The 72,089-nt window shown below is 39.3% G+C and overlaps 1 long non-coding RNA gene across 1 annotated transcript; it reads left to right on the top strand.

Annotated features, from left to right (window-relative positions):
• The first annotated feature begins 1,303 nt into the window (after window positions 1–1,303).
• Window positions 1,304–49,996, top strand: LOC125082252 (uncharacterized). The gene is made up of 4 exons (XR_007121930.1): window positions 1,304–1,374; window positions 27,794–27,845; window positions 31,428–31,529; window positions 49,819–49,996. It is a non-coding gene; the product is annotated as an uncharacterized LOC125082252 (long non-coding RNA).
• The last annotated feature ends 22,093 nt before the right edge of the window (window positions 49,997–72,089 follow it).

Raw genomic sequence — 72,089 nt, forward strand, 5'->3', positions numbered from 1 at the left:
TTTTATTTGAAATAAATATTTGAATATTTACTTGAATTCTGTCAAGGGCCCTGAATTCACTGAGAACTTAAAGAGGCTGGTGGTAAGGAATTTTAGAGAGAATGATCAGTATAAGGGAGGGAAGGGGAGATACCCTGTCCTCACCTCAAGCCAAGTGAGGAGTCCAAGAGAACCATTTGAAGAGCATGATAAGTATGCCATCATGGAATTTGAGAGATGCAGGATTTAGAATGCCTAAGTAGGGCAAAGTTTAGCTGAGGCAGTCTGCTGGTGGCAAAGCAAAGAAATAAGACTTGCAACATTTCAAAGCTTTATGATATTTTCTGTAAGTCAGAAGAGAGTAGAAGGGATATATATATATATATATATATATATATATGAGAACTGTCATAGGGCCAAAACGACTCTCTAGTGGGAATGTGGTATGTATGTGCAACCACTGAAAGTCAGAGGTTGGGGGATCATAAGCAGCCACTGAAAGAAGTCTTGTCTGTGTCAAGAGAACTGAGACAGTAGATCCCCAGTGATGGTAAAGGTCTTCACAAAATCCAAAAAGCATCCACCAACACCAAATTCAAGTTAAGACTAATTCTGCTCTAACCTCTTTCCTGTCCACTGTTCCAGTTCAGATACACCACAATGAAAGGGAAACCAGTAGAAAATCAAGGTAGGAAATGGGGACAGGGTGAAATCATCCATGCTCCCTCTGCTAATTTAGGCTCCTTGGCCTATATCAGACCTGAGTTGGGTGAGGGGTAATGTTATAGATTAGATTGGAATTTGGAGTTTTGAAATTAGACTGGGTGCGGTGTTTTATTATTTTAAAATTGAGATTATTTGCTAATACCCGAGAGTTATAAGAAAAGCTATCTTATTTTCTCCAAATCTCAAAAGTTTGGATAGAGAAAGAGTTACTGAGTGGATTTGTGGAGGTGGTGATATATGAAAAAATACGGAAAAATAAAATTGATTTTTGTTTGTATCTTAGTGAGTTAAGCTATTTCAGTAAACCCATGATAATCATTTGAGTCAGAGGATATCTTGGTAATCAACTGTATATGTGGGTATGTAAGAAGTCGGAATGAGAAACCAATTTGGGAGTCCATCCAAAATCTTTTACTCTATTTAGAATCAGTTCAACTCACAATATTTCCTCCCTGGTATTGCAATACAAAACTTATTTTTAAATAATTCCAGCCAAAGTACTCTATTGAAAGAAAATGAAAAAAAAGCAAAAGGTGATATCAGCAAGATTATAGAAAGGGAAGTCTCATCCCTTGTTCTCTCGCAGAAACACCAATTTTAAAACTATATATGAACCGAAATATACTTATGAGATTTCCAGAATCCAGTTAAGGAATTACAGTATCCAAGGTGAGTACAGAGCTGAAAATAGCTACATCAAAACAGGTAAGAAGAGCAATTTCCCTTTACCAATGTCAGTCCCCTCCTCCAAGACGGCAGAGCTCAGTGCCAGAAAAGAGCACACTATTTTGTGACTTCTTCCTCAGGGAGAAAGAGAAGAGTTGAATGTATATCCAGTGTTCCAGCTTTTCAGAGAGCTGCCCAAGGGACCAATATCTGTCTTGTCTGACTTGGGGTGCTGACATGGAGTTGGAATACGTTGGATGTCTTGTGGCTGCTGACAACAAGGGAGAGTGGGGGCAGCTTACTTCTGTAAAACCAGAGAGCTTGCAGTGCCGCAGATCAACACCAGAGGGAGAGGGAGAGAGAGAAAAAGAGAGAGAGAGATTATGAGCTCCTGAATAAGAAATCAGCAAGCCTCTTTAATTGAGAAATTATAGGCACAGTCTTAGTGAAGATGAATCACTCAAAAAGAGGTTTTAGGGGCTCTCAGAATCTCTATTCAGTCTGTTTGGTGAGGGTCTTTCCCTGTACGAAGCCAGTCCATAGAGACTGCAAAAAGTGGCTATTTTTTTTAAAAAGCACAGATGGCAATGCAAAACTTTGAGACACATGAAGGAAAAGGGAAACATGGCCCAAGAAAAAGAACAAAATAAACCTCCAGGAACTGATTCTAAATAAATGAGGAATATGAACACCTGATGAAGGATTAAAAATAAAAATTCTCTTCACGCTAAAGAAAACAATGCATGCACAAAACAAGAATATCAACAAAGAGGTTGACAAAAATAAAAAAACAAAAACAAAGACAAACTGAAACAGAAATGTTGAAGCTGAAAAATACAATAACTAAAATTCACTATATGAATAATTCACTATAGTGGCTCAACAGCAGCCTTGATCAGCAGAAGAAAAGGCCACTGACCTCAAAAACATGTTATTTGAAATTATCCAGTCAGAGGATCAAAGAGAAAAAAGACAAAAATAAGTGATGAAAGTCCAAAAGGCTATGGAACACCATCAAAAAGATACACATTTTGGGATTCCTAAAAGGAAAAGAGAGGGGGGGGGGGGCACAACGCTTATGTAAAGAAATAATGGTTGAAAACTTCAAAATTTGGGGAAGGAAATGGACGTTCTGATTCAAGAAGCTCAGTAGGCTACAACTAAGGGGAACGGAAAGAAATCCACACTGAGACACATAATCCAAAAGTCAAAAGTCAAAGAAAGAGAGGATTTTGAATGCAATAAGAGAAAAATGATGTGTTATGTACAAGAGAATCCCAATAAAGCTATGAGCAGAATCTCAACAGAAAACTTGCAGGCCAGAAGGAATTGAGATGGTATATTCAAAGTCCTGAAAGAAGAAGAAAAGCCCTACCAACCAGGAACTATATCTGGCAAAAATATTCTTCAAAAATGAAGGAGAAGTAAAGGTCTTTCCAGATAAACAAAGCTAAGGGAATTCACCACTAGATCTGTCTTAGAAGAAATGCTAAAGGAAGACCTTTGAGTTGGAATGAGGGATATTAGACAACACCACATAAGCGTATGAAAGTATAAAGCTTACCGCTAAAGGTAAAAATATAGATAAATACGGAATACTGTAATACTGTGAACTTTAATTTAAATCTTATATAGAAATTTTAAAAAGTATAAAAATAACTATTATAAAAATGTTAAAAATTTTAACAGATACACAAAATAAAAAGAATTTATGACTTCAATGTCATAAAATGTGTGGGGCTGAGTAAATTGTAGAGTATTTGTCTACATTTGAAGTCAATTTGTTACTCATTTAGAATAGACTTTTATAACTGTAAGATATTTTATGCAACCTCTATCATAACTACAAAAAAAACCTTATAAAATATATACAAAAGAAAATGAAGGATCAAAGCATGCCACTATAAAAATTCAACAAAACACAAAGAAAACACAATTTTTACCACAGAAATAAAAAGGAACATGAGACTATGAACAATTATATGCCAACAAATTGGATAACCAATTCAGAAGAAATGAATAAATTTTTAGAAACATACAATCGACAAAGACTGAATCAAGAAGAAAGAGAAAGACTGACCCAACCTATAATGAGTTGGGAGATTGAATCAGCAATCAAAAAACTCTCAACAAAGTAAAGTTCATGACCTAATGTCTTTACAGGTGAAATTTACAAAACATTTAAAGAATTAATGCCAATCCTTCTCAAACTCTTCTATAATATTGAAGAGAACACTTTAGTGAAGAGAACACATTCAGATTAATTTGATGAGGTCAACATTTTGCCTGATAAAAAGACAGGAAAAAAACAGGAAAGACAGGAAAAAAAAAGACACCACAGGAAAAGAAAATTATAGGTTCATATCCCTGAGGCATATAGATGCAAAAATCCTAAACAAAACTAACAAACTGAGTTAAACAGCATATTAAAAAAAATCATACAGCATGACCAAGTAAAATTTATCCATAGAATGCAAAAATGGTTCAAAATATGAAAATCAACCCATGTGATGCACCATATTAACAGAATGAAGGATTAAAATCACATGATCATCTCAATAGTTACAGGAAAAGGATTTGCCAAAATTCAGCACTCTTTCATGATTAAAAAATGGCCTTAACAAACTAAGAATGGAAAGAAATGACCTCAAAAGAATGAATACCATATATGAAGAGCCCAAAACTAACATAATACTCAGTGGTGAAAAACTGAAAGCTTTCCCTCTCAGATCAAGAACAAGACAAGGATGCCCATTCTCACCACTTCTATTCAACTTAGCACTGCAAGTACTGTCAGAACAATCAGGCAAGAAAAAATAAAAGACATGCGAATTGAAAAGGAAGAGGAAAATTATCTCTGTTTTTAGATGACATGATATTATACATAGAAACCCCTAAAAATTCCATAAGAAGAACTGTTAAAATAAGCAAGCTCAACAAAGTTGAAGGACAGAAGATCAACATGTAAAAATTAGCTGTGTTTCTAAGGAGTGATAATGAACACTCCAAAAAGGAAATTAAGAAAAGAAGTCTCACTTAAACAGCGTCAAGAAGAATAAAATGCTTAGGAATAAACTTAACCAAGGATGCAAGACCTGTACACTGAAAACTATACAATGTTCATGAAAGGAACAAAAGAGGATAAAAATAAGTGGAAAGAGATGCCACATTCATATATCAGAAGACTTAATATTTTAAAATATCCATACTACCTATCTGAAGCAACCTATAGATGCAGTGAAATCCCTATCATAATCTCAGTGTATTTTTTATGGAAATAGAAAAAAATGCTAAAGTTCATATGAAACAAAAGGACCTTTAATAGCCAGAACAATCTTGAGAAAGAAGAACAAAGCTGGTGGCCTCACAGTTCCTGATTTCCAAACATATTACGAATCTACAGTAATCAAAATAGTATGCTACTGGCATACCAAAAAAACTGAAATAGAGAGCTCAGAAATAAATCCTTGCCTATATAGTCAAATGACATTCCACAGGGGTGCCAAGACCATACAGTGGGAAAGGATAATTTCTCCAACAAATGGTGTTGGGAAAACTGCATATTCATATGAGATGGAATGAAATTGGATCCTTATCTTACACCATACACAAAAATAGACTCAAAATGGATGAAAGACATAAATGTAAGACCTTAAACAAAATTTCTAGAGGGAAACATAGGAGAGAAAATTCTCCAGAATATTGCTCTCGACAATAATTTTTTTCTTTTCTTTTTTTTTTTTTAAGATTTTATTTATTTATTTGACAAAGAGAGAGATCACAAGCAGGCAGAGAGGCAGGCAGAGAGAGGGGAGGAAGCAGGCTCCCCGCAGAGCAGAGAGCCCGATGCGGGGCTCGATCCCAGGACCCTGAGATCATGACCTGAGCCGAAGGCAGCGGCTTAACCACTGAGCCACCCAGGCGCCCCTCGACAATAATTTTTTTACTATGATACCAAAAGCACCTATAATAAAAGCAAAAATGCATGAGTTGGGACTACAGCAAACCAAAAAGTTTCCGCACAGCAAAAGAAACAATCATGAGTGAAAGGACAACCTATGAAATAGGAGAAAATATTTTCAAACCTTTTATCTGATAAGGGGTTGGTATCTAAAGTATATAAGAAACTCAAAATATATAACAACCCAATAGAAAAAAACAAAAACCCAAATAGTATGTTTTTAAGAAATGGACATTTTCCCAAAGAAGACTTACAAATGGGCAACAGATATATGAAAAGATGCTCAATATCCCTCATCTTCATGGAAATGCAAATCAAAACTACAATGAGCTATCAATCTACACCTATCAGGATGGCCCATATAAAAATACCAAAATACAGAAAATCACAAGTATTGGCAAGGATGTAGAGAAATCGGAAACCTTGTACACAACACAGTTGATGAGAACACAAGATAGGGTGGCGACTGTAGAAAACAGTATGGTGCTTCCTCAGAAATAAATAACACAACTACCACATGGTCCAGCAATCCCATTTCTGGATATTTAACCCATAGGAATTCCATGATTCCCTTTATGTAAGGTGTTTAATGTAGCCAAATTCATAGACTCAGAAAGATTGGGGCTGCAGAGAGGGGGCAATGGGGAGTTATTCAAAGTCTCAGTCATGCAAGGTGAAAAAGTTCTGAAGATCTGCTGTACAACGTTGTGTTATAGTTAACTATGCAATACTGTGCGCTTAAAATTTTGTTGAGGGTAAATACATATTATTTGTTTTTTAGCACAATAAGAAAGCACATATGATGTCAAACTTAGATTTTCTCAGAGGTAAATTTATATTTGGCCCATCTCCTCTTGTGCAGGTGCCATACTTAGGACATGTAGTCCTTGGATACAGGTGGCCCTGCGTTCCACAATCAAATTGGGATTATACACTCGGGCACATTGCTCTTTCTGTTGCTCAGTTTTCTCTTTTGTAAAATCACGTTGTGGTACTTGCTAATGTACTTGCTAATGTAATGTACTTGGTGTAGATAACAGCTAGTTTATCAATTCATCTTGTTACCAAATCACATACAAAATATTTGGGAGGCAGAATTCCATTGCACGGACTGCATGGCTCTCTGTCTTTCATTCTTTCTGGAAATTCTATTTTTGTGTGTGTGGAAAATTTATTCTTATGTGCTTCTTTTCTTACATCATATTATTTCTCTGGAAACGTTGCTATATAAGAGTACGATGATTATCGGGTACCTGGGTGGCTCAGTCATTAAGCGTCTACCGTTGGCGCAGGTAGTACTGCTTGGCAGGGAGACTGCTTCTCCCTCTCTCACTCCCCCTGCTGTGTTCCCTCTCTCACTCTCTCTCTCTCTGTTAAGTAAATAAATAAAAACCTTTGAAAAAAAGAATGCAATGATTATCTTTAAATCATTTATAAATTACTTGTTAAGTTAAATGATTGATTCAAAGAGATATGAACTATTTATTTCCTTTAAAGGACTTAAAATCTACCAGGGGAGAAAAATATGTTAATATTACTCACTCTTACATTATTCACAGATACACTAATATATATTAGTTATTAACATACATATATAAATATTAAACTAATATAATTTATTTAGACTACTTACTATTAATTTGTTAGTATTGAAACCTCAAGTAACCATCGAAATTGATCAATGCTAACAGGAGAGAGTAGCAGAAAGAAAGTGTTTTAGAGGGTGAGGGGACAAAGCTATCCTTGAAGACTGAGCCATAAGAGAAGATTCAACAAGAAGGTGGAATGTCAGGATAGATGGTGGTGTGGTGCTCCTCAAGGCATGGGACATATACGTAGCATGGGCTGACAGTTCAGGGGGCACTGGCTATGATCTTAGATCATGTATGAACATGGCTTCCCAGGACATTGAAACCCACTCTCACATGATGTGAGTGGTGTTGAGAAACCTCCAGTAAAAACACAGGATTTTGAATGCTGGATCTGCCACTCTTTAGCCTTATGACCTTGAGCTAATGACTTGGCCCCTTTGTGACTCATTTTCCTCATCTGTAAAATGGAAATAACAATAGCATTACCTCACCAGGGTCATGATGACCATGAGATGAATTAACGGTTCTTAATTACTTAGAACAAGCCTGGCACCTGGTGATTTGTCTGCATGTGTTTGCTAAATAAATAATCATATTGGGTGGAAATGTAAAAAAAAAAATGTTATTTTCAATTCTCTTTTAATCCTTAGTGATGGATAAACTTACTCAAGGAAAAAATCTCTGGCCTGATGCTGAAATGACTTTAACACCTCTGTAGCCTTTGCCAATCTCTCCAAGCAACAAAAAGAAAATGTCTCAGGCTCCCAGCTTTGACAGAAAATAGCATTGCAATAGCACTTAATAACATGGTATATAATAACAGCACTTTATTGTCATGGCATTTCTTCTTATAGTTATCTTCTATTTGTGTCAAGTGTTTCAGATGTTCCATTTATGATAGTTTTTTATAGCTTCTCTTAAAATGAATTTTTATAAAATTTTTTAATCAATCTAAAAGAACTCGATAATCTGTATTTACTTATTTTTTTATTTTTAAAGATTTTATTTATTCATTTGACATAGAGAGAGAGAGCACAAGCAGCAGGAGCGGCAGAGAGAGAGGGAGAAGCAGACTTCCCACTGAGCAGGGAGCCCGATGTGGGGCTCGGTCCCAGAACCCCAAGATGATGACCTGAGCTGAAGGCAGATGCTTAACTGACTGAGCCACCCAAGCACCCCACAATAATTTAAAGAAAATAAATAAGTAACAGGAGGTGTTTTCTCAAAGACTACAGTTTGGATGACTTTGGATTAGAGCACAGGCACAAAACTAGTAATACAGAAAGAAACAAAGAGAAAGTTCTTTTCTTCAACATTAGGCTTTTTACATGGTTTTCATACACATGGGCCTCAAACTTCTTTTTTGTCCGTGTGGGCAAAGTGCATGGTTTTATCCGCCTTCCAAAATCCACCACTCACCTTGTCTAAGCCACAGTGTCGAATAAAAGTGGGCAGGGAGTGTGGGCACTTTGCATTGTTGCTTGAGTGGACCTCTTCTGTCTGCCGAAAAGTGTTTGGTCCAGCTATCTGAGGAGTTCCACTAATTGCCTCATTAGGCAATCTCAAAGCAGAAACAATATTTAAGTACATCAGTGTAACTCCTGGGTATATGTAGGATTTAATAGCAGATGAAGCCAAATGAGCTGAAATGGAAAATTTATTTCTTTTTTAATAAACATTCTTAAATTCTCATTAAAAATAAGACAGTAGACAATTTATGCTTTTCACCAAGATGTAGACTTTCTTAAAAGTTTAAATGCTTCTGAGCCATTTAGAGAAGTTTTGAAATATTTTCTGCAAATTATCCCAACATTTTCAAACACAGGATGTTTAATTAGAGCTTTACTTCCTCCAAAGTTAGATGTACAGTATGTGAATCATAATCTCAAAATGCACAATAGTGTCTAAATTTATATGTAATGCATGCATTCATAAAGGAGAAGACTTGCCTCTTATTAATATTTAAAGCTTTTAATAATTATGTTAAAAATATTCCCAGCAAGGGTTACTCAAATCCACACTTGGTTTTATAGTTGTCTAATGTAAGTATTGTCTCTGAGTAAGGGGACAGAGAAGAAACACAGCACCAGGACCCGAGAGGCAATGTACTGTCATCCCGTTGTGTTTTTTAACTGACCATATGAAGAAAGGGTGACTGAATGACAGAAGTCCCACCACCCCCTCAAACTCAGCTGTTCTGATATCTGGAACCCCTTCCTTTTTATCTGCCTGGTCTCGAGCACCTGATTTCCTCACACCTACATTACTATTGCATTCTCCAAACTGGCCTCTTATTAATTAATTAATAGGGAATTAATTAATAAAAAGTAGGCTCCACACCCAATGTGGGGCTTGAACTCCTGACTCTGAGGTAAGGAGTCACATGCTCTGCCAACTGAGCCTACCAGGCACCTCTCCATCCTGGCCTCTCGATGTTGATCTCTTTTCCTTCCATATCTCTAAGTCATCTTGCTCTGTGTAGACATGGATTTTTCTAGAATGCTGTCCCCACCGGCGCCCTGTTCTCTAAAATCATCTCGTTACCCAGTGCTTTAGGATGGAGTCCTATATCCTTAGCCCTGCTTTCCTCATGTGCCCCAGTCTGACTTCAGCTGCTTTTCCAGAATTTCCTTCTTTACTTCGCACTGAAGTCTGCACTCCAGCAAGGTCTTCCTAGGTTTCTTACTGCTCTTCCTCCTCACTATGCCTTGCAACCAACTTCTGAGGCTTTGCTCAGGTTGATTGCCCGTTGATGTGCTCCCCCCCAACCCCTATTCATCGATGCTCCACCATTTGTTAGGGCACAGCCCAAGTTCTACTTCTGGCCACCACAGTGCAGAGCCAAACCAGGCTTTTCAGTCTGTCAAGTCTCTCCAACAGCACTTTCTTTCTGTGCCATGGGTTGCTGTTTTAAGTTTTTTTTGTGTGTTTATTGTCGTCTTTTGGGTTAGATTTGAAACTACTAAAAGCAGAAGCCATCTCACAGTATTCTGTGTGCCTTGTGTAGAAGGATGCTCAGTGTATCAGTTGATTAATTAAGGAATCATGTGCTTTGCTTATTTGGTTTTGTAAAATGATCGGTTACTATTTTGGACAATTATGGGAAGCCTCTGAATTTTTGAAGAATTTTCTGGGAAGTATATGGTCTGTTGTAAGAACTAAATTTAAGAGTTTTTTTCTTAGTTTTGAGCTTCCATGGAACCTAGCACCTAGTATGGTGAAAATAGGGATAGTCAAGAAAGCACCAGTGAAAGGGTGATTGAGGCGCTGAGTTTGATTTTCTGCTCTGGGTCTGCTTCTTAGACCACTGTGTGCATTAAGACCTCTCTAGTCTATGCCCACAAGGTTGATCATACAATGATGTGTAATCCGTCTTCTTATGTTTACTGTTTGTGATTATAGCAATCCTCAGATACCAAATTTGTATTTCTAGAAAAATCTTTAATTCATAAACATGTTAATCTTCATCATTTCAACCTAACAGAAAATCTTTATGATCATATTGCTGATATTATTCCTGCCTACCACAAATTTGTATTGGGGTCAGAAATGTAAAATTGCCTTTTTTGAATGGGATCTGTTATTTGACCCTTTACTTTGAAAATACATGCTGGTAGAAGAGCAGATTGGTAGAAGCTTTCAGGATATTAAGTTGGCAGTATAAAAGAGTCAACTTTAAAAGGCTGAATCCTTTCTCATAATTCCATTCAGTAGAATTAGAAAATAATCATGAGTATACACAAATATTTAGCTCTAACATGTTTACCTTAACATTGTTTCAAATACAGATAATTGCAACCAGCATAAATTAGACAAATTGGTAAACGATATTTGAGGTACCCACATAATGGAACATATGCATTAATTAAAAATAATTTTTAGGGGGCGCCTGGGTGGCTCAGTGGGTTAAGCCGCTGCCTTCGGCTCAGGTCATGATCTCAGGGTCCTGGGATCGAGTCCCACATCGGGCTCTCTGCTCAGAAAGAAGCCTGCTTCCCTCTCTCTCTCTCTCTCTCTGCCTTCCTCTCCGTCTACTTGTGATCTCTCTCTGTCAAATAAATAAATAAAATCTTTAAAAAAAATAATTTTTAGGATTTTACATAATTAATGAAATGAAAGGAGATCCATATAAAAATACATTTTTAACTGTAGTTTTTTAAAGAAAAATGAGCGTGTAGCAAAAAAGTATGCAAAGATTCATTTAACACAATAATTATATATATATATATATATATATATACACACATGCAATATACAATAATGAATATATGTGTAATAATGCATGTGTAGATCCCCCAAAATGTTAAGAATAGTTATGTCTGGCAGGTGGAATTATGTGAGAATTCTCTTGTTTTTGTATATATTTATCCTAAATTTTTAGAATAGATATCATAGTTTATACACGAAAAAAAAAGATAGGAGTGTTTACTTAATGTTTTATTATCAAGCAACCTTTATTTATTTTTTGGCTCACAATGTTGTAACATGCCATATCTATTACAAAGCAAATACTCTAGGGGTGCTTGGTGGCTCAGTCAGTTAAAGCGTCTGCCTTCAGCTCAGGTCATGATCCCAGGGTCCTGGGATTGAGCCCCACGTTGGCCTCCTTGCTCTGCAGAAAACTGTTTCTCCCTCTCCCACTCCCCCTGCTTGTTTTGTCTCTCTCACTTTGTCTCTCTCTGTCAAATAAATAAGTAAAATCTTTTAAAACAACAACAACGACAGCAAATATTCTAGTCAAGTTCCGAGAGAAAGACCACCACTACCACCACCACCATTATTACTACTATGGTTAGACTCTATTGCCCTCAAAGACCTTCACATTGTTAGCAATCTTGTGTGGATCTAGGCAGTCAAATTTAGAGGATTAAACAATAAAGTTTAAGCACACCAGAAGTTTATTTTTTTTAACACGATCTTTTATTGCCTTTGCAAAAAGATAGAGATACATAGATCCTTAAAATATAATTCTGGGGAGAGAATTCTGATATCTGGAACTAGTAACACTAAGTAGAGTTTACAGTAGTTGATAAAAGCCAAGGATTAACTTCCTCTGGGAGGCAGATGGTGACTGTTTTCAACTACCTGGAGGGGCTTTGAGACATGGGGGATTCGATTTTTGGAACTCAGACATTTCAAATGCAGTCAGGACAAATAAAAAATACTATACATGTCACTTGCTCTTTCTTCTTTTCATGTCTCTTCCTCTGTGTCTTTTTTCTTCTCTTTGGGTTGCTCTTCTTTCATCCTTTGCCTTTTTCATCCTCTGGCCTACTAGAAATGACTGAGTTAGTACCCACCAGAGCAAAGTACTCATGCGTGATTAAAAATAATAATAATAATAATAATAATTACCCTCCTTTTTCTGACTTCCCGGCTTGCTGACATCTTTCATCAAGGTTTAGGTTTGTGGAGCCCAGTTTTCCCAGAGTGAAGTCCCATCCCGACTGTAAGTTAGGCACTTTGGGAGGTACATTAACTCTTTCCTGCCACTAGGGGACCATTTTGTATAATGCTTCAACAGACTCATTATCATTTACTTACACTGAACCCATTTCTTCCCAGGCTATGTGATGAGCAGGCTGTCAGAAGGGAGTCCGTGTAAATTCACCTTGGGCAGCTTCATTGGAGTGCAGAATGGGGGTGAAAATGAATGACCTCTGCCCTCTTTTTATTTTTTCCCAGCTTTATTGAGCTATGATTAACATATAACATTGTATAAGTTGAAGATATAAGACCAGGTGATGATTTGATACATGTGTATATTGCAGAATATTCACCACAATAAGGTTAGTCAATACAGCCTTCAACTCACGTTGAAGGGGGCAACATCGTCATCGTCGTCGTCGTCGTCATCATCATTGTTGTTGTTATGGTGAGAACATTTAAAATTTACTCTCCTAGCCACTTTGAAGAATACATTCCAGAATTGATCTCTCTCTTCCTCATGCTTTGCTGGCATGCTCCTATCTTTGCCAAGGAGGATAGAACCCATTATTCCACCTGTCCCCCCTTGCAGTCTGGCAGGATGTTATTCAGCAGAGAGAGCAAAAGATGTGGTAGGGGGCAGTGCGGTCAGGAAGCCTGGGAGACAGCAGGTTACAGTTTGATCTTTTCTAGGTAATTGAGACCACGCGTATCACTGTGAGTATTGCAAAGGGAGCAAATGGCCGTTGAGGAAACAGGTGGAGAGACAGGAAGGGCTGATACAAGAAACCTCGGAGAGCTCACTGCTAGGATTTCCATTAGTATGAACAATGGGAGAGTCAGAAATCTCAAACTGTGCAAGCTCCATGAACATGTGAGAAAATGTAGCCATTACCTTAAAAAGGGAGTCTGGCTGCTAACAGGAGGTAAGAAGTCCCATCCAGATCAGGAAATCTGCAAGCATGTTGGGCCCATATCTCGTGGTTAGTCAGATCCACTTGACCCAACACCGTTTGCCTTCCACCTGGATCCCTGCTTTCCAGCTGAGCTACACGCCCTCCCGAGTCAGTGATTGAACTAAAGAGTGCAAAATCTGAGCTCACCAGTGGAACAAGCCCTACTTTTGCAGAGGGCTTTGTGAGCCTCTTTTAGCCTTTGAGAATTCCAGCGCATTGCTGTGAAAACTTAGGGTTAACGTCTTTTGCATTGAGAATGGTGTCACTTAGTCTCTTAGTTCCATCTATTTACACAGCAGGCAGCTTTGCATTTGGTTGTAAAGAAGAAATGCCCCAGTAGGTTTTCCTTCTATGCGGAGAAAGTGTGCTTCTGGCCCTTTGTGGGTCAGATAGAGAGCAGAAGGGTGAGCGGAGGGAAAAGGAACTCCCAGGTATCCTTGACCTCAGCCCCCAACTAAGAAGAAGCCAGAATTCACCAGTGTCTACAGTGAATATTTAATCATGCTTTGTTCTAAACCAAACTGATAGATGTTGTAAAGAAGTCTTCACATCTATTTACAAATCTGTTTACCTTGCTGGGATTTTTTTTCTTCCTCTGGAATTTGGAGAGATGAATTATTGTTTTTCTTGGTTGCTTTAGGCATCCCCCATTGGGCTCTGAAGGACTGCATGTTCTCGAAGACCCTTGCATGCTCACTGGGGCTGAGTTTGGAAAAGTACTTGAAGGAGAAGGATCTAAAACAAGCGAATAGGAAAGGATGGGGTCAGCAGTACAGCATCTATGCTGAGAGGTGAAGTGAGTCGGAACGTGTTCAGAAAAAGCAAAATGGAAGCCAGCCCTGTGATATTATTCTGACTCTCCCAGACGTGATATACGAGGTTAAACCACAGCCCAGCTTGCTGCTGGAAGGCTCTATTGGATCTGATGGCATTACGCAGTCCATATGATTTTGGAGAATGATAAATCGAAAGGTTCATTGCTGTAGCACAAAACTGTGATTGTTACTTTAGGCTGAAGCTTCATTTGGGCTGGAAGAATTGTCCATTGCCTGGAAATAACTGCTGTAGTAGTGGCCGACACCTGTCAGCAGGAATATCTCCAGCTGCTTTCCTTGGGGAGCAATTCTGCATCCCGGGATAAATACAGACTTCACTTTATTATTTTAGCTGGCCAAAGTCCTTGTTTCCAGGGGGCACTGTGGCTACGGAAGGGGTGGGTTTTGTTTTGTTTTAATGGGGGTTCACAACTGTTAGTGGGCACACTGATGACCTGGGGAGCTTGTTAAAATGCAGATTCTGGGGCTCCCCCTGTGGGATTCTGAGTCAGTAAGACTGCAGGGGGACCTCCAGGGTCTGCATTTTTAATGGGTACCCTTTGCGACGCTTATTCAAAACTAGGTAGAGACCACTCTTTGAGAAACCCCGGTTCGTGAATTTTAAATCAGAATCATCTTATTACAAGAAAGACTTCTCTTTAGACCAGAAAGCCGTTTATTTACACAGTTAGATTTTTCGAACCATTCCCTAGTCTGTCTAATGGAACAGCAGTGTTCTCAGGATAGCCCTTACTAAGAGATGTCACAACAGAATACTTCCCACTATTGCTGTCCAAACAAATGTTGACCCTGATATCCTTTAACTCCTCCACCTCTGGAAGTCCTGGTGTTCCAGTGGCCCCCGCCCCTCTTTGGCCATCGATGCCTTCACCCTGAGACACAGCTCTGTCCTTGCCGTGGGACCTCCTTTTATGCATCGGGTCTCCTTGCAGTGGGAAGAGGAAAGAGGAAGTGGTTTCTTGAAAAATTCAGAATTTTTTCCCCTGAATGACTTGATATCGAGTTTGTTTGTTTGTTTTCTTTTGTCCTCATAATTCAAGAGATATTCTTGCTCCTTCTTGCTTCTTGGGTAGTGGTGCTCTGTGTAACAGAGAGTTACACAAGGACAAAGTGAAGCAGGACGCTTGTAGACATTTTGGGGGAGAAGCAGATTGTTTGGTGGACACTGTATTGCAATGGGAACAAGCCCTGGACTCAGAAGTTAAAGTCTTGGGTTTGTATGTTTGTTTAGCAGAGGAGGAAACAAAGGCTCAGGATTGAAAAAGATTTGCTTGGAGACAGTGAGCAAAACCTGGAATTTGGCTCACTTTCGGAGTCCAGCATGGCCCTGCAGTCAGCCTTCTAGATCATTAAGGACTTCACACCCACATCTTCCCACATCCTAGCACCCGCCCATGGGCTGCTCCATCTGGGGAACTCACGTTCCCTCTTAGAGCTTGTACATCAAGGGTGTTCATCAAGCTGTACATCAAGTGTGATCATAAGCTTCTGGGTACATAACTGTAAAGATAAGAGAAAATGGGTGTACCATTCTTGGTGAGTCTTGACACTCAAAAAACAGGATAATTATTTTATTAAATAATAAAAAGTTTGTTTTATTTTTGTTAAAAAACAAAAAACAAAACCCTGGGCTCAAGTTTTGTTCTTTATCAACTGTGTGGCAATGGGTAGTTTGTGTTGTCACTGCGGACCTGGAATGGGGATAACATTGCACACTGAGTTCAGGTAGTAAAGCGAAGTGAATGAAAGACTATATCAGGGGGCTTTACAAGAGAATGCTACTACTTACACCTTACAACTCTTGACAAACTTGTTGAAGACATTGAATATTGATTTATTGGTCTCTTATACATAGTTTTAGCCAGAGAGCACTCTTGGACCCTGACCCTCAAGGTGTTCTGTGAGCTTGAATTTATTCATCATTTTATTATTCCTCAAAGTAGGAAGAGAGGTGTCATGAAAACGTTGACTATGGAAGTCAATGGTTTATTCTAAAATCCATGGCCTGCAGATCATTTGTAAAAACGGCAGAGCTTATTGTCTGGGTGACCAGTAGATCACTAATGCCAGGTCATCTCCCTCCCTCCTGGACCCAAACCAATGTCTATGAATGAAGCAGACCAGGCTGAAATGCACATGGCAAGTAAGGCTTCAGTTCCAAAATTCCCCATTCAGCAAGAGACACCCTGCAGAACACAAAGTCTGTCTCTTCACTCACATGGTGACTTAAAGCTACTCTTTTCATCTGTCCAGAGGCCGTGTCAACCTCAAGAAGAACAGAGAGTGGTGCCATTTTCTTAGCGAAGATGCAACACACTCCTGAAAAAGGTTCTTTTTCCCCCCTCCATTACCATTTACCTATTTTTGAGATATAATTAATGTAGAACATTATGTTAGTTTGAGGTGTGAAACCTAATGATTCAATATTTGTATATATTGTGACACAATCACCACCGTAAGTCTGGTTAACATCCATCACCATGCATAGTTGTTTTTTTTTTTTTTCCCCGTATGATGTGAACGTTTAATATTTACTCTCTTGGTAACTTACAAATACACAATACAGTGTTACTGACTATCGATGCTATGCTGTACATGACATCCCTAGGACTTACTTATTTTTTAACTAGAATTTTGTACCGCTTGGTCACTTTCGCCCTGTCAGCCCATGCCTCAAAACCAATCTGTTCTCTGTATGTATGAATTCAGTTTTATATTGTTGGTTTTTTGTTTTGTTTTAGATTTCACATGTAAGTGGAATCATACGGTGTTTGTCTTTCTCTGACTTATTTCACTTAGCGGAATACCCTCAAGGTCCATCTATGTTGTTGCAAATGGCAAGATTTCATTCTTTTTTATGACCAAATGTTTCATTGTATACATACGCCACATTTTCATTCACAGATGGACACTGAGTTTGTTTCAAGAATTCTTAACCTTAAGCTGACTTCTGCTTCCTTTTCCCCCGGACAAGTGCATCTAGTCTATTGTACTGGGAAAGCTTGAGGAAATTGGAAAGGTCAGTATTCAGTTCCCTTATTAACAGCATGGGATCCTTGGGTGCAGAGAGAGCAATTTCTGGCCAGTACCTCTGTCAAACCCACCTACCACTGCCTTTCAAACATATTTTTCCCATCCCAGTTATCATCTCTTCATTCTTTGATCCCCTCGGTCATTCACCATGGTATTTCATGGTAGTGGTGTCTCTTGATAGCGTCTTGGTCTCAAGCTCCTTAAAGGAGAATTTCTGCCTTTTTGTCACTCCTGGTGTCTGGGCTGGTGTTTGGGACAGAGGAAGCTCATAGGGGCAGAATTAGATTTTCTAAGTCTCTGTGCCTTGGCTCTCTGGTTGTCTCCTACCGATCCTCTGTCCTCCCCCAAACTGCACTCTCCCTCCTGCCTCTGCCCCTCTCTGGTTGTAGAGCCTTGAGCAAGTTAGGAAACCCTTTGGACCTCGGTTTACCATTCAAAAACACGACTTTTCTAAGGGCCTTGGCACACTGAAGGCACTCAACACATCTTTGTTCCTGCCCTGAGCGAACCCTTTTCAGATCGCTCGGCCATTCAGGGATACTCTCCGTCTGAGCTCTGTAGTTAGCTGTGTGTATGCACCACAAACGTCACAAACCCTTGACATTTGACTATTAGGGAGACTAAAACATCTTTATATGTTTTATATGCTGTTTCTTTACAAACTAGTTTAATCTCGTGCAAATAGAAATGGTAACACTAGAGCCTTGTCTTGATATTCTTGGGGCTGTGAGCGGACTCTTTCCTTTGGCTGTCAACACTAACGTTCTAATGGGGAGCAATCCTTAAACACCCACCTCACACACACACATACCAAATCCCATTTATTCCATACTCTGTGCAGTCTTGGATGTCACTAAAACCCAGATGTTTAATAACATGTGTTTTTGAAGCGGTTGATAATGAAAGACTGGGGTTTTGAGAAATCCTGGGATGGAAAACCTCTCTATTCCAGCCCCAGTCTTATTCAACATCCGGCCTGCAACCCCCCCGCCACAATTCATTTTTATCTGCCGTGGTAAACGTGCTGGGGATACCTGTGGACAGACACCCAGGCCAGGAAAAGGCGGTATTTGTGTAGTTGTCTTCTAATAAGGTCAAAGGCACAATGCATTATACAGCTCCGTGGGCAGCCAGACTCATTAGAGCAGGAGTGGGCCGTGGGACTTGTGTGGGATATGCAGAGGCTGGGGTTTCATTTGGGGTCTGTGCCTAGTGGGTGTCCTGGACTCTCTCTGCACAGCTTGAATTGGGGGTGGGAGAACGGCAGCCCTGAGCCTCTGGGAACCCCACAGGACCCTTTGCACTTCTGAATCTGAGGTCTGATTTCCACCCGGTGCTAACTCAAGCTGGAAGCAAAGCAAAATGCAAAGATCCTGGTGCTGTTTGCAATTTCCCTGTCGCTCTCCTTGACCAAATCCTGCAGTCACTGCCTCCCAGCTTGGAGGTGGGTGTTCCTGTGGGCCGTAGGTTGAGGGAAGGTGAGCGAGGGCATTGAGCAAGGGGAGAGCCCTGCAGGCTGTGTTTTGGTGCACTTAATGAATTGTGTGAGGCGAGGAGCTGAAGGCCAAAGCCTGACAGGCTGACAGGCCTGATTGCCATTTGCATGAACCGCACTCTGCCAGTGGAAGTGACTGGAGAGAGTGATTGATTTGTTTTGCTGAGGCTCCTTTGTGGTCTTCTGGGTGGATTTCTGGCCCCACCTCTCAGCCTCAAAGCCCTTGCTTTGCCTGCTGTTGCTTTTTTATTTGGGGGTAATGAAAATTTGTTATAAGCCTTCCCTTTCATCTATACATGGCAGGCTGTCACAGAGAAACGAGCCATTCTGCAGCCTCACTCCTGTCCAAATTGCTAAATGTTTTTTTTCCAATTGCTTCCCTAATGGGCCGGGATAATGGGAGCGGCATGCTCTCTGCCCACGCCGGAGATGCCAGCGCATTTGTCCAGCACACATGTGTGGTGGGCACCCGGCCCCTTCTGGCCGCGGCGGCCCAGCCCGGTGCAGCAGGGCACAGGCTGGTGCACCTGCCGGCGCGCTCGCACCCAGGAAGGTGCTCCCCGGCCCCTGGGCCGTCGCGGAGCAGCCATCCTGGCGAGTGAGGTTCGGCAGAGGGGGCGGGTGATCCAGGCCAACCGCCCCCTCCCAGCCCCGGGGGCCACCGATGTACCCGGAGGGGGCCAGCTTTTTATGGACTCCAGTTGCTGTTTTGCGGAGGGGCGGGCTCCCGAGTTCCCCACGGCCGGCTGTTCCGTGAGCAGGATGCTCAACTGTGGCTGACCCACAGCTTTATGAGCCTAAGTGCTTATCCAGGAACAGAAGTGAGGAGGTTGTGTGTGATAAGAAAATAATTTGCCAAAACTGCAACAATAAAGAGGGCCTGGTGGGATCTCTTATGGTATGAATAGCCCCGAGCAGCTGCGGATTTCTCCCTGCTTTCACAATTATTTTCATTTTTATAACAACTAAAAGCTAAATGCCTTGTACAAGCCTGGAGAATCTTGCCTCGGCTTCTCATCCGACGTTTCTTTCTCTTTCTGGGAATCTTAACACGCACACAGCCTGGACAGAATGTTCCTTGGCATCGCGGCTTCACCGGGTCGGTTCCTTGGCCCAGTGACAAGGGCGGCGCTGCGCGGCTCTGATGTCGCGCTCCCCGAACAATCCCCCTCGCACAGAAAGCTCCAGTTGCACCCTTTGGGGCTCGGGAACAGGTGCTCCTATTACTGAGTCCTGGAGGCAAGGAACTCTTCATCAGAAACCTTGTAAATCACAGCAGTTGCTCGGTTGACAGGGGACAGGCGCTCCCCTGGAGAACGAATGAGGCAAACGCGGTCCTGCCTCTTCCTGCGCTCTGCTGTGTCCTGAGGACCCTCCAGCACTTACCGAGTGCCCCCATCTTTCTGTTGGGATGCTGAGTGTTACCACCATTCGCATTTATTAAGCGTCTTCTACGAATGGGTACCATACTCGGCACCTAGACAGTTTCGCCGGGAACACAGGTCTTAAAGTTAGGCGGAACAGGTCCCCACCCCGCTCCATCAGTGAGTGGTTGAATGACCTAAATCCTTATTTGCTCTGGGCCATGGGGATAAAGCAGTGTCACGTCACTGGACCATAGGTGCTATTATTAATTAAATGAGAAAATAGATATAGAGCACTTGGCAGGATGTGTGGAACCTTACTGGTACCCAATACATGTTAGCTGTAATTACTACATCTCTTCCTTTCTGAGGGTCTCTGTCTGGTTGGGAATACACATGCCACACAGGATAGCGTGAGAGAGAATGTGTTCAAGGAATGCATTTAAGGAGTGACAAAGACAGCAAATGCTATGATCAGAGGTGGGGTCACTTAGGGCAGGGCAGCCAAAGTTAGTTTTTGAGAGATACGGTTGTGTGGGCAAAGCATGTTTCGAGGTTAACTTGGCTGGAATTACTGGAACAGATAAACGAAGGGAAATGGGAGGATTAATTGATTATGATATAGGAAGGGGTTTAACTAAACATTTATTGTATTTGTGAATACAATAAATTGAATACAATATTTGTGAATACAATAAAATTAAAATGGAATGTTTTTGGTGGGAGAAGTTAGGAGAAGACCGAGCAAACTGGGACACTTTTTTTTTTTTTTAACTGAATGACTAAATATAACATTGGACATAGGAAAATCTGGAAGGAAAGCTGATTCTGGAGAAAAGATGAGCTCAGTTGGAAGATTTGGACTCATTGTTAGGCTATCCAAATAGATGACTTCACACCGTAATTAGAATATGGATAACACAGACTAGACCGAGTAAAGAAGAGGGCTAAGATGTAAATCTTGGAGAATGTCAAGGACAGAGATTCAGTACAAAGGAGCAGGGAATATATAACAGTAGAAAGAGCTAGAAGTTCAATGCCGTGAAGGTTGTTGGAACGGAGAGCTTCCCCAAGAACGAAGTGGTTAGTTGTAGGAAATGGTGATAGGGCCAAAGAGAATGACGACTGAGAATGGGAGCTGAGAATTGGGGTACACATGTGGAGAGATATATTTCAGGGGCAAGATGGGGAGTCAAAGTAACCCTGTGAGGAATTAGGGAGTGCAAAGTGATGGAAAAAATGGAACTGCATTATGAGCTGGGAGGTTATTAAGAGGTAGGACACATGACGTGTGTACTCAAGGGACCATTGGGCATACATTTTACCCAGTCACTCCTCTGATAACAGGAGAATGAGGCAGGGGGAGACAGGGAGGAATATTATCTAGGGATTCAAGGAGCCTTTCTATAGTCTTCGCTAACTTAAACTGTTGGCTTTGTCTCTGTATGAGGCAGTTCTTCTCTAGAATTTTCAGTGGTCCCACACAACCTACCAAATACCCCCAGGAGAGCTTGTAAGTCTGCTTGCTCTGTTAATAAGTTTACATTTCTCATTCGGAAAAGCAGCTGTTACTTATAAGTTTCTTACAATAAGATTCTGAAGTTCCTTTTTGTTTGATTCATTCATTCATTCATTTTCCTTTAACAAATTTTTATACTGTTCATAGAGCTGTTAGGTGGAAGGATAATAAGCATACAATATAAGATAATTTCATAAGTAATAATGTGTTGGAGCTGGGGAGCTAGTTTTGGCGGTGATAAATGGGATGATTCCTGGATGACAGGAAGGGGGTAACAGGGAAGATCTGGGATTAGGGTAAGGGATGGGTAACAAGTACAAAGGCCCTGAGGTGGATGGAGCATGACTTGATATGTTCAAGTAACTAAAGGAAAGCTAGTACAGCTGGAGTACAGTGAGCAAAACGAAGATAAACTGGAAATTTACTTCTGGATGGTAGCAAGTTCAGGGTATGTAGCAAGTGCAGGCCAAGGAGTCTGACTTCAAGTGCAATAAAAGCTGTTGGAGGATTTTGAGAAGTGGAATGCCCTGGTCTTTTTATGTTTGTAAAAGAACGTACTGGCTACACGGATTAGTGGAAATGGTCATGGAGGGTTGTAAGAAGGAGGGTGACGTAATTGGATTGCCTTGTGGGGACCGGATCACAGTGGAGCTGGGACACATTATATTGCAGTAATCAGGACAGAAAAGCTGATGAGGATTCATGCTGGGGAAGAAGCAGTGGAGATAAGGGCAAGTGGGCAGATAGGAGATAGACTTTGGAGGTAGAGCCAATGGGGCTGGCCAAGAATTGGATGTCAGGAATCAACATGGAGTCTTAGGTATTTTATTTTAACAAATTGATCAGATGGTTGCATCTCATACAGGGATGAGGAAAACTCCATGACAGATGTTCTAAGCACTGTGAACTTTGTAATGCCACCCCCAGGAGGGTACCCACTGTTTCCAGAGAATCAATAGGAATCAACCTTAAAACTAAAGGCATGTGGGACACCTGGGTGGCTCAGTGGGTTAAGCCCCTGCCTTTGGCTCAGGTCATGATCTCAGGGTCCTGGGATCGAGCCCCACATTGGGCTTTCTGCTCAGCAGGGAGCCTGCTTCCCCGACCCCCACCTCTCTGCCTGCTTCTCTGCCTACTTGTGATCTATCTCTCTCTCTGTCAAATAAATAAATAAAATCTTTATTAAAAAAAAAACAAAAAAATTAAAGGCATGAGCCATAAGAAAAGTTGAAAATGAATGATAGGCATATAGAAGTTTATTATGTTATCTCAATATTTGTGAATATTTGAAAACATCTATTAAATAAACTTTAATAAATGGAATGGCTTGAAGTCTTCCTTTCAGTCAATGAATACCAGTTGGCTAGATATAGGAGTCTTCACCAAGTTTTGAAATAAATACCCACTAAGAAGATTACTTGAAGTACTAGGAGAAAAGGGTGCCCCCTTTGGCCCACTGAGGCAGCATCAAGGGCAAACTTCACAGGTACACAAACTGCTCATGTCTGGAAGAAAAGCATTAATAGCAAGGGAATTAAATGACTGCCAATTTGTGAACACCCAGTCTTTATGTTTATTGATTTGGGGTTCCAGTTTAGTGCTTGAGCTGTCTCTATCCATCAAATTTTCTACATAAGAGCATAGATCATCCTGGGCAGTGTGTGTGTGTGTGTGTGTGTGTGTGTCTGTGTTGGTGGGGAGTAGCTCGATTGCCTACAGTTGGAAATATGGAGACTGTGGGTTCAAATCCAACTCCATGCAGATCCACGTGGGACTGTGAGAGCTATATGCTCACTGCTTCATTGGCCTTGATAAAGATAATATTGATCACTACAATTGCTCTGCAGTGTATTTATGCAGAAGTTGGATTTTAAGCCACTAGATAAAGGGACAAAATGACATCTCACGCCAGCATTGAAAAACACACAGATACACCATAAATTGTTCTGCCTAATTGTCAGATTACTTTGTATTTCAAAGGAGACATTAGGGTGGAGCATGAGAGCTAGGAGAATATGTTGTCTCCTGAAAGATATTTATAATTCTTCAGGTGGGTTCTGAATAGTCTGTGTATTAAGATTAACAAGGACATTTTCTATGTCCTTCTAATAAAGCTATTTGCTCTTGTGGAAGGTCCTGACAGTGAGGAGATTCAGAAAATTATGACATTAAGAAGTAATTAATGGAGATGTATTTCTAAATAAAAGGTAGTGATTAAAAACAATGTAACAAGTGCCTGGGTGGCTCAGTCAGTTAAGCATCTGCCTTTGACTTAGATCATGATCCTAGGGTCCTGGGATCAAGCCCTATGTCCGGCTCTATGCTCAACAGGGAGCCTGGTGCTCCTTCTCTCTCTGCTTCTCCCCCTGCTGGTGCTTTCTCTCAATCTCTCTCTCTTTCTGTCAAATAAATAAATAAAATCTTAAAAAAAAAACACAAAAACCCATTGTAAAACATGAATGCCAATTTTGAAGGGTTGAGTTTGTGATTAAAACGCTCAGTCTAAAATCTGGGTGATCATTGTAGGCTTACAATTATCAGCTATAGAATAGTTCCATTTGGGTTTACTCCCAGTAGACTTGACAGTCTTCATGAAATTACGAAAAATTATGAAGTTACAATCTTTGTACCAAATTGACACTGTTGCCATATGCCTTGATATTTCTTAACCTCTGTGAACAGAATTTGTTTAGGTAAAGGATTTAGCAATATATTAAGAGTCTTAAAAATATTTTATTTAAAAAAATATTTATTTATTTAAAAATAATTTTTTTTAAATTTTTAAAAATTACTCTTAAAAATTTTTTACAATTATTTTTAGAAATTATTTATTTGGCAGAGACAGCAAGAGAGGAAACACAAGCAGGGGGAGTGGGAGAGGGAGAAGCAGGCTTCCCACTGAGCAAGAAGCAAGATGTGGGACTCAAGATCCCAGGACCCTGGGATCATGACCAGCCAAAGGCAGACACTTAACCAACTGAGCCACCCAAGTGCCCCAAGAGTCTTAAAAAATGTTTTAAGCTGGGATCCCTCTTTATATGATAGTTTAAAGAATTAGAGATACAGCCAAAGATATAAATCCTTAAATATAAGGGATGGCTAATGAAGCATTGTCTACAGAAAACAAAACAAAAAAACCTTGGCAACATTTTTTACAGATAATAAGACTTATCAAACAAGCTATGATGTGTATATGTAATGGAATAGTATGTGGTCATTAAAAATGCTCAGCGAGTGTAACTAATGATTAATGATAAGGAAGATTGTTCCTGTTATAATTACAATACTAAGTAATAAAAGAAAGATATGGAAGTGGGTATATATATATATACAGTACTGCTCAATGATGTAAAAAAAGAAATATATATGTTTGTAATAGATACATACACAGAAAATATACCTTAATGTATAAGGTATATTATGTTTACTTTATGTTTATGTTTACTTTAAATATATTCAGGGAATATGTGTATGTTATTTATACATATATGTATATGTAAATATATGTGTATGTATGTGTTTGTTTGTTTAAACACATACAGAAAAAAGACTGGAAGGAAATACACCAAAGAGTTATTGTAATCATCCCTGGATGGTGCAAATATGGGTAGATTTTTCTTTATTTCCCAAATTTTCAGGAATGAACATATGTTACTTTTACAATAAAGATATTATTGTTAATTTATAAAACAGGACTGACACCACCATGAAAAAACAATGTAAAGTCAAGCTTTTGATGCAACTACCCCAGACTTGCTCCCCTGCCATGTGAACATTTGTGGATTCACCCATATGTGTTTCTTTTTAGTGTCAGAATTTAGCAAGACAGATTGGAGCCTCATCTCTGCAAAGCCAGTTCCTCTTGCTCAAGGAGAATATTCCTTGTTTATGCTGCAGGCAAAACAACTAGGTTTTTTTTTTTTTTTTTTTTTAAAACCTCAGGTCTATCGTGAAAATGAGCCATCTGTGGCAGCCAGGGTGTTTTTCCCCAACCTAATAGCACCTTTCATACTGAACTCTTGGGCTTTTCCAGGCACTTCTGACAGCTGCAGAATGATTATGTTCTTTTTCTTTTTTTAAAATAAACTGGTAGAAGATGGTATACTGGGAAACTTTGCATATGAATGTAGTGTGGGGAATAAAAAAAAAAATGAAAGCAAAACAAGCCCTGTGGTTGGGTTTGCAAAACGCCACATGGAAGCCCAGTCTCTGCTGACTAATGCTTGGCTGTGGCGAGCCGGCCTCCTGACACACCTTCTTCACTTTAGAAATGGGGGAGGGGTCCTCCCTGTCGTCATTTTCTGTAAATATATTAGAGTGTATCAAACACAGAATAGGTATATGGAAACTTTTATTTTAATTTATTTATATTTTTAAGATTTTATTTATTTATTTGAGAGAGAGAGAGCACACAGCAGCAGGGGGAGTGGCAGAGAGAGAGGGAGAAGCAGGCTCCCCGCTGAGCAGTGAGCCCAATCTGGGTCTCGATTCCAGGACCCTGGAATCATGACCTGAGCGAAGGCAGACACTTAACTGACTAAGCCACCCAGGCGTCCTGGAAACATTTTATTTTAAAAAATGAAAGAACGGATGAAGATTGAGTTAAGGTAATTCCTTCCTCTGGTGACTGGAGGACCCACTTTTCCACCTTACCCACTTGCTTTGGGGAGGGGCCATGCAGATGCCCCGGCTCAAGAGAAGGGGGTGGGGCACCCCACATTCTCATAATACAGGGATAGGTCCATCAGGAAGCCCTAGATATTTTAAGCAACCCAAGGGTTAACAGTTCCTCCCCATCTATGAAAGAAAGCAAACATGCACCATCATTGATGTTATGTTATTAATATTGCATCCTCCTACCTTCTCTGATGAGTACTTTTAAAAGTCGTGAGGCAGGGTTTGCCACAGGCTGCTGATTATAGCAGGAAAGAAACTGCATGCCAACTTTGTGGCAAAGCAGGTTCCAGACAGTCCTCCATGTACAGGACGGGGCTTCTCCATTTTCCCGATGCTGTATTTCCCTGCCCGCCTGCATCCTCGGAGTTTTGAATTTTGGCAGCTTTCCCTGTGATGGAAGGAAGCTGGAAGTAACTCCTGCTCATTTTCCTTGACTCGTCGGTGTCACTCCATACATCATCAAGCCGAGGAGATTGTGGCTCACGGGGACCCTCCCCCTCCAAGGCAGCTGGAGAAACCCATAAGGCGGGCTAAAGCTTAAACCCAAGGCTCCTCGGCTAGCTTGGCACTTCCTCTTAATAGTGAGAAACATCTTTGACAGTCCACAAAAGTCTCCCTTCTGGGCCTCCTTTGTCTAAACTTAATATTTCCTGTATTAAGTCTTCCAACAATCGTCGTGAGGAAGGTTGAATGCTAAAGAATTCAGAATCAATTAAGACTCCTCCAGGAAATCAAAACCTTCTGTTAAGCTGTAAAATGCTCTGGGATGAACTGGTGTCACCTGATAATATTGCACCAGAAATGTATTGTAAAGCCTGATGCTCAAGGCCAAGTGTCTCTTTCTACAAAAGCTACAATCCCCTCACCACATGAAGTTTATCAGCACTAGAAGAATAGAAATAATGAGTGATTATACACCACCTTAAGTGACGGTTCTTTTCCCTAATATCAATAGAAAAGACTCTTCCTCCTTGTGACCACCTCCACGGCTCTTAGGAAGAGATGCTGCAGTGACAATGAGAAGGCTGGGATGTCCCGCAGTCCGTCGTGAGTTGTCTGATAGTGGGGTTCTTTTCTTAAAGTATAATTCCGAGATTATTAGCTACAGATTAAAGGAACTGCAGGATTCCAGGCAGTCCGAGACCAGGGGGGCTCACAAGTGGCAGAACACAAGGTCAAAGTCTTGATGGGCAGCCACAACACCTAGGTCCCGGGGAATGACAAAACATTTACCTTTAAATCAATAAGTGAGCAGAACCAAGATCTTTTCACAGAAAAATAAAAATTTGCCATGAGAATTCCCAATGAGCCATCAAAGTTATGCTAAAAAGAGGCCCAGTTTATGTAACCTTCCCAACCTAGAAAGTTCCATAAGAGACAATTTGAGGGACAATGGTGAGACAGGTAACACAACTCGGAGTCTTCCCAGATTTAGGAATTCTGATACATGTACAGAGAATGTCATGAGAAAATGCACTTGAATTTCAAAAAGGATCATCAACACTTCTTCTTTCATCAGTCATTAATCATTGCCTTTGTGTTCTTTTTTACATGGTGTTCAGACATGGGACCTCCAGGCTTCCTCCACAGACTAGACTGAAGAACACGAGACAGGTATTCCCAGAGTGATTGCTAAACGCTTGTGTGTGTTTCCTGTGCTGAGATCCTTCATTAGCCCGGCTTGACTGTTCCGGAGTGGGGGTGCTGCTTTATCTTTAATGGGCCAGACCTCATTTTTATTCCCACTTCTGGGAAGGACTGTTTGACTCACGTGAAACTTTTCTGGGCTTTGTTAGTGCGGCAAGCATGTTGCTTGGGCCGGTAGGTAATTTCAGTAGTATCTAGGTGGTTAATTCCATTGCCAGGGCCATTGAGCTCTCTACACGGTCAGTTTGCTGTGTGCTCACTTGCTGTATATACACAGAGCACACGGCAGAAATACGCACCTCCTCTCCACGCGGCGCGCAAGCTGTTAGCAATCTTCTTTACATTACCTGAGGCCCACTCCATCACCCCTTTCACTTAATATGATAGATGGCAGGACGTAATATAGAAAAATGTAGTGTGTGTGGCATATAAACTCACAGCGCATATCGGATTTAATATACAATGCACAGAAGCCGCTCTATAATACATAGTCAAAAAGGCTGCACGCTGCTGTATTGATGCTGGGCCCAGTTCAGGAGAATAAGGCAAGTTTCCATTGCCAGAAAAGAGCAGGGTATTCAATTTCTCATCTAGTATAGAGTATAAATAAAACATGGTGTACGGTAATACCAAACTGCATGAAATGATTTCCCTTAGTACATAAACTTATAGCACCCCAGTCTTTGCTTCAAGTTGAATTTTCCCAGTTCTCTCGGATGGCAATAGGGAATTGTCTGACCTTCTGCAGCAAGAACTTCCCACTTAACAGATTCTGGGGCTCCGCTGGGCCTCACGCTAATGGACAGCCATTAACCGTCTTGGAGCTCCTTAGAATTCCCTGGAGCTTTGCAAGCTGAGTTCCTGGATCTCTCCAGAGTCAGGAGTTGACAGGCAGCTGTCAGTCAAATGAAAATTTCTTAAAGCTATACCCTGTAGCAAATAAAAGTGCTCAGTATTTATAATGAGAGAAGATGATTGTGCCAATGCTAATATGATTTAATAAAAACATTAACTCGGTAGATGTCATCTTTAAGTCTAGTTATCTCCAAATAAATGGCTATGTATTACGTAGTGCCTCTTATTTATAGAGAGCTATTGATTAAGCTCCTCTGCCATTCTTGAGCACGGTCATTTCTGCCTTTACAGCCATGCCTTGAGAAGGGTAGCTCTCAGTTACAGAAGTCCCCAATTTCCATGAAAGTCTGTGAAAATGAGACAATCAAAGAAGACCTTTTCTAAAGCAAATCTTAAATTATATTAACATTACTGGTTTCACAGGGTTGTGTGGTCTAAAGGGACAAGAGGACTAACGCCAGAGACTTTGGAGATGAGTCTCATCTTGGTTCTTCCTTCAGTGGGTAACTTACTGTAGCTTTGTTAGCCTTGCTCTCTCCATGAGTGTGGTTTGGGCAGCTGACGCCCACGCTGCGTGATCCATTGGTTCAGGTCTGGGTGCCGCTTAAGAGTGTGACTGCACTGGTTTGGAGAGGAGGGAAACAGCCAGGGAGGGGTTCTTTCCTTCGGGCTTCTGCAGAGATGTGAGTCAGTCATTCTTTTCAAAACAGGTCTCAAGCCACTGCCAACTGGGTTGTGAAGTCATGGTTAAGAGGGAATTTTCAGTGGCGACGGCTATTACTCTCTAATCTCGGTGATTAGAGTACAATGTCTTTTACCTTTCATATCACGAACATTTTGTCACTGTTGACTCTAAAATATAGGAAATAGATATCAGCTGGGAGCGAAGGAATTAAGAACTGTCCTTGCAAATCTGGGACTTCCACTGACAGAACAGATCAAGGACAAAAATAAGTAGGAAATCCTGATCGTTATTCTGACTTGTTACTGATAACGCCGGCCAACAGATCTGCTTAATTAAAGCCATGGACTTTTTATGGTCAGTTCTTTAATTCTAAATGTTCTTAATCTTAAAATAATTGCAGGCTTAGAGAATGCTATAAGGGTAGTGCAAAAAAATTCCTGCATGCTCTTCACTCAAAGTTTTTTTCCATATTTGCTTTCTGATTCTCTCCTTATATATTATTATTGTCATTATTATTAAGTAGATATTCAGTTATAAAATTCATTTGGGAGTAAGTTGCAGACATAAAAGGCCTTTTCTCTTGGATACTTTTTATTTTTTTATTTTATTTTATTTTTTTAAGATTTTATTCATTTCATTTGACAGACAGAGATCACAAGTAGGCAGAGAGGCAGGCAGAGAGAGAGAGGAGGAAGCAGGCTCCCTGCCGAGCAGAGAGCCCGATGCGGGGCTCGATCCCAGGACCCTGGGATCATCACCTGAGCCGAAAGCAGAGGCTTTAACCCACTGAGCCACCCAGGCGCCCCATTCTCTTGGATACTTTTTAAAAAAAGATTTTATTTATTTATTTGAGAGAGAGAAAGAGAGCAAGCAATAGCAGAGAGAGGGAGAAGCAGACTCCCCACTGAGCAGGGAGCTGGATGCGGGGCTCGATCCCAGCACCCTGGGATCATGACCTGAGATGAAGGCAGACGCTTAATAACTGAGCCTCCCAGGCACTCCTCTTAGATACTTTTACATGTGTATAGAACAAGGACGTCTTACATAAATGCAGTATAATTATCAAAATCAAGAAAATAACATTAATAAAATGCTATTATCTAATCTATAGACCTTATACAATTTTCCCAATTGTCTTAATAAAAATATCTTTATAGCAAAAAAGAAAAAAAAAATTCTGGGCCATTATCGAACCTAGGATCAGACATGGCCCTAAGTGATTCTGTCTTTTTAGCTTGTTTTAATTGAGAATAGTTCCTTACTCGTTCTTCATCTCTCATGATCTTGTGATTTTAGTAGAATGTCCCTTAATCTAGGGTTTTCTAATGTTTCCCCACCATTAGCCAAATGCCTCTTAAGTGAAATTTTCAAAGGAAAAATTTGGAGGAAGTTCCCATTTTTCTGAGGGCATGTGAGTCTGTCCAAGTCTGGTGTGGAAAAGTATTGAAACCTGAGAAGGAACAGTACAAGCTGCTGATAGAAATAGGTGACCCACGGAATTATCTTCCTAATTGGGTCTGAGCTAGTTCCTGCCACATACTCTCCTCCACCCTCTGTCAAAACACTGTATTGAATCTTGTACTGGGTCCACGCAGTTGGCAACATGAGTTCCTGAGCCTGACTACCTGAACGTGGAATTTGTTATGGAAAGGCATAACTCACAAATGAAGGGCCATGCGTATGTGCTTTTGGTTTCTTGCATCACCTTTCATTATCTTAAGACTGAAAAGTTAATAACCCAGTGTGTAATCATGCCATTATCAGTTTACGTTGTAGTAAAGCCCATTTGAATGATGATTACATATGTTAATGAGCATGGTTATAATGCACTACACAGTACATTACCTTCAATAAATATAATTGTTTATGCACTTTAATGAGGGTATATAATGCCCCAAAACTAATGGTATTGACTGAATTGTGATTTATTGCTCTAAAACTTTGCCATTAGGAAAGGAAATCTTACAAAACCTTTTATGTTTACCTAACTTTCTCTCGCCCCCTAAAAGCTGCCACTCATCTCTCCCTCCCCCTGTTACAAGAAGAAAATCACTCCAAGACGCTTCACAGTGTTCCTTGTCAATGCTTTTCTCAACCTGAAGAAGCAGGAGGTGGGTTCATTTAAAGGGTTTAATGAAGATCATTATGTTTACCCCTTAGTAAGGTTTAATGCATTATCTGGCAACAAAACGGATGCCACGTCAGAATTTTGGCTCCAAATCAAATAACAAGGAATAAAAAACATTGTTTGTTAAACTACACACTAGGAATAGAAAATAAGGCCAGGGATAGCATTTGGCCCAGCATCCTGCATCAGGCCAGGGGAATGGACAGAGCATGAGTAAATTGTCTTTGAATGTACAGACCTCCAGCTGGGGACAAAGAGAGGGTGGGTGGACCCCACATAGTTAATTCTAATTCCAAGAGCTTCTTTCCCTCCTTCTTGGAATATTTGTCGAAGGGAAAATTTAGTCGCATCTTGACAATGAAGCTAAAAAAAAAAATCCTTGTATCTGATAAATAAGAAATCTGTAAAAACTAGTTATTGTGTCTAATGGGTAATTTGTTTTTCAAATTAATATAGGTCAGAAACAAGAACTGTAGTCTCCAAGCGGGCTTCACGTTGCCATACATTTTGGTTTTAGTAGTCTTCGTGTTTCTAAGCAGACGGACATCCTGTAGCTAATGTCCTCTGCAAAGATTTCATTAATTAGAGTGCTAGGAATTACTGGCTATATGCGCAGACACTAAAGTCACTGCTCCTAGGCTGAACCTGAACCAAGACTCACTTACGCCAGTCGTAATTCCCTTCTCTCCACCCAAGGAATAGAATCTCATTTGGAGCATTATCTGGTCTCTGGTTTTAGTGTGTCTATTTCCCAGCTAATTTCCAGCTTAGCTACTATCTGGTTCTTACCCACAGAGTGTGCATCTGAGCAGTAATTGGGGAGTGACCCATCGCTCTCTGTTATCACATCCTTCAGCCTATGGACAGCACAGACTTCCTATGATCAGCCAGCTTGTAGGAAGACCTTGCCCCTGAAATAACTGCCAATAGAAATCTGTTGCCTTTGGAGGCAAATCTGCATAGAAGGTCTCCTGGTTGGTTTTTTTTTTTTTTTTCCTTTTTCCGTCTCCACAGCATACTATCTGAAAGGATTTTCAAGAGTCTTTATGAATAAATAAAACTGCACAACTTAAAGAAAAAGATTAATTCATCTAGATACTCTAAATGCCCTATAGAAATGACAACAGGGGATCCATCCTGGCATCTTAAAAGGATTTTTTGAACAATAGCAGTTTCTTAAAGCAGATTCCCAGGATGGAAGGTAATCACTTGAGAAACTTGCCAAGGTTTACAATGGTGTTCCAAGTAGTTTGAAAGTCAGTAGTTTTGAAAAAAAAAAAAAAAATTGACATTGAGATGCAATCTGTGGTAAGATCTAATTAATTTTTTTGCTCCTAAGAATAATTTATTATTTACACTTCTTATTATATATGTATTTTAGCTTCATTAGTCTGCAATGCTGGAAAAAATTATACCTTCAAGTCCTATTTATCAAATTAATGGTGCAATTTCATAGTGACACATTCCACATTCATTAAACCAAGTACAGTAAAAATGCATTTAAATTAGATTAGTGTGATGTAATAAAGATTCCAGTGTAGGGGGTGATATTCTAGCTGAAGAGAAACACCCAGATCGAGTTGAAAGCAACTTGGAGATAATGCTTCAAAATTGATTTTGGCACTGGTTAAGTGAAAGAATCCGTGATGATGACTCTTGGGTCTCACTGCCCCCGCCTAGCCATTGTTCTGCTTCACCATGACAAGGGAGAAAAGACTCTGAGACTTAACTCAGTCCTGCAGCAGAATGCTCAAACTTTGCTCAGCCGAAGGCTCTGGCAGTAACTTGCCCAACGTTTCTGGATTGTGACAGATTTGCACAGGATACAGATTAAAAACTTGCATGTATCATTTTTGTCAATTAGTTCATTTTTGTGGATCATAAAAGTCACCACGTACCCATTACGTATTATGTTGCTATGGATGCTACACTTTCCTTGCAGTGATTAAGAAGGGGTTGTAACTTGAAATGTCACCCATTCTACGTTTCCATGTTTAATGTTGTGGTGCCCACATCTGAGCATGTTACCTTCTAAATTTACATCATAAAATTGTGTGTGTTCCTATAGATATGCCCGTGCCATCATGTTGCAAGGCCCTAGAAGGTCTGGAATGGCTGAAATGTGAGTTTAACATGACACATAATAAAATTAGTGCTTAAGGAATACTTTCAAGCTTTTGGGCCTTCTTGGAGATTAAGTGACATAATACACAAAAAAGCACCTGGCATATAAAAGTCTTGTATGGTGTCAGCTAAATTGAGATCTGAATTCATAAGACTGGAAAGCTTTGCACAGAAACTATGGAACAAGCACTAAGATAGAGACAAGGGTGGCGGTGCTCTGTAAAATACATCCAATAAGTTTTATTGTTTGTTAATTATAGGTAGTTCTACGAATGGACCTATTATTAGAAGTTAGGAGAAAGCAATGAGGGGTGCAAAGTAAACAGTTGATGGTGGTCTGCCTGAGTCCATTGAATGAGTTGCTGGATCATGTTTGTCCTGAATGGGTTTCTCTGAACCTTGGCAATGGGGTGAGGAGGGAGAAATTGAACAGAAAACAGACCATAATCCTCTCTTGGCCTATGTCACCACCAGATAACCAACCATCTTTGTACTCACCCACTCAAAAAGAAGGATCTACAAGGAGGTCTCAAGCAAGAAATGAAAGTTAAAGAAATGAGGGGTGATTTGAAGCTGACTTAATAAGAAGGTTTCCAGGGGCATCTGGGTGGCTCAGTCAGTTGAACATCTGACCCTTGCTTTTGGCTCAAGTCATCAACTCAGGACCCTGGGATTGAGGGGTCTTGCACCCAGTGCAGAGTCTGCTTGAGATTCTTCCCCCTCTACTTCCCCTCCCCTTTTGTTTCTCCCCCTGCTCTCTCTCAAATAAATCAACAAAATAATTTTTAAAAAGAGGTTTCCAGTTTTGGGGGGAATGGTCAAAGGGGCCAAAAAAAGTACAGATTTCAGAAGGCAGAAAAGAGCAATGATGGTAGACCAACTTAAATCTTGGCCAATAATTAGTTTGCCAAATACCTGGAAATGGAATGAGTTGGCAGCAACTCCATGGGAAATCTGGGGCTGTGTAGACAACCAATTTGAATAATTGACAGAAAAATATTTCTGGTCAAATAGGATGATGCAGGCTGGCCATTTACAGCTGTCAATTCATCTCAAGAACTGCCAGTCTGTCACTTAACTGCTTTCAGAGGGCCAGGGAACCCTGTCTCCGGTGTCAGGATTCAGTGATAAGATGATCTGGTCTACAGTCATTACATGCCTCTGGTCCCTGGACTTGAAATCAACATTTTAAAATTAAAAAAAAAAATTTGAAGCTAAAAATTATTTTGGGTTCAATTTTTAATCTCTCTTTAAAAAAAACCCTGCTTTATAAATAATCAGACAAAAATAGACATTTTTTAGGTATATGACTTTATAAATTTTAGCAAATATATGGATTGATGCTACCACCACCAGGACACAGAACAGGATGCGGAACAGTTCCTGTCCTCCCAGAACTTCCTTGCTCTTTTTTATAATCACCCTCTCCCTCATCCCAGCCCCCAGCAACCACGGTATGTGGTCCATGCCTACAGTTTTATCTTGTTGAAAACACCACCTAAATGTAACCAACGAGTATGCAACACTTGAAACTGGCTTCTTTTACTGAATAATGTTTTGAGATTTATCCAAGTTGCTGAATACTTCAGAAGTTTGCTTCTTTTTATTACTGAGCATTATTTCATTATACAGATGTACCACAGTTTATCTATTCAGCCACTGAAGGACATTGGGCTGGTTCCTGTTTTGGGCAGTTAGGATAGAGCTATTTATAAACATTCATGAACAGACTGTTTTAAGAGTAGACATGTTCATTTTTGCAGGGTGGATTTTCAGAATGGAATTACTGGATTGTAAGTGCATGTTTAAACTGACAAACCATTTCCACAGTGCTATATCATTTTGCATTCCCAGCAGCAATATAGAAGAGCTCTGTTATGTCACAGGGTCTGTATTTTTTTATTTTAGTCATCTTATTAAATGTGTAGTAGTATCTCATCGTGGCTTTAATTTCCATTTCTCTAGTGACTAATGTCGAACATCTTTTCATGTGCTTACTTTCCGTCCTCATATCCTCATGGGTGAAGGGTCTGTTCCAATGTTTCACCCATGTTTAATTTTTTTTCTTATTTGTTTTGAGAGTTTAAAAAAAATTTATTCTGGATACAAGTCCTTTGTCAGATCTGTGATTCAGAAATACGTTCTTTTAGTATGTAACTTGCCACTTCATTCTCTTGACATTGATATTCAGAGATCAAAAAATTTATGATATTTTTCTTTTATGGATTGTGTTTTTGGTGTCATGTGTAAGATTTCCTTACTTAATCCAAATCAGGATGATTTCCTTCTATATCGTATTTTAGATATTTATAGCTTATGCTTTACATTTAGATCTGTGATCCATTTTGAAGTAATTTTTGAATAAGATGTGAGGTTTAGGTTGACGTTTGTTTTTTAGCATATGGATGTACAAATTACTGCTCAGTACTGGTCACTGCCACTGCCATAGTGGATTGTCTTGCAGCTGGTGCATGAGAGAACAGAAATAAGAGAAGAAATAACCACACAAAGTGGAGAATTTCTGCACGCTCTGATCATTAGGAGTTCCCCTTCTTACTCCTATAAGTAAGAGCTAGAGGCTTTCTCGTGGACCTCACTGTCTGCTCTGGGTGTTCACTCAGGTTGTCAACTGCATTTTTAGGCTGAGAGATCCTGGGGAAGAAGAGATGGTGAAGGTACCACTGGTCCTGTGGTACTGCAGGTCTGGTACTCTTCCCTGATTAGCCTGCTGTTATGTACTCCTCAGGGACTCCAATGTACATTCAGTTCAGGTTTTATAGCTGTGGGGGAGATGGGTTTAGTGTGCTTATTGCATCTAACCTGGAACTTTCACATCTTTCTTTTATTGCCTCTATCTAGTACATTCTTATCTTTCTCTCCAACTCCCTTCTTCACCACCCCACCCTCAAAACTTACCATTAAATTTCAAGTTGGGTTGATCCATATTATTTCATCTGTCTGATAGGTTGATATTTCCTCAGAAGAGATTCCTCAAGAGAGACTCATTATTTTGTTCATGGGCTTTGACTCTCTCACCCCCCACAAAATTAAGCATTATTTTTTATTTGCAACCTCATGGCAAATGTTAGCCTTTAGAGTGTAGAATAAGGAAGTGCAGTAGGTAAACAGCAGTCAGCTTGTGAGCACTGAGCACTTAGATCTTTAGCAAACATTTCCTACAACTTTTATCAAGATTAGGATGCAATCAGAGTCTTGAGTCCTGGTTGGACTAACATTCCACCGAGCATTAACTTTTATGGAAAGATTATATTCACATCTTTGCATCTTGATATTTTCTTCTTTATGTCAACTCCAGTGATTTAACTAGTTAAAGTAAAGATGGTTTCAACTTTACTTTATCATAGGAAATATTCTATGGTAGTCCAATTGCCTTCTTTGCTCTTACAGGCAATTTGCTTCCACACTGACATAAAACAGTGAGACCTTGGCATGGCTTCCAAAATCTGGGGCTCCAATTCATTCACCTCTGCTTTCCCCAGCTCCTGCCCATGACCACTGATGTTGTATCTCCCTATTGTGTCTTTTGCTCAGATTTATACAGCCAACAGTTATTGCTGACCAACTTGTAGCATAGACACAAAGTTTAATGTAAAGGGAGTAAGTACTCTGTTCTTTGTTTTAGTTCCTGTTTTTCTTCTGTTTAAAACCAAAAGTTTTTTTTTTTAATGGAAAAAAGCACAGTGACTTGATCTTGGGTTGCTGAAAAATATGGTTTCCTACTTTTTATAGAGTTCTAAGATCCAATACTAATTCTGTCTGTTGTGGATTTGATTGGTCTAAATATGCTGATGGAAAGACACTGATAAGTAGGAGTCAAAGAAGCTAAAAGACCATTATTTGGTAACTTCAGGGCCTGAAACCAAGGACAGCTCACAAGGCAGTGAGAACACAGGTGCCCTGTTATAGGAAGGAGCATGCTTGGATTCAAGAGACTCCCCAGGTAAAATGAAGAAGTTAATTCTTGGCCCTATATTCAGGACTATATTCCTTCCATGCTAGCTCCTACTGGCATTTTTCTTTACCTATGGATCAATTCCTACCAGGGTCAGAAGTGATAAGGGAATTAAAGATCTTCATTCTCTACCACAACCTGCCCTGCACCCAGGGCACTAGAAGTAAAGACTTGGCAAAGTTCTTTGGAGATCACAAAGGTCATTATCTAGGCTAAGTTTAAATTTAATATTCAAAATACATAAAAATTTACTATTGTGACTACTCTAATGAGGCTTGATTTCTCCCTATGGTGCTGGGGGAAATATTCTGGCAGTTTTGCCCCAGTGAAATGTCAGAACAGATGCCTAAAATAACTAACATGTTACCTGTTGAAGTTTTAAGCTGTCTTTGTTCTGATCCTAGACAAATTACTACATATCTCTATGCTTCAGTTTTCTCCTGTACCAAAAGGTAGAAGCTGCTCACTTGCCCTATACTATTGTTATAGAGAAAACTATTTAAGTGATTGTGAAATACTTTATAAGTACAAAATACTGGGAAATGCCAATTATTGGCAATACAGTTCCACCTATAGAAAGAAAAGTATTGGTATAAAAGATAAAGGAACCTAGTAGTCCTAGAGTAGATAGAGGAAAAATTCTAAAATATTCATAGCCCAAAGCTACAGATTTTCCCTGGAACAGAGCAGAAGAAAGTTAAAAACCAGCTACTTCCAGTTTCTGCTTAGAATATAGAGAGTTGATAAGAACAACATTCATGCTCTTAGCAACAACAGCACAAAAAGGGTGGACACACCTCAAATTAACAACTTTTTTTTAAACCACAAGGGACTGAGGTCATGTGGCAAGCAACTAGCCAAAACCTAAGGTGATACAGTTTTCATTCAGAGCAAGACTAGACCTGAGCCCTTGTTTACCTGAGATAGATGTGGTCAACCAGAAAATTTCATCAGGAATTGTTAATGAATTGGTAGAGACTGAATGTGTTGTGAAAGACTATGTAACTCTTTGGCACCACAGGTATTGGCATAGTCTGCACCAACTTTTGGGTTCTTCTCTATATACTTTACCAGGCACTTGAAAGAAAAAAACAAAACCCAGCTCTTGTGCTGTAAATCTGAGGAAGGGAGCAGTAGCTGCTGTGAGAGGGACACAGAACTCTGCCTATACTCCATTCCTTACCTCTACTATGGAAACATGAGGCTTAAATTGCAGGGAGAAAGACAACACACACCACCGACCTTAGAACGCTGGAGAAAATCCATTGTAGCTAAGGGAGGTAAACATAAAATTACTCTTTTCCCCTGGGAGGAGGGACAGGATTATGTGCTGGGACTACAGCTGGGAAAGGGCCAGAGAAAAAGCCACACCTGTGACCCAGAGAAAGCATGCTGCCAAGACTGCAGCTTAATTAGCCCAACAGAGAATGCCCTCCTTGCCCTCTACCATCAGACTAACAACCTTAAAATACAAGTAATAATGAAGTATACTGCTGGGATAACAGCAAGAACATGGAGAGATAGCATCTCTGGAGTGCAGCACAAAGCAAAGACCCAGAGCTGAGGATAGAGGAGATAGTTGAAACATTTCTGAAAACATTGTCCCCACACTAAATGCAAGGTATTAATGGAGGAATTTGAAGCCTATTAATCACTGAGGGTAATCAAGGCAACACCAAGATCCCAAACCAGCTCAATTCTTAACCAAATTGACTCAGTCTCCCACACTAAAAGCCACACACACACACACACACACACACACACACACACACGTGTGCCCATCTTTAGGTGACCAAAGAAACAAATAAACAAAAGACAAAAACAAAAACAAAAACCCCACCAAAACCAAAATAAAAAAAACCCTACTACATATCAACCTTACTGTCTTATGCAAGATATCATGTTTTTAACAAAAACTTATGAAAATCTTTGCATATGGAAAAAACAAGGGAAAAGTCACATTACGAAGACACAGAGCAATTGACAGAACCAGACTCAGATATGACATAAAAGTTGAAATTATAAGATGGGTAAATTAAATAACTATTATTGATATGTTGAAGGCTATAATGGAGAAACTGAATAAAATGCAAGATAAAATGGAATTTTAGCAGAAAGATGGAAACTATAAGAAAGAGTCAAATGGAATTATCAGAAATGAAAAAAATAGTAACAGAGATGAAGAATGCCTTAAATGTACTTCTTAGTAGACTCACATTGCCAAAGAAGGAATCAGTTAACTTGAAGATAGGTCAAAAGAAATGACCCAAACTGAAAGACAAAGAGTTAAAAGGATAGTGATTGATAATTTATTAATATTAATGACAGGAAATAGAGCACAGATAAAAAATATTAAAGAACTTCAAGCAGGATAAGAAAACTACACACCTAGGTATATCATATTTAAGCATCTGAAAACAAGAAATTTTGAAGATAGCCGGGGGTGGGGTGGGGGGTAAGGGACCATTACATGCTGAGGAATGACGGATAAGAATAACAGCAGACTTCACATCAAAAACTATGAAAGTCAATTTACAATGAAGTGATGTCTTTAAAGTATTGAAATTTTGAAGTCAATCTAGAATTCTATACTCAGACAAAATATCTTCCAAAAATAAATAGAAATAAAGACTTGCCCAGAAAAACAAAAACAGAAAGAATTCATTTCCCACATTTTATGAGAAAGGTTAAAGGATATTCTTTAGGCAAAAGAAATGATGCCAGGCAGAAGTTTGGATCTGTACGAAGGAATGAAGAGTTCCAAAAGTTCCAAATTACTGAGAGTAATAATAACATTCATTTTGATTACCTTTGATTACTCTAAATATTAAATGAATGTCTAGGGGTGCCTGGGTGGCTCAGTCATTAAGTGTCTTCCTCCAGCCCAGGTCGTCGTCCCATAGTCCTGTCATCGAGCCCCACATCAGGCTCCCTGCTCAGTGGGGTGTCTGCTTCTCCCTCTTCTGCTCCCCCTGCTTATGTTCCCTTTCTTGATGTCTCTTTCTCTGGCAATTAAATACATAAATAAAAATCTTTAAAAAAATAAAAGTTAGGGACGCCTGGGTGGCTCAGTTGGTTAAGCAGCTGCCTTCGGCTCAGGTCATGATCCCAGCGTCCTGGGATCGAGTCCCACATCGGGCTCCTTGCTTGGCAGCGAGCCTGCTTCTCCCTCTGCCTCTGCCTGCCACTCTGTCTGCCTGTGCTCACTCTCGCTTCTCTCTCTATGACAAATAAATAAATAAAATCTTAAAAAAAATAATAATAAATAAATAAATAAATAAAAGTTAAATGCAGTTCTAAAACCAAAAAAAAGCAAGGTATTTTGTGTTTTGTGTGTAAAAGCAAAATATACAACAATGATAACAAATGCACAGAGTTCGGGAAGGTAGAACTAGGAATATATTGTTAGAAGATCCATGCACTACATGTAAAGCATTATAAATATTATTCAAGAGTAAACTCTAATTAAATAAATTAAAGATGCACATTTAATTAATTTATTTATAGATGCATACTTTATTTATTTTTTAAAGATTTATTTATTTATTTTAAAGAGAGAGAGTGTGTGTGTGAGAAGGTGGGGAGGGGGCAGAGGGAGAGAAATTCAAGCAGACTCCCTGCTGAGTACATAGCCCTACATGGGGCTCAGTCCCAGGACACTGACATCATGACCTGAGCTAAAATCAAGAGTCTGATGCCTAACCAACTAAGCGGCCCAGGCACCCCTAAAGAGGCATATTTTAAATCCTAGAGCAACTTCTAGAAATTTCTAGAGGTATAAAAAATAAACCAATAGTGGAAATAAAATGTAATCACAAGAAAATGCTCAGTTAAACCACAGAAGGAAAAAATAAAGACCACATGGAAGAAATAGAAATCAGATAACAAAATGGTTGATTTTAATACAAACATATCAATAATTATATAAATGTTAGTCTAAAACACAGACTGATTTTAAAAACAAGATCTAATTGGACATGCTCTATACAAGAAACTCACTTTAGATATGTAGACATAGGTTGGTTAAAAGTAAAAATGCAAGCAAATACACCAAGCAAACTCTAATCAAAAGAAAAGCATTATTGTTAATTAGTGCCAGATAATGAAAACTTCAGATCAAGAAATATTATCAGGGATAAATGAAGGGTATTCTGTAAAAATAAAGGGATAAATTATCTAAGAAGACATATCCTAAGTATGCACACCTCACACAAAATTTCAAAATACATTTTTTTTAAAAGCTAATTGGTCTAAAAAGAAATGTAGAAAAATCCATAATTGTCATGGAGACTTTAAGACTCCTTTCTAAGTAATTGATATAAAAAAAAGTAGACTGAAAAACAAGTAAGGGTACAGAAGACCTGAACAATACTATCAACCAACTTGATCTAACTGACTTTTATAGAATGTTCCACCAACAGAAAAATTCACATTCCTTTCTTTTGGAATATTTACTAATATAGACTGTATTTTGGATCACAAAACAGACTTTAACACATTTTAAAAGAGTAGAAGTCATGGAAATTATGTTCTGTAAATTATTATGTAAATTTGTGAATTATCTTTCAGAAATCAACAAAGAAAGATATCCAAAAATACCCAAATATTTCAAAACAAACAACATACTTTTAAGTAACTTAAAAGCCAAAGGAAAAATTAAATATATTGTGAGCTGAGTAAAAATAAAAATGCAAAATTTCAAAATTTGTGGATTATAGTTAAAAACGGTTTTGAGATCACAGTTTATAGAATGACATGCTTATGTAAGAAAGTGAGCAGGATCTCAAATCCATTGATTTTGACAAAGGTGTAAAGACAATTTAAAGAAAAAAAGATAACTTTTCAACAAATGATACTAGAGCAATTGGGTGTCCATATGCAAAAATGTGAACCTTTAACTCTCACACTTTATTCAAAAATTAACTCAACAGAGATCATAGATCTAGACAAGAAACATAGAACTCTCAGATTTTTGGAATAAATCATAAGAAAATCTGTGTGACCTTGTTTGGGTTGGGTAAAAGTTATTAGATAAGATGCCAAAAACCTGAGCCAGAAGAGGAAAACTAATAAATTGGACTTTATAATTTAAAATTGTTATTATGCAAAGGACTGCATTAAGAAAATGAAAATGCATGCCAAAAACTGTGACATTCTTCTTCTTCTTCTTCTTCTCCTTCTTCTTGTTCTTGTTCTTCTTCTTCTTTTTTTTTATTTCAAAATCATGCATCTCACAAAAGACTTTTTTCTGGAATATATTTTTATAAACTCTCAAAGGCCAAGAAGAAAACATATAACCCAATAACACTGGGAAAAAGATTTAAAAACTTGACTCCAAAAAAATGATAATAAAATAAAATAAAAATTTTTTTAAAAAGCTAAAAACTTGCTTCCGAAAGATATATGATGGCAAATAAGCACATCTAAAAAAAAAAAAAAAAAAAAATCTCAACATCATTAGTCACTAGAGACATGCAAATTAAAACCACAATGAGCTACCACTATATACCTATTAGATGGCAAAAGCAAAACAAAACAAAAGCACTGACAATATATAAAACCAAGTGCTGGCAGGGAGTCAGAGCAATTCGGGCTCCCATATGATGCTGGCGTGATTGCAAAAGTGGTACAGTCATTTTGGAAAATATTTTGGTAGTTTCTTATAAAAGAAAACACACACATGCTTACCTTATGATGTAGCAATGCCACTTCTAGGTATTTATTCATAATAAATAAAAATTTATGGCCTCACAAAGACCTGTATTGAAATGCTTCTAGCAATTTGGCTAATGCTGAAAACTGGAAACAACTTGAATATCCTTCAGCTGGTGAGTGGATAAACTACGGTACATCCACACCATGGAATACTACTTGGCCAGTAAAAAGGAATGAATTCTTGATATATACAATGGTGTTGATAAGCACCAAATAAAATATGATCACATTTACATGACATTCTAGAAAAAAATCTAACTAGAGAGACAGAGCAGACAAGTGGTTTCCAAAGATTGGGGTGGAAGGCAGGGCTGACTACAAAGGGGCGGTGTGAGGGAGTATTTGGGGGCAGTAGAATTGTTTGCATAGTGATTGTGGTGAGGGATATACAACTTGGTACATTTGTCAACACCTAAAGAATTGTATGACACAAAGAGTAGATTTTACTGTGTAAATTTAAAAAAGATAGAGGGAAAGAAGGAGAAAAAGAGTTGCAACAAATCTGATAAATGCACAGACTATATCTGAGGGTGTATACATGACATAGGAGAGGCTGAGCAAATTTTTAGGATGATAGAATATTTGGTGGAATTGTCAGGAAGTAAGCATGAACTCTTCCCTATAGTGTTTCTGATAATAAGACAAGAGGCAGTTTACCTCAGGGAGCTTGAGGCAACAGGAACTTCTATTTGAAGAGGAGGAGAAAGGGGATAGAAATAACATTTACTGAGTGAATTTTACATTCCAAGCATTTTGCTAGATACTTTTTTACAGAGAGTCACTGATTATTTCTCACTGTGAGCCCAAGATACTATCATTCCCATTATACAGATAAAGAAACTAAGGCATGGACAGATTGAATAATTTAGTCAAAGTTCTGCAACTAGCAAGCAGAAGAATCTGAATTTCTACTAAAGATTGCCTGGTCTGTACTTCCTCAGCAGGTGGTACCACTATCTACATGTAAATGGATTGAAGAAAGCCAGAGGTTAATCTTTATTACCTACAGTCATTTTTCCTTTGTCAGGAAGCTGTGGAGTCTGCATACGGTCACAGTGACTTTTTAAAATAGAAGATTATAGGCAGTAGGGACCTCTTGCTGTATTGCAGTATATTACTCTTTATACTTGATATTAAATATTGTTTATTAAGTTAAAAAAATTTCACTTAAACATTTGTAAGTGAAAAGAGTGGCACTTGACTAAGAGCTATAGGATTTACAAAGTTTATCACTTGTAATTTGTTCCTGTAAGTGTTCAGAACTTTAGAAATGTCTTACAATTCTAGACTTGCATTAAGAACTCACATGGAGAAAAATAGTAGCACTTCCTTAAAAATGGAGAAAAGAGATCAATGTCAGAATAAGAAAAGTTGGGAATATTTTGCCAAAATTGATTTCACTGGGCTGAGGTGTAACATTCATATTTTTTTCTTTTATGATAACTATTCTAATATTTATCACTATTCTAATATATATGAGCTGTTTTGTACTACCTTCAATTAAAGACAACTTCCTAGCACAAAATTTATTATTTGAAACCAACAAATACATAAATACAGAGAGATACTATATTCTTGAATACGGAGATGATACATTGTTTTTTCTTTCTTCTCAGCTTTATTGAAGTATTATTGATATATAATATTGTATAAGTTTAAGGTGTACAACATAATGATTTGATACATGTCCATATTTCAAAATAATTACCATAATAAGTATAGTTAACATCCATCACGTCATTTGGTTACAAATTTTTTCTTATGGTAACTTTAAAGGTTTATTCTCTTAGTAACTTTCAAATATATAATATGATATTGTTAATTGTAGTCACTATGAGCTCCCACAACCCAGCAAAAAAATAAATAATCCAATGAATAGTGCAAACAATTCTTTAAAGTATATAAGAAATTATTATGTAATAAAAGAGATTTCCCAAGTACTCCCTGAATGATTAATTGGTCAGTAACTGGTTTTGAGACCAGTCTGGGGGAAAAAAAATCAGATCTCTATCTCACATTCAAATAAATTCTTTTTTTTTTTAAAGATTTATTTATTTATTTATTTGACAGACAGAGATCACAAGTAGGCAGAGAGGCAGGCAGAGAGAGAGGGGTAAGCAGGCTTGCCGCAGAACAGAGAGCCCAATGTGGGGCTCGATCCCAGGACCCCAGGATCATGACTTGAGCCGAAGGCAGAGGCCCCAACCCACTGAGCCACCCAGGCGTCCCTCAAATAAATTCTTAATTAAATATTTAACTATAAAAAAGTTAAACAAAAGTGCACCAAAATTATTAACAAATATATTTATATTATTATACTCTTTATATGTTATAAAAATATGTAGTACAAATGCATTTATATTCTTTAGAATGAAGATATTTCTACATAAAATATCAAAGGCAGAAATCAAAAGGAAAAAACTGGTAGTGTCAACTACAGATAAATGTAAAAGTTCTATAAAGCAAAATCTTTACAAATTAAAGTGCCTAAGAAAGGGAAAAACACTTGCAACATATGCAGCAGAAAAATAATTGATATCTCAAAGTTCACATCTCAAAGATCAATAGCACAGAGATTACCTACTGAAAAAATGGCAAAAGATTTGAACAGAATTTACACAAAAGAATATAATTAGCCGAGAGATATGAAAAAAATTATCTTAAATGAAAATAAGCAAATAAAAGAAAGTTTGAAAATAACAATATGCCCTTTGGAGCTTATCATGTTGTTGAATAATTATTTCAAATACCCAGTATTGGCAAGGATTTCAGCAAAACTAACAAAACTAGTTTCAACAAAACTAAGAAGGATTTTCAGCAAAACTAACACAGCAAAACTAAACTAAACACCCATTACTACAGAGAAATTTTTACATGAGCATTTGAAAGTACATTTTAAAGGCTTTCAATGCTGGATAGTTTTGACCCAGAAACTCCAGTTTTGGGAAACCATCTGAAAGGCAACAACAATGTGGACAAAGACCAATGTGCATTGCATTATTGGTACTAATAACAAAAGGTAGAACTACCCTTCATGTCCCAAAATGGTTTGCAAGTGTTGACTGTTAAGACTTCAGGAATTTTCTAAGCCAGTTGTTGAAGTGTTGTTGGTAGCTTGAAATCAATCATGATGTCATATTATTTACACTCCAGAAATCAGAAAATGCTACACATCTAGTCTGGTTTTATCTGTCAGAGAGCAGTTGATAAACATCTACCAGTATTTTACTGCTTTTACATCTATTATTAATAATATTTACATGATACTAAAATGAGTCTTCATATGGGGCTTTTTTTCTGAGTAATTAAATTAAAAATATTTATTTTCTTATGTTTATATATCTGGATTCTCTACTTGGATCATGTGATACCTTTGTACCAAAAACTTATTGTTTGAATGAGTCATTTTTGGTGTTCCTGTCTATGTCACTCCTAAATATCACTGTCAAACTCCCTGTGAATCATCTATAGCAGGGATTAGAAATTCCAGCTCAGGGGCCAAATCTAGCCAACAAAGCCAGGGTTATACTTTGGTTCTTGTGTGCAAATGTCTATCAGATTCACTCTTTTTTCATATTTTAAAATCTCTCCTCTTCTTGAGCTGGAGTTGAATACAATCAGATGAACTTCGAACAAAAGAATATATTCTTAGACATATATTAGGAACTCAAGAGAGAATTTCAGAGTTCCTGAATGGCAAAATAATTTGTCTACCATGATTAAAAAAAGTAGGTAATTTTCCTATTGAATAATGATTTGTACAGTATAACAAAAAAAGGTCACAATAAATAAATTTTATTTAGCCAAAATACCATTATATTAAAATCCAATATGCAAATGCAAATACCACACAGTGATAGGAAAGGGTATTTTGAGCACTGAACATGAACTTCATCAAGAGGTCATTGGTACAGAAACTCCTGTGCCAAAGAGCCTGAAGTTCATCTTCTGTGAAAAGCCAGTGACCCCCCCAAACTTCTCATTTCTTACCTTTAGATCACCTGGAGTATCCAGCCTACTAATTGAATGGTGGTTGGTCCCAAATTCTGAAGTCTTTTTTAATTTATTTCCTGTATGGTGCCAAATGTGTCCTCTTTAATTTGCACTACAACAAGTGTGAAAAGGGAGAAGTGGGACTTAGAGATGCGAAGGAGCAGGTATTCTAATTGTAAGAGCACAGATAAAAACAGAGCCTCTCCACAACAGGGAGAATGTGAAGGGCTCATCTGAGAAGAGGGATTTACTCTCTGGATCTGAAATGTTTTGGGTGTTTGCAATGGACACAGTCTGACCAGAAACACACCGCAGGCATGCTCATGTTATGCGTGTCTGTGGTTCGTATGGACGTGTCTGTGAGTGTGGAGGGGAGAAGGAAAGGATGGGTATGAATCAGATATATTTCTGCTGATTTTTAATTGTCTTTTTTTCAAAGATTTTCTTATGCCACACAGCTAGAGAGTATCTATCGTGTGCTTGGCTCTGGTGATAGTCGTGAGTAAGACATACTCCCCGCCCTTGGGGAACTGAAAATCTGGCCAATGAGACAAACACATGAGTAATTATTAGATGACTGGCATTACACCGGTCAGGGGACTAAAACAACTCTGGGAACACAGAGGGGACCGACCATTCGTTGTCCAAATGGGAGTAGGGATGAGGGTGTTAGAGAAACTTCCTCGGAGGTGGCATTCAAAAGATGAATGAGATCTCAATTGGCACAACAATGCGGCACCATTTGTATGGAATGAAAGCACAAGCAAGTTCTTTGGTAGGCAGTGGCTGGCTCCCTGGGTCTGCAGTCTGGCAGGAAAGGATGCCACACATTCCTTTAGGTAAGGAGTTCAGATCCAAGACCAACAATACATCAGGGAAGAAGGAAGGAACTAAAGGTAGGTGAAAAGGGAAGAAAAAGCTAACCAACAAACAACAAACCCCAAACCTGATCCTTTCCATTACTTTTTCACATCAGGAACAATGTGAGGCATGACGAACTCTTTTAAACTCTAAGAATGCCCTGGCTGATTTTTTTGACCACGGCAAGATGGAGTGAGTCACATGACACATCACAATTGCTTTCATCTCCGTGTACTTTGTCACGCATAAAGGAGAGGAGGTGACAGGCTTCATTCATGTCTTCCACAGGCATTTACAGAGCACCTACTTTGTGCTTAGAACTCCATTCAACACTGGGAAGTCAGGAGAAACGAGGTCTAGCTCATGGGATCCTGGTGTGTCTGAGTTAGTCTGTAGGAAGCAATCTCCTCTCTCTTTCTTGTCTCTCGGGATTGGAGAATGAAAGTCACGTGTCGGGGTGAGCACAATAAAGGGGCAAGGCTGAATGTGGGCCCTGTGTCTTGTCCCTGGACCACCTTCCTGCTCAGCCAGCAGAAGGAGCAAAGGCAAAACTGGTCCAGTTCAGCACTGGCCCCAGAAGTTCTAACAATAGCAGAGACTTTGTCCTTGGATGTGTGTATGAGCCACAGTGATGCTGTCCCTGGGAGATGGCAGCATGGCATTTGCCTGTGATGCCAGCAGCAACGGGAGAGGCAGACGAAGGTGGATGTTGCAGAAGATCCAAGAGGCCAAGAATCACATGGAAACCCCTTCTCTCTGGCTGCTTCCGAATTCCTTTTGAAGAGACTTGAGACTGCTAGGGTTGTGGGGTAGAGAAAAAAGGCCAGGGAACGATGATTCATGACAATTTTTGTGACCTCAGTTTTTTGACCCCAACAATCCGGTGAAGGAAGATTTGGGGTTTTTATTCTCAAGTCACAGATGAGGAAACAAAAACTCGAGTTTGGCCATGTTGCTGGTAAGGCGATTGACTTGGAGCTCAAACCCAGACTGGCTTCAGAGCCCTGTTGGTTTTGGTCATGTTTTCTGACAAATGGTCCTTAGGGTAATTTTGTGTCTCACGGGATAGAAATCATGAACCCCTGAAAACCCATCTTTAAACACAAAGAGTCCGTCTACACCTGTGATAGGGCCTTCCCTGAAGTGGTTAGTCTAGAAGCTTGAACACAGTGGGTGTTTGAGAGGCTTTGAAAAATCTATTCATTGGAAGGGCCTAGTCAGATTGGCCAAGGCAGGTGCCTAAGTTCTCCTCCTCTATTCAGGGAAACAACAGCACCAGGCATCTTTCAGAAGGCTAATCCCTCCCTGGGTCAGTGAGCTTCAGCTTCAAGCTTCTATTCCCTGTACCTTGTGAGCCTGACCTTGTGAGCCTGACCTTGTGAAGACCCAGAAGGACTGTAAAGTCACGTGCCCTTTCTATAGCGGGTCAGATCACTTCTTGTTTTTTAACTAGATAAGGGCATCAATATGATTGCTGGTAAGTATAGATTTTTAAAATGGTTTTCAAGGTCAATACATATGAATCGAGAGTACTCTGATACTATAGTGGCTTTTCTAAGAATTACCTGGGCATTAGCGGAAAGTAAAGGATCTTACTGGCTTTCAGGCTCTATTCCAGTCTATTCACATCGGTGGGAACGAAGAAGCAACATGGGGCTTAGAACAGAAATCTGAAAATTGCGGACGGACGGCAGATAGGAGCCACCTGTTTAATTGTATTCAAACTCGTCTGAACTGGTTTCTAAAGACCTTCATCCTTCCCCTCCCCTCCAAGAAAAAGAGCAAACCAGCATTTTCTTTTAACTCAATTCTATTTGGGAAGGGTTTTGAAACTATAAAGAGTCAGGGCGAGGTGGGGGGAGGGCGGGGAATCTGATCTACCGGCTTTTGCAATACGCCAGCCGTGCTGTATACAGAGTAAGGAAGCTGCATTTCAGATTGAGGTGGTGAAGGTCACCAGATAGCAGTGTGAGCCCCTGCTTTAATGCTGAGCGTGACATTTTTGTATCCTTTGTGCGGTGGTCCATATGGAACAGCATAGCACCTAGTCCGAGCTGGGCTAATGCCTTCTGGAATGAGAGGAGAGGGTGTAAACCAGCCAGGAGCCAGCGGCAGCGTGTAGTTCTGTGGGTTTACACCAAGGTGAAGGCTGGTGCCGCCTGTGTAATGCTGCGTGGGCTCGAGCAAGATGACCCCCGTTCCTCCCCAGCTTCACACACGCCTTCTCCAGTAATTATCTGACTGAGGGACTGAGGGACTGTGCTGCTCATGCTCAGGGACCAGGTGGTCGCGGGGTGTGGGAGGTGCGGTGGGGGGAGAGAAGGATGGACTCTGTGACCCCCACGGATGAGGGGTCCTGGCTGCGGAGATGTTCACAGCCGTCTGCTTTTAGCCCTGTTCCCTATCCAGAAAACTTCCCCCTCAAGAGAGCCTCCTTTTAAAATGACTCAGAATTCGAGTAACTTCAAATCGCAGCAATCTGAAAGCTAATTATGGCCTTTTGCACCATCGCCTGGCTATTTCCCTGCCTATGCTCTTTCCCTCCTGCTGCTGGCCATTTCCCTGTCATTAACACTTCCACCAGAGACTGTGGAAGGGACAGCAGAGGACGCCAGGCTCCAATCAGCCCCTCGCGCTTGGGCGGGGTGGTTTGGCTGCTCTGAGTACAAGTTCCCGGAGGGAAGAGATTATTTCGTTCTGAGGTTGTTCTCCTCCCGTGCGTCACAGTTCTTCCTGACACTGTGGGCAGAAATAACTGAGAATTGGGCAGGCGAAGCCTTTCTGTTGGGAGCCACCCACATAGGGCTGTCAGGTGGTTGAATTTTGGGGAGTCGGAGGTCTGTCCTTCTGGATGGGTCCTGAGTCTTCCACTATGTAAATGGTTGCCAGGTGAAAGGCTGTCGCTGTGCAGATTGTCCTCCCTTGCAGCCCACCAGAAGGCCGGTGTAATGATGCAGGGCTAAACTAGGACCCGGGTCCCCTGCTGACTAGCCTTTTGAACTCAGGCTAGTGGAGGATACCAGGCTTGTGGACGTCATTGTGATTTCTGCCATCTCAGGATTCATTCCAGCTCTGGTCGCTGAACCCATAGTTGGGCTGAGTGGAAAACAAATAATTTTCAAGTCTGTCTTTCTTTCTTTAAGATTTTATTTATTTATTTGACAGATGGAGATCACAAGTAGAGGCAGAGAGAGAGGCAGAGAGAGAGGAAGGGAAGCAGGCTCATTGCTGAACAGAGAGCCCAATGCAGAGAGAGAGGAAGGGAAGCAGGCTCCTTGCTGAGCAGAGAGCCCAATGCAGGGCTCGATCCCAGGATCCTGAGATCATGACCTGAGGCGAAGGCAGAGGCTTTAACCCACTGAGCCACCCAGGTGCCCCTCCAAGTCTTTCTTTCTAACGGGGTTAAAAGTTTCAGCCCTTAGGAGAGCGTTGGTGGGTGTGGTGGAGTTGGAGTAATAAAGAAAGAGAGAAGGAGAGAGGTGTATAGGTGCTGAGACTAGAGGTGTGGTGAGATTCCATAGAGAAGGGGCTGGATGATGTGTTTGGAAAGAGAATGTGTGTCCCAAGCATGGCAATGCTTTGTGGAGTCGCTGGCCCCGAGCAGCCTTGTTACCGGAAATGTGTTACTTGTTGGGAATGAGAATTGAGGCACAAGAATATAGGCCCAACAGCCCTCACCTATGCCTTGTCTCTTCTTGAGACCCCAGTGCAAACTCCCAGAATTAGTTTCACTTTGCTACCTGGCCGAAGAATAGGGACTAAGACACAGAAATGAAGTTGAGGTATAGGGAAGAGAGAAGGTTATCATTCCTATAAACCATGATCTCTGGCAACCACTATAGGCTTACAACTAGAGGGAAAGAAGAAGGGTGAATGCCACCTCTGGAAAGAGGTGTCGGGATACTATCCCAAACAGAAATGAAAGGAGTAGGGAAGAAAGGCTACCCTTCTGTCCTAGTGGATAATGGGAAAAGAGGTAAATGGAATCAGGCAAGATGGTCCATCCATCTTGATTACCCAAGTGGGGAGACATTTACATAGGGAGAAGTGAAATTCTGCAGCAGACACTCTTCTTCTCTTTCCACTCTACACTATGAAGTCGAAAGATGAGAACAGCCACCAGACCGGAACCTGGGTGGCTTCCTTTACCTGCCATCATGTGGACATAAGTTACCTGATCCCTTACGTCTCAGCTACTAATTTAGAGGGGGCAAGAAGAATTCTGAAAGACTGAGGATTTATCCAGAAGATCCTGAATTACCCAGAGTAAAGTCTTAACTGGTAGCATTAGATGGAACATGCCAGATTGGACGTTCTGTACAGCTGCTTCTCCAGTCCCATATCTACTCTATAGCAGCATTATTCAAAATATCGGAAAGGGAGAAATAGTATACAAACCAAAAGTAAGTTATCATCTAGATGAATTATAGAAGATCCATTGCATAGGACATTATTTGTCAATTAAAATGGATTAGTCATTCAGTTAAAAAAGTGGATTGAACATACTAATTGACTTCTGCTTCTCAAACCTCCATGAAAATAATAAAGGACAAGGAATGGAAGAGGAGGGAGAGGAAAAAAAAAATCAGGAGCTAGAAAAAGGCTTAAAAAGTGGTAACTGACCTTAACAGACCCAAGGAAAGCTTCTTAACCAGCAGTGGAAGAAGTTCAGATTTGGCAGAAATGTCAGAGAAGCTCGGGAATTGGAACATCCAGATAACCCTGAAAGCGCGTGTGACAATGTGTGTGTGACAGTCTGTGTGTGTATGTACAAAAGGAGCCGGAAAGGGACAATTGGTTGAACGTCCATATAGAAAAGTTACAGACCCTTGGATTCGTTCCCCTACTTCTTGAGTTTTCCTTATTCCCTCACCCAGCAGAAAACCGGGTGTTTCCTCTCTGGAGAGGCTACACGGGGGGATCTAGTACACTTATGGATACAGGACAGAGTGGAAGGCTTAAAACAGAGTGGTTCTATGAAAGGATCCATGCTGAAGGGTGGGATTCCTGATCCCTCTCATTGTTTACACCAAAATGATGAAGCTAAACTTATAATGCCTGCGAAGTAAACTAGAAACTTCCTCTCTTTCAACAGATTCTTTATCAGGCCAAAAGAAGAGACCTATAGATACTGATAATTGCGGGTCTTCTCCCTACAAAATCACCTGAGTGAAACCTATCAACCAAGACTTCCCACACCCACAGAGCTTCCAAAAACTTTTTAGTACCTCATCCTAAATAGAAGAACACAGTTTGACTCAATAAGACATTTTATTTTAATTTTTAAGATTATTTATTCATTTGACAGAGACAGAGAGATGGAATGAGATAACAGAAGCAGAGGGAGAGAAAGAAGGAAAAGCAGACTCCCCGCTGAGCAGGGAGTCTGACGTGGGGCTTGATCCCAAGACCCTGGGATTATGACCTGAGTTGGAGGCAGACGCCCCTCAATGAAACATTTTAAAGAGTGTCTATGTAATGATCACCATCCTTAGTTACAAACACAGAATCTATTCTTGGCTAGTTTATACAGAAAATGAATGAGCCTCTAATCACTTACCTAGTCTGTAAAATGTACTATTTAGCTGGCAGAACTGGAAGTAGTTTATAGATGGGGATAGAAACAAATGGTGAGTAACAAGTTCTAAAAATCAGGGACTACTGAGTCCTCTTCAAGGGCAAGTTTGAACTCACTGCTTGGTTGGTAGTAACAAGCAAACCAAAATGGCTGCGCAGAGACAAATCTGGCTGTGACTCTTCAAAATTTACTGGGAGAGGAGCTCGGGGGAAAATGAAGGCATCAATCTAACTTTTCAGGTGGATGCTGGAGGAATTTATTTTTACTTCACAAACTGGTGAAATCTGGTACATTTAGGTTCCATATATGAAATAAGGGAAATGAAACCCAGCTTCAACTATAGCTATCCCTGCAATATTGGGTTCTGGTGATGTTTATTTTTTTTATTTACTTGTCTCTATGTGATTTCATTTTTGTAATCCGAACTCTTCCAAAAAAAATTGTTGGAGAAAAAAAAAATTTGGGTGGCTAGAGTGAGCAGAAACTGAAACAAGTCTTGTGGAACCACTTTGCCTTAGTAAACTTCTTTCACACTGCTACCAGTGTGAGCTGAACTTTGAGAGCAGTCACCAGCATAGGGTAGCTGTTAGTGACTCCTTCAGACTTTCTATACTATTGTTAGCTTATGACCACCAAAAGGAAGTCTCTCTGAGACACACATTGGTAGACCAGCTGGCGAAGAGGGAGAACTACAAATGGCAAGAAACTCTGAATGACCACCGAGTATGGAAGGTATTTCCACGTGGGCAGAGGACGAGCTGAACAGGAGCAACAGAAGCTCTCAGTAGAGAATTCGACATGGTTGGCACTTCACAATTCCTGAGGACACACCATGTTTGAAGGGATGATCAGAATTCCTGTGTCCCCACGTCCTGTAATGCCATCGCAGTTCATCCACCATGCCTCCGTCATGCTGGAGTCCTTCTTGCCCTCACCTCCCACTTCCAATCACCCACGGACGCTGTAGCTTCAGTTCCAGTCCTGTTTCTGAAGTCTTTCAAATCTATTACCTCCTCTCTTTCCCCTGGCACCTGCCTGCTTTCAGGCCTTCCTCATTGCTTCCCTGAAAACTGCTGTCTGATTGGCCTTCAGGAGAGAGTGACCGTTGGAAAACTCTTGTGTGTCAAAACAGAGGCCCACCGTTTCCTACAAGGTCATAAACTGACCCTCAGCTCTTTGTTCAGCTTCTGCTGGGAGAGTAACCAACTTTCTCTGGTTTGCTGGAGACATTCCAGGTTTTTAACACCTGGGAAACCCCTCAGTACTGGGAAAACCAAGATGGTTGGTCACCTGATCTTATCCTCTGCTACCCTACCCCCACCACATTAACTGAACCTTTGGATTTAATGAAACATGACTTGCCTCTGTCTTATTTTTACCTCTCCCAAACCTGCACAGCATCTGCCTGTCATAGGCATCAAATAATCCATCGCTTTGACAATTCATGATGTCTACATGGCTACTATTTTCTTCAAGATTTTACACCTCCTTTCTGTTACTGGTCTTGAGAATAAAAGTTTTAAAAATAAATTCCATTGTGACATCCTTTCCTTTAGTAAATGACACAGGCTTAAAATACTATATACTACTTCACGTGTCTTTTCTACCACCTCCCCATAAAGAAACAAGTAGAAATATCCATTTGCCTAGAATGAATTTTACCACAAACAAGTAAGAAGACAGCTCCTGTATTCCACTATACTCAAGTACTTCCGAAACACTCAAATGATGTTTACATGTCATTGCCTAGTAAATGGTCTTGCCATTATCCCACTTCCTAAAGAAATACCAGATTGGTGAAAACCTTATGACTTTGGCAGCATGCTTTATAAACTCTGTGACTATAAATTCCCAAGGGCGAATTATCTTTATATGTAGTAGACAATGAGAAACCCATCAAACACAAAAGGGAAGGCAGTATTTTTCTTTCGTTCTTTTCATCCATTTTTACATTACAACAAGTGTTATCTTATGAAATAGACATTGAGATATATATGCCACCAAAATACTCCATATTACTATGATGAATGAATAGCCAGCGTGTTTATAAATTTAATGTTCAGAGCAGGGATCACTGGAAATGAACTTTACGTGAGAAGAGTAGGAGAGAATTCTCTAGACTTTTAACTTAATCCTGTTTATGATTCACCCAGGTCCGCATAGCTCCCAGCTCCCTTGGTACGCTGTATTTGATTCTGTCTTGAGATGGTTCCCTACCCCCAAGTGCGGCATCGTAGAAGTCAGAAATGGCTCTGCCCACTCAGCTGTGAAGTTCTTGCATACCTTCTCCAAATGTACAAAGAAGTCCTTGTGCCTTTGTCCCAGACCTTGTCCTTTTGTGCAGTTGGGCACACATGCCCTGGTAAGAGGATCAGAAGTTTGTAGTTCCAGCTTTTGCAAAGTTTCTTACACGTTCCCGCACACTGATGATAGATTCGTGTTTTACAGGCAACTTTCTCTGATATGGTGGGAATTAAGTAGCAATCCCTTCCTTTTCTTCTTTTGTCATCTTAAGAGAGGTACCAGAGAATCCAGCTGATAGCCATCCTATAAAGAACATTTGTTTTGATTTGAGAAAGCAATCCTGCCAGTCCGCCGTATATTGCCTTGTTTTAAATTTTTTTCATCCATGCAGGCTTCCATAGGACTTTTAAGCTATTAAATGAGCTATTCCGTTTCCATTTACAAATGTTTGCATGGTGTCTAGATAAAGTAATTAGTTGCCAGGAACTAACCCTGGTCAGCCTACCGAGGATAGATGGCTTCAAAGTATTAATGCAAAAGCCCAGGTCGTTAGTGAGATCCTGAAGAGCTGGAATTCAGAGTAGACCACAAGACAAGAGTAGGATGCTTGCTGGGCTCATACTAGGGTGCATAGAACAGCTTCATCTCTTTGTCTAGAGAGAGGAATAGTTGACATTTAGAGAAGAATTAGAATAAATGATGAAAAATGACTGAAAGGCTGGAAAGTAAGAACTCCAATTTAGGAAGTCAATGACATTTTGATGTGTAGGGAATTGGATAATGACTAAAGACACCATAGGGCTGCAGTCAGAAATTGGAGTGAAGTCCAGTGTGGTACCATGCTCTCTCTTGCCTCTAGGGACTCAGTGTAAGCTGCTTTCTCTGCTTGAAAGTCCCTATCCCCCTCTCCTTCAAGCTACCCCTCACCCCACCTTCTGCTTCCCAGGTCAACTCCTCATTTGCTGGTCTTGGGTTAAAAGTCATTTCTTCTGTGAAGTCTCTTCTGATCTGTTAACACTACCACTTGGATAATAGCCCTCTATTTGCTCCCAAAGCACTTCTACCCAAAGCACTTCTACTTAATCCTATTGTAATAATAATAATAACCTATTTGTTAATATTTACTGAGTACCAGACCCTATACGAAGCACTACACACATTTAAATCTCCCAATAACCTATTAGACAAGTACCATCATTATATTCACTTTATAGGTGAGAAAACAGAAACAGAGAGTTGTTTAAAAACTTGTTCCAAGACACAGTGTCAGATTAGAGATTGGGATCCAGAGCCTGAATTCAGCCATCCTGCTGTTATAATTGGCCTACATCTGTTTTGGACTTCAAGGAGACACTAGTTTCAAAGACAGTGCACATAGATCCCATCTCTCGATCAGAGGAGTATCACAGAATTTGCTATCATCTTTAACCACTATCTTAGTTGATTAAAAAAGATATATACATTTTTGTATAATATATATAATTTTCAATACAGAACATTAAATACAATATAAATGTTAATATATTAATTTAATATATAGCATATATTTAAATGTATTTTTATATACTTAATATATATAATAATGATAAATATGATTATATATATAATATAAAAACCTTAGATGTTACAGTCAGTTGCACATATAATATAAGAAGAAAAGATGGATCTGGGTCTTTTGTTGCATGTCATCCTCAGATCTTGACTCAGAACCAATCTTACCCTTTTGAGTTTACAGTTTGATTGCTTTCTTAGGATCAGTAAGGAAAAATAAGCATGTTTTAGAATGACTGCTTGAATCTGCAGCAAATCATGTCTTTAACTTCCATTCTGGCACATTCACAAAGCTAAATACCTCTGTGCAGCCTCATATAAATAGGTCCCATTTCCCCTTCCCATACCCGTGGTGGTGATCACTAAATAATTAAGAAACCCAGCCTCTCAACCCAATGCTACAGGCATGCACCATTCATTAAACAGACCTGATATTTGGAATAAAATCCTTTTGTTTTGCTTCTTCTGGGCTATCACTTTCTAATTGATTCTTCTTCCCAACATTGAAGACATTACAATGGAATGATTTTTGTTTTTTTTTTTTAATTTAGGGGAGGAATGGAGTTTAGCTTTTCCTAACTGGACTCATATTTTGTAGATAGATTTTGAAAAAAGGCTTTAAACCCCTATATTCTTTCCAATCTTGAAAGCATATTTGAACTGAAACTACTGGACTTCATACAATAATGTCAAGGTGGTTTCTGATACTCTTAAGTTTGTAATCAAAATTGACTTGTATCCTCTTTAAACAACGTATTTACAGAGTGCGTAATCACATGTAGTTCTAAGCTAAGCCTCACACAAGGCAGATTATTCAGAAGTAGCTGGAGTTCCTAACAGTTTGAAACTTAAATGATTTTACTCATACAAGATTTTACTCTGCAAAAGTTAGCAGGGCTGGTTTGTAATTCAAGACATTGTTTTCTAAGGTGTTATTATTTTCGAATTTATATGTCAAGAATTCAAAAAGCAAAGTTGTTTTCAATGGTTGCATTTATGGAGGCCAGATAGAATTATACTTAGAAGCAAATCAACCCAGTGTCTACACAACCATTTTACTCCCACTGGCACCCTACACCCCCGCCGTTCCAGATAAAGTGCCAGGTTGGTGTTCAGCTGCTGGGAAAACTAATGATCAAAACTGAGGAAAATTCTATACTTTAAAGGCTTTTCTTGCGGATACCTATAGTCTGGGGAGGAGTGCTGCCCAGTGAAAATGATCATGTGTACTCCTAAGCTAAACAGGCATTCGTCTTATTCTTATGCCTGTCGCGGTGTACCCAGCAAGTTCTAGATGGAGTGAGCATAATGGAATAACTCCCTGCCCTCTCCAGGGAGAGAAACTTCTTGCGTTAATGTTATGGTGTGCTCTGTAATAGTAATGATATTTATAGCTTTGTAGTATACTCTTAAACAACTTTGAAAATGGATTAAATGATTTCACTTTGCTTTGGCTATTAGTCTCTCTCAGAACTAGTTTACTGTCTCATATGCAATATACCAATAGTGATTATCCCTTATTTCTAAATAATACTACCGGGGACTCAATGGCAATGGGAACATCGGGAAGCTCCATGTGGCATGATAGCTTCCTAAGCAGCTGTGTGACTCTCTATTCCTCCGAGGGCTGAGGTAAGTCAGTGGGCTGGTGGACAGAGAACTTTTATCTTCTAAATGCCGTCTTATTTCTCCTGTAAGAGCCAATGATCAAGGAGCATCATTACAAAAGAACTTGAACCAGCAATACAAGTTTATTTCATATCTTGGCAGAAACTCGCGTGCCAACCCAGTCCATTGTGATAATGGTATTCTTTCCTGACTACAAGGCGCCACAGGAAAACCATGAGGGTCATACAATGGCCAGAAATTAACTCTTGACATTCTTGCAGCTTTTCCAGTGAACACCAGGGCTTAATATTACAGATCAAGAAGAGTTGATCTCCCCTGGTGATAGCAATCTGCCTTTCAATTTTGCTGTCTCGAACAGCCAGCTGTGAGCCTTTATATAACATTTCACAGTCCCTTAATTACCACATGACAACCTCAGGGCTGCTAATCCTGATACTGTTCTGAAGGGAGGGTCTTAGGACACATCAGCAGTTTAATGCAACTCTTTCTGTGGTAATCATGTTTGGTGAAAAATATAGCTCTTCCCAAACAGAGTAAACTGCTAACCTTAAAATGTTGAGATAAACTTTTGCTTATGCCCCATATCACTGGAGAGAAATAGCTTTCTGTATCCAGCTGGTAGGTATACAGGGGATGCTAAATATGTAAGAAAAAGCCAAATGAGAAAGATTGCGGAGGAAAGAAAGTGGATAAAAACTGGCAGGAAGAGATTCATTATTCTGCTCAAGCATAACAAGCTAGTCTTTTTGATTTTCTTGGTAGAGACTGGGTCGCAGACGTAGCATTCCTGGGCCATGCAAAGGAGCAAGAACACTTAGTAAGCTTTGATGGACTTGACATGGACGCCAGGACAGTGTTATTACATCAGGGCCAAATGAGGGAAGACCAAGGCACCTAGAAGGAAAAGGAAGTTTTGCTTTCATTGGGTAGAACTGAGACTTCAGATGGCCAGGTCCAATCATTAAGGATCAATATTGACTGGGACTCAAATAGGCTGAATTTGTTTTCTCTGCCTCTGCTCACTTCCTGCCCAAGTTGGTAAGCAACTGGCTGCCAGAAAGCAATTAATCAAGTATACCCTTCCAATACAGCGGTGTAAATTTAATACAACGTTTATTTTCCAAATAGTGAGTTTCCAAATAGCCTCAGACATATTAATCAATGCATAAGTACTTAGCAAGCCTCTGTTCTGCCCTGAGTACTTTGCTAAGTGCTCTGGGAGACATGGGACATTTGAGATGGAGTTCTAGTTCTCCACAGAGGTGCAATGGGGTGCCTTATAGGGCTCGAATTCTAGATTGTCGACTGGTGACCTTGAGCAAATTAAATTATACCTGGGAGCCTCACCATCGCATGACGTTAAAAACGCTGTTGTACAGGGTTAGAATTTCCACCCCAGGCCTCCTGGCTGAGCTCTCAGTCTTGTGCATCCAGCAATCTACTTGCTACCTCTACCTGCATTTTTAACAGAATGACAAGCCAGACATGTTCCAAATAGTCCCTCCTTGCCTACTCCACTCTTACCAAGATCCCTGCTACACTCTATGTCCTCCAACTTCTCCTTCTCTCAATAAATGGCAACATAGTCCAAGGTACTCAGCACCCTTTTTTTTTTCTCATACAATTCGTCAGGACACAAGGCCAATGGCTGCCATCAGATATAGGGAGTCATGGCTTAGCAGAGCAGAGTCACAAGTGGAAACCATCATGGGAGGGCTGGGGAAGGAAAACCTGAACTCTAATTGACACATTGCTGGAGGCTCAGTGTGGACATCTGAGAGTTAGAAATTCTAGTAGTAACCATTTCTAGGGAGGTCCCCACAATACTGTGAGACTTACCCCTAGCAGCTTGGCTAGGTTTCCATTGTAAATATTGGAAAAAATCCCCTTATGCTTCTAGCAAAGGGAGGATAAAGGACCCATTTTGATATATGTCAGAGTATTCTTTTTGTAACAAGGTCTGACTTCAGGGGAAACTAGTTAACCAGAACCTAACCCACTGGGGTTTTATTGGAGCCCAGCAGACCTGAGGAAAGGGAAATACTCAACCCTAGCCCACTCTAGCCATTCTGCTCCCATTTAAGGTGGGACCAAAAACCAACCAAGCAAACAAAACCACTTGAGAAATTCTTATGAATTTCACAGTCCATAGGCACAAGCTCACAAAAAGACTGACACCTAATCATAGGACTACAGAATGCTTCCCCTCTCCCACCCCACCACCACAACACCAAAAGACTATTTACAGTAGTTCCTTCTATCTAGCACATCATGTCTGGCTATCAAGAAAAATTATAAGGCATACCGAAAGGCAAACAACACAATTTGAAGGGATAAAGCAAACACCAGAACTAGACATGACAGAGATGTTGGGACTATCAAACTGGGAATACCAAAAGTAGAAGAAAGAGGGAGGGAGAAGAAATATTAGAAACAGTAGTGATTGAAATTTTCCCCCAATTAATATCTAGACACCAAATCACAGATCCAGGAAGCTTAGAAAACAACAAGCCATCTAAATGCCCAAAAAAATACACCTGGGCATATGATTTTCAGACTACAGAAAATCAAAGAAAAAAATCCCAAAAGAAACCAGAAGGGATGAGGAGAAACTTTTTACCTATAAAGGAACGAAGATAGGAATTACATCTAACTTCTCAGAAACCATGCAAGCAAAAAGAGGTTGGAGTGAAATATTTAAAATATCAAGAGAAAAAAAGCTCTATCCTTTTGTATCCTGTGAAATTATCCTTCAAAAGTGAAGGACATATAAAGACTTTCTCAGACAACCAAAAATTGAGGGAATTCCTTGCTAGTAGACCTGTTTTACAAAAAATGTTAAAAGAAGTTCTTTAGAGAGAAGGAAAACAATGGTCAAAACTAGGGTCTGGAAGAAGTGAGAAAGTGCATCAAAAGAGGAGTAAGTAAAGATAAAAAAAAACTTTCATTTTCTTTTTTAAAATTTTATTTATTAGAGAGAAAGCACAAGCAAGGAGAAGGGGCAGAGGCAGAGGGAGAAGCAGGCTCCCCACGGAGCAAGGAGCCCAATGCAGGGCTCGATCACAGGACCCTGGGATCATGACCGGAGCTGAAGGCAGATGCTTAACCAACTGAGCCACCTGGGTGTCCCAACTTTTATTTTTCTTATTCTTAATTGTGTTAACAGATAACAGTTCTTAAAAATAGTAACAGCAACAATGTATTTGATTATGTGCATGTATATATCTGCTTACAGATGCTTATATGTAAGTGAAATGAAAGACAACAATAATGCAAGGGACAGGAAGGAGGGATTAAGGTTACTTTGTTATTATGAAGTACTTGCACTACCTATGAAGCTCTATAGTGTTATTTGAAAGTAGACTTGCCGGGGCGCCTGGGTGGCTCAGTGGGTTAAGCCGCTGCCTTCAGCTCAGGTCATGATCTCGGAGTCCTGGGATCGAGCCCCGCATCGGGCTCTCTCTCTCTCGGGGAGCCTGCTTCCTCCTCTCTCTCTGCCTGCCTCTCTACCTGCTTGTGATCTCTCTGTCAAAAAAAAAAAAAAAAAAAAAGAAAGTAGACTTGCCTTAGCTGTAAATGTATATTGCAAACTCTAAAGCAGCCACTAAAAGAAGTAAAATGAGAAATATAACTGATATGATAAGAAAGGAAAGAAAATGAAATCCTATAAAATGTTCCATTTAAATCATAAAGGGCAGAAAAGAGTAGAAGACAAAAATAGGAACAAAAAACAAGAGCAACAAATAGAAAAGAGTAACAAATAAGGTAGATAGTAGTCCAATTATATCAATAATCACTTTGAAAATCAATGGTCTAAATGTACAAATTAAAAAACCAGAGACCTTTAGAATGGATCATAAAACAAGACCTAACTATATGTTATCTACAAGAATCCCACATTAGGGGTGCCTGAGTGGCTCAGTCAGTTAAAGTTCTGCCTTTGGCTCAGGTCATGATCCTAGTGTCCTGGGATGGAGTCCTGCATCAGGCTCCCTGTTCAGCAGGAAGCCTGCTTTTTCCTCTAACTCTGCCACTCCCCCTGCTGTGTTCTCTCACTCTTTCTCACTTGCTCTCAAATAAATAAATAAAATCTTAAAAAAAAAAAAAGAATCCCACATTAAATATAAAGACATACAGATTAAATGGATGAAGAAAAATAACAGAGAAAAACAGAAGAAAAAAATAGAAGAAAAGGAAAGTTATCAGAGATAAAGAAGGACATTGCATAATGATAAAGAGGTCAATTCACCAAGAAGACATAACAATTCTTATTGTGTATATTCCAAATAATAGAACATTAAGCTATGTAAGGCAAAAACTAAGAGAATTGCAAAGAAAAATAGATGAATTTATTATCATATTTGGAGGCTTCACTACCCCTTTATCAGAAATGAAGATCCAGCAGACAAAAAAATCAGTAAGCACATAGTTAACAACACCATCAATCAACTGGATGTAATTGACATCCATAGACTGCTTTATTCAACAACAGTGGAATATACATTCTGCTCAAAATCATGTGGAACATTCACCAGGATATAACACATTCTAGGCCATAAAACAAATTTAAAAGAATAGAAATTATACAGTTATTTAATAAATTTAAGAGAACAGAAATCATAAACTATCTGCTCACAGTGGAATTAAACTAGAAATCAATAACAAAAAGCTATCTGGAAAATCCTCAGATATATGGCGATTATACAACATCCTTCTATTTTTTTAAGATTTTGTTTACTTATTTGAGAAAAAGAGAGAGCACACACACAAGGTGGGGGAGGGGCTGAGGGAGAAGGACAAGCAGACACTGTACTGAGCACAGAACCCCTTTCAGGGCTCAGTCCCAGGATTCTGGGATCATGACCTGAGCTGAAGGCAGATACTTAACTGAATGAGCCAGCCAGGTGCCCCTAAACAACAAACTTCTAAATAACAGCTGGGTCAAAGCAGAAACTACAAGAGAAACTTAAAAATATTGTAAACTAAGTGAAAATGAAAGCATCACTTTCCAAAATTTGGGATGTGGTGAAAACAGTGCTTAGTGGGAAATTGATACCACAGAGTGCATATATTGGAAAATAAGAAATATATAAAATTAATAACCTAAGAAATATCTAGAAAAAGAACAGCAAATCTAAAAAAAAAAAAAAAAAAGAAAGAAAAAAAAAATAAGAATAAGACCAAAAATCAATGAAATTGAAAATAGGAGATCAAGAGAGAAAGATCAATGAAACCAAAAGCTTGCTCTTTGAAAAGATCAATAAAATTGATAAGCTTTTGCTGAGCTAACTTAGAAATAAAGAGAGAGAACATAAATTACTAATATCACAAATGAAAGAGGAGCATCAATATAGATTCTGTAGGTACTAAAAAGGATAAATAAAGGAATGCTACAATAACTGTATGCATATAAATGTGATAACCTAGATGAAAGAAACCAATTCCTTGAAAGACATAATTTGCCAAAACTCACACAAGAAGAAATAGACAATCTGGATAGGGTTATTTTAAAAACTCTTAAAAAAGAGTCAATAATTAGTCACCTTCCAAAACAAAAAGCACCAGGCCCAGGTGGGTTCACTGCTGAATGCTACTAAGCATTTAGGATGAAATTATACCAGTTCTCTGCAATATCTTTTTTTTTAAATTAGATTAAATTAAATTTAATTTAATTTTTGTGTGTGTGTGTTCCAAAATTCATTTTTTATGCACCACACCCAGTGCTTGATGCAATACGTGCCTCCTTAATACCCACCACCAGGCTCACCCAACCCCTCACCCCACCTCCTCCAAAGCCCTCAATTTGTTTCTCAGAGTCCACAGTCTCTCATGGTTTGTCTCCCCCTCTGATTTCCCCAAGCTCACTTCTCCTCTCCATCTCCCAATGTCTCTATAATATCTTTTACAAAATAAAGCTGAGTGAATACTTCTTAAGTCATTCGATGAGGACAGGGTACCAAATACCAAAACTGGATAAATATATTACAAGGAAAGAAAACTACAGACCAATGTCGCTTGTCAACATAGATGGAAAAATCCTCAACAAAATATTAACAAATAAAACCCAACCATGTATAAAAAGAATTATATACCACAACAGAGTGGGAGTTATCCCAAGTATACAAGGCTGGTTCAACATTCAAAAGTCAATCAGTATCACCCATCACATCAATAATCCAAAAAAGAAAAATTAGATAACTTTATCAATCAATGCAGAAAAGGCATTTTACACAATTCAACACTCATTCATTACAAAAACTTACAGTCAAGTAGGAATAGAGGGGCACTTCCTCATCTTTATAAAGAATATCTACAAAAACCTTACAGCTAATATCATGCTTAATGCTAAGAAACTGGAAGCTTTCTTGCTAAGATCAAGAACAAGGCAAGGACGCCTTCTCTCACCACACCTTTTCAACATCATACTGAATTCTAATCCAATAAGATAAGAAATGGAAATAAAAGATATACAGATGGAGAAGAAAGAAACAAAACTGACTTTGTTTGCAGATGACATGGTGTCTATGTAGAAATCTGAACGAATTGACAGAAAGACTCCTGGAACTAATAAACAATTTTAGCTAAGTTGTAGAATACAAGGTTAAAAATAAAAGTCAACCACTTCCTTATATACCAGCAGGTGGAATTGGAAACAGGTGGACCTGGAAATTTAAAACAGAATACCCATTTACATTAGCATCCCCAAAATGAAATCCCTAGGCACAAATTTAATAAAATATGTGCAAGAGCTATACAGAACTGATGAATAAAATCAAAGAACTAATTAAGTGGAGACATATTCCGTCTTCATAGATAGGAAGATCCAGTGTTGCTCAGATATCAGTTCTTCCCAATTTGATCTCTGTATTCTATGCAATCCCAACAAACTGACTGTAAGTTTATATGGAAAGGCAAAAGACCAGAATAGCCAACAAAATATTGAAGAGGAAGAGCAAAGTTAGAGGATAGTACCCAACTTTCAAGACTTACTATAAAGACAGTGTGCTTTTGGTGAAAGAATGGACAAATACATCAACGGAACAGAATACAGAGACCAGAAGTAAACCCAAAGAAATATAGTCAACTGACCTTTGGTAAGGGAGCAAGGGCAATACAATGGAGCAATAATCGTCTTTTCAGCAAATGGTGCTGGAACAATTGGATATTCACATGCAAAAAAAAATGAATCTAGACAGAGACTTTACACTTTCACAAAAATTAACTCAAAATGATCACAGATCTAAATGTAAAATGTGAAACTATAAAACTCCTAGAAGAGAAGGTAAAACCTAGGTGACTTTGGGTACAATGGCAATGACTTTTTATTGATTTTTTAAATTTTTTTAAAGATTTATTTATTATTTTAGAGAATGAGTGAGCACGAGTTGGGGAAGGGGGAGAGGGAGAGAGAGAGAGAAGCAGACTTCCTGCTGAATGCAGAGTCCAATGCAGGGCTCCATCCCATGACCATGAGATATGACCAGGACTGAAACCAAGAGTCGGACACTTAACCAGCTGAGCCAACAAGGCACCCTGGCAATGACTTTTTAGATACAACACCAAAGGCACAATTCATGAAAGAAATAATGGTGTACGTCATTAAAATAAAAAATGTCTGCTTTGCAAAAGACAATATCAAGAATCTTAGGAGACAAACCGCAGACCAGGAGAAAATATTTGCAAAAGACACATCATTTACTTAAGGACTCATCCAAAATATACAAAGAACTCTTAAAACTCAACAATAAGAAAACAAGTAACCTTTTAAAAAGTGGGCAAAACACCTCAATAAATACCTCACTAAAGAATATAAAGATAGCTGGGGTGCCTGGGTGGCTCAGTGGGTTAAAGCCTCTGCCTTCGCCTCAGGTCATGATCTCAGGGTCCTGGGATCGAGCCCCACATCGGGCTCTCTGCTCAGTGGGGAGCCTGCTTCCCTCCTCTCTCTGCCTGTCTCTCTGCCTACTTGTGATTTCTCTCTGTCAAATAAATAAATAAATTCTTTAAAAAAAAAAGAATATAAAGATAGCAAGCATATGAAAAGATACACTACATCGTATGTCATCAGGGAAATGCAAATTAGAACACCCATGATACATCACTACATACCTATTAGAATGGTCTCAGTTTGGAACAGTAACAATACTAAATCCCAGCAAGGATGTACAGCAGCAGGAACTTTCATCCATTGTTACTGGGAATATAAAATGGTATAGCTACTTTGGAAGACAGCTTGGTGGTTTCTTGAAACACTAAAGATACTCTTACCATATGGTCCAGCAAATGTGCTCCTTGTAGTTACAGAAAGGAATTGAAAACATGTCCACACAAAGGCCTGAACATAGATGTTTTAACAGTTTTATTCATAATTGCCAGAAATCGGAAACAACCAAGATGTCCTTCTGTAGTTGAATGAATAAACTCTGGTCCATCCAGACAATGGAATATTATTCAGTGTTAAAAAGAAATGAGCTATCAAGCCATGAGAAGACATGGAGGAATCTTACACGCATATTACTAAGTAAAAGTTGCCAATCTGAAAATTATACATATTGTGTAATTTCAACTCTATAATCTTCTAGAAAAGGAAAAACTATGGAGATGGTGAAAAGATCAGCAGTTGCCATGATTTTGAGGTTGGGGAGGGATAAATAGGTGGGACACAGAGGATTTTTTTTAGGCCAATGAAAATATTTTTAGACCAGTGAAAATACTCTGGTTGGTGTTATAATAGTGGCTACACATCATTATGCATTTTTGAAAGTCCAAAGAATGTACAACACTAAGAGTGAACTTTGGGTGATTTTGGTGTCAGTATAGGTTCATCAACAGTAACAAATGTACCACTCTACTAGGGGATGTTGATAATAAGGGACACTACTCAAGTGTCAGTGTAGGCATTACAGGTATCCCCCACTTTTCAAAAGTTAATGTTATTCCACTTTACTTTTACAAAAGACGTACCATAGTACTTGCTTTCACTGACAGAGAAATCCAAAGAGGATTTTCGCTTTTACAGAAAAAGTTAAAAAGCAAAAACAGTGCTCAGTGTTTGTTTTGCAGCAAGCCTTTACACATGCAGTGCACATCCTGAGCAACAGCAGTGGCCCCACCAAGCTCCTTCCTCAGGACCTACACTCAGCATCTCAGCATCAATCCATCATAGCTTTGAACTGTGTCTGTGAGCATCTGTGTTTTGTCTTGATTTATTTTGTGCATCTGTTAACAAGATGTTTCCTAAGATATCAGAAAAGTCTAATAGAGGTTATTTTTGGGGTCTAGGAAAGCTCAAAATATTTTCCATATAACTTAATGGTAATCATTTCTTCATTTTATGCCATTTTTGTTCATGAAAAATTTTATAGAAACACTACTTTTGGATAGCAGGTGAAACCTATCTGTGGGAAATCTCCATATGTCCTCCTCAATTTTGCTGGGAATGTTAAACTACTCTAAAGAGATAAAGTGTTAATAAAAAATATAACTGATATCCTGTTTCTATTAAACATTATTCTGGAAGCCTTGGCCAGGAAAATAAGCAAACAACATATGTATTGGAAAGGAAGAAGTAAAACTTCCAATTATTGTATGCACAGGAAACCTTAATGGGATTTACAAACAAAACAAAAGAAAACAACTTAACACTAGGAAGTACCTTTACTATGGTTGCAGAATACAAGGTTAATATGAAAAAATCAACTATAATGCTACACACTAGCAGAAAACAGTTGGGAAATAAAATTAAAGCATTTATTACAGCAGCAAAACATCAAATACCTGGGCATAAATCTATCGAAAAATGTGCAAGATCTCTGTGCTGAACATGCTAAGAGATACTAAAGACTTAACTAAAAATAGAGAGATATCATGTTCTTGGATTGGAGACTCAACATGGTCAAGATGTCAGTTTTCCCCATACTGATCTTGAGACTCAACATAATATCAATCAAAACCCCAGGAGGGTGATTTAAGATTAGTATGAAAGTGCAAAGAATCTAGAATAATCATAACAATTTTATAGATTTTTATTTATTTATTTGACAGAAGGAGATGACAAGTAGACGGAGAGGAAGGCAGAGAGAGAGAGAGAGAGGGAAGCAGGCTTCCTGCTGAGCAGAGAGCCCGATGTGGGACTCGATCCCAGGACCCTGAGATCATGACCTGAGCCGAAGGCAGCGGCTTAACCCACTGAGCCACCCAGGCGCCCCAAGAATAATCATAACAATTTTAAAAAAGAACAAAATTTGCTAGCTGCTATACTTGCTTTAGAACTTTAAAATCATCAAGATAGAGTGGCATTGGCATAAGGGTACAGAAATGGGTCAATGAAGCACAATAGAGTCCAGAAATAGACCCACAAAATATGGTCAGTTAATTTTTACAAGGTCTTAAGTCAATTAACAAGGAAAAGAAACTCTTCTTAACAAATACTGCTGGAACAATTGAATGTCCATGTGGGGGAAAAAATTCAATTCTATACATATATGAAATGTATATATATATGGAATATGAAACTTCAAAATTAATTTGAGATGGATCATTGGTCTAAATGTAAAGGCTACAGCAATGAAGCTTCTAGCTGAAAACATGGAAGAACATAATATTACCTGGGTATAGGCTAAGATTTATTAGGACAAATAAAAGAAAAAATAGATAAATTTGAACTTCAGAAAAATTAAAAGATCACCATTGAAAAAAATGAAGAGGCAAACTGCAGGCCTTGTGGAATGAGGCCTATTTGCAATGCAAAGACATAGCTGACAAAGAACTCATACCCATATACATAAATAAATCCTACATTCAACAGCCTTATACAACATGGGCAAAAGACTTGAACAGACAAAAGAAGATATATGAATGTCCAAAATGCACAAGAAAAAGTGTTCAACATCATTAATCAACATGAAAATGCAAATTAAAAGCGCAAAAAGATAACGTTTCCCTCTCACTAGCATGGTTAAAGTAAAATTAAAAAAAAAAAACCAACATTGCTAAATGTTTAAGTGGATGTGAAACAAATGAAAATCTCATGTTTGGTTGTTAAGAGTGTAAAATGGTACAACTATTTTTGGAACTTGAAGTTCCTTATAAAATCAAACATATATTTTCCCTATGGCCCCAAGATTTCTGCTTCTATGTGTTAACCCAAGAAAAATGAAACACATGTCAGCCAAACACTTGGATAAAAATGTTGAGAGCAAATTTACTTATAATAGCCAGAGACCGGAAAAAATACAAATGTCCATCGATGGGTGAGTGCATAGTCCAGTTGGAGTATAGGCATAATTGAATATAACACAAGCTTCAGAAATAAAAATGAATGAGCTATCGATACACACAACAATATTGATGAATCTCAAAAACACGTTGAGTAAAAGAAGTCGAACACAAACAAGTACACACTACATGATTCTATTTCCATGAAGTCCAAGAATATGGATGATGGCAGAAATCTGATCAACATGAGGAAGGGAGAAGCAGGGTTGGAGGTGGCTTTGACTAACAAGGACACCAGGGGTGAGGGTAGTGTTCTGTATCTTTTTATGGGTGGTAGTTACACAGGTTATAAAAACCTAAATCAAATCACCTTATTCTTCTTTTGGTGGCTTCAATTGCCCTTGAATGTAATCTTAATGTCTGTTTGGTTCTTTTCGTTGCATTTACAGCACTTTAAAAGTATTTTATTTATTTTGTTATTTCCTATGAGTGATTTTTGTTTCTTTACTTTTGGTCCATCTCAATCACAAGAACGTTCAACTCTGAGGGTGGGGTTGTGCCTAGTTTCTTCACTATGGTGTCTCCAGGGCCAGTAATTTACTAAAGCTCTATAGTTGCTCACTACATTTTAGTTTCCTTCTCTTTCCATCTCTTCCACCCTGAAATTAATTGCCACATCCCAACTAGAACTAACACACATTGTTCTTTCTGGATTTAGTTTAGTGGTATTTTTGAATTTGGCTTTCATCGCATATGTTCTGTATCTAGAGATGGTATATGAGGTCCAGGTGAAGGGATTGGAGTTTCTGCCAATGCAGTAGCAGGCATTTCAAGCAATCCTAACCTGGTGGTTAGTCAAAATGCTATATTCTCATATTGTAGATTCAGATCTGGTTTAGATTTCTTGTGACAAGAAATTATTACCATCAATGAATGTAAAAGAGTATTTAAAATATGGTAGAGTTGACTGTTTGTGTCCTTTAACTGGAATGAATTAGTTTGATCCCCTTCACAGTGGGTACCCTACAGGAAAACACTAGATGTATCATAGAGAAAATATCTACCACCTGTTCTGTGTATAAATTTCCTGACCAACCAATTTAACAACAAAGAGAAGCCATAACTTTGTTTCTGAAATGAAGAACTATATTGCTTCAAAAGGCATAGATGCAAAAGGGCATATTGCTGTCTTTCCATTCTTTACACAAAACAGGCATTTTATAACTGTTAAGGAAGAGAATCCCCAAGCATTTTATATAATAATTTCCTTCTGGAAATAATGCTCTGTTGAAAATGGGGAGATGGAAGCCAGAATATGGTGCTGAGTTTGATATTTCCTGCATATCAAAATCAACATTTCAGAGAAGAAGCATGACACAACGTCAGCCATATCAGTCAGGATGACCTGGGTTATGCTGTGGAAAAAAACAATTCCCAAATCTGATGGGTGGAAGACAACAGAGCTTCATTTATGCTCATTCCACCTGCCCATTATGAATCAGCTGGGGCCTCTGCTCCATGTTCTCTTCCCTCTGAGATCAATGAGGAAGAAATAGCCACTAATAGAGACATTGATGATTTTTAGAGCAGAGAGAAAAAGGGTGTGTGGCAGATCATTCAATGATTCTGAAATAACATGCATTTCTTGGCCATAATGA

The sequence above is a fragment of the Lutra lutra genome, chromosome 12 (assembly GCF_902655055.1).
Source record: "Lutra lutra chromosome 12, mLutLut1.2, whole genome shotgun sequence".
NCBI lineage: Eukaryota > Metazoa > Chordata > Mammalia > Carnivora > Mustelidae > Lutra > Lutra lutra.